This window comes from Phascolarctos cinereus, unplaced genomic scaffold (assembly GCF_003287225.1).
Source record: "Phascolarctos cinereus isolate Bilbo 61053 unplaced genomic scaffold, phaCin_HiC Scaffold_7;HRSCAF=346, whole genome shotgun sequence".
NCBI lineage: Eukaryota > Metazoa > Chordata > Mammalia > Diprotodontia > Phascolarctidae > Phascolarctos > Phascolarctos cinereus.
In genome coordinates, this window is record NW_027556180.1 from 61,985,714 (window position 1) to 62,057,802 (window position 72,089).

General features: G+C 38.0%; 1 protein-coding gene across 2 annotated transcripts; it reads left to right on the forward strand.

The window, feature by feature from the left end:
• Positions 1–2,494: 2,494 nt before the first annotated feature.
• Positions 2,495–50,406, forward strand: SCG2 (secretogranin II). Of its 2 annotated transcripts, none has more exons than XM_021002896.2 (2): positions 2,495–2,595; positions 48,109–50,406. In XM_021002896.2, the coding sequence occupies exon 2, from the start codon at positions 48,123–48,125 to the stop codon at positions 49,995–49,997; it is 1,875 nt and encodes a 624-aa protein (XP_020858555.1). In that variant the 5' UTR covers positions 2,495–2,595; positions 48,109–48,122; the 3' UTR covers positions 49,998–50,406. The 2 variants fall into 2 exon arrangements, with proteins under 2 accessions (XP_020858555.1, XP_020858554.1); XM_021002895.2 differs by lacking the exon at positions 2,495–2,595 and adding an exon at positions 44,492–44,661.
• Positions 50,407–72,089: the final 21,683 nt, after the last annotated feature.

Below are 72,089 nucleotides of genomic sequence, written 5' to 3' on the forward strand. Positions count from 1 at the left end.
GGTAAATCACTTAATCCCTCAGAGCATGTGGCAATTTACTGAGACTATAAGTTGACCAAAGTGGATTTCTAGAGGGGGTTTTCTCACCATGAGTTCCTATATCAGTGAAATAAAAGGGCTAGATGCACCTCCTGTACCCCATTCCCCCCAAAAGCATTTTCTCTCTTTAGAGATGATAAACTCCTTCAGGGCAGGTATGACATTTTCATAGGATCAGAGACGATAGCATAGGTTATCTTAAAATTTTCTTTGAATCTTAGTGCCTGAACATAGTAGGGTATCAGTGAATAGTGAGCTGAGTTTACTAATACTAAAGAAGTGAAGTACTATGTTTCTTTTGAGGGGACACATTCAAGGACTACAAAACAAAAATTTTGTCAAGGTCATCATGAATAGAGAGAAAAGTAATAAACATTAAAAAAAGGACAGAGAAGATATAAGAAATTAATAAACCAGAAGCCACATTTTACCACCAGAGTTTAAGACAATGCCAGCACCTGGATTTTATGCTTGAAATTATTTTAAAATACTCTTTCCAGCTTTTGGCTTCTTCCGGTTTGAACATGGCTATTTAGAGATGCAATTATAAAGAGAACTAAAACATATTAATTCCCAGAAGAGGTGCCATTTATCATTCCATGTTTGGACCAATAACTAGAAGAGAATGAGCTAGCGTTACAGGTTCCAGGGAAAGGGACATTCCAGGCATTCAAGGAGTAGTTCCAGGGACAGTCTTCATATAGACTGAGCAGTGTCAAAAGATTTAAGACTGTGTCTTAGATAAATTCAAATTTTATTTAGTTTTTAGAACAGTGTTCTGCACACAGTAGGGACTTAATAAAATGCTTATAATGTATTAACCAAAAAGGATCTATATACACCAAAATATTTATAGCAGCATTTTTTTTTTGTGGCAACAAAGAACTGGAAAAGAAGTAAATGCCTATCAATTGGGGAATGACTAAACAAATTGTGTAAGTTAGAGGTGTTCTGGAACCAGCTCATGCAGAGAGAGTGGATTATTATATTTTTAGCATGAGCATTTACACCTTGGAAATCAGCAAACACTACAACTCAGGGCTTGATTTATTGTTTTGTTATTGTCTTGACTTAAAAACATGAGAAAATTATAATAATGAAGATTAAACTGAAAAGTGTGCCAGGAATGCATTTTTGCTCCTAGAGAGCCAGCTAAATATTTGCCAGCACACTCCCTGCATGTAATGCATTATTTATTGTGCGACAACAAGCACGATGAATACAGAGAAACATGGAAAGACTTAGATGAACTGATGCAAAGTGAAGTAAGCACAGCCAGGAAAACTGCATCCAAGATGACTATAATAATGTAAATGGAAAGGACAATGAACCCCAGACAATCCAAAATGAATGCTGAAAATTCACAAAGAACAATCCTAAAGAAGATCTAAAAACATCATCCTGGGGGTACCAGGTGTGGAACATTACATATGTCAGATTTTTTCAATATTGGCCAGTTTTGCTCCCTTTCCCCCCTTCTCTTCTTTCTCTTCTTCCAATTTTCCCTTTTTATTCTTTGTTATGAGGGATGGGTCTCTGGGGAAAATCTGAGCAATGTAAAAATAAAATATATTGATAAAATCTATTAAAAAGCAAAAAAAGTTCATTGTAGTATAAAATAATTTGAGGCATATGGAAAGCAGTGCTTCATATCTATCCCTATTTATCTCCCAAGTATCTCTTCCAATAGTCTGGCCAAGAAGCTAGAATTTTCAATCTTGCTTCTTTGGGTAAACATTTGCTTGTTAAGAGGTCTTTGGTGTTTTGTCTGAGAAAGTCAATAGATTAAACAGTGGTATGAGGCACTAATTCTTTAGCTTGCAATAGTCCTCTGGATTAGGTGAATTAAAGGAAGAACTAAATATTAATGACAAAGAGGGGAAAAGTTAGGAGCTTGGGTTACTGAGCAGCATAGGATCCCTGAGGAGGAAGGAGGACAACGAAAGAAAAATAGAATTCTAAGGAGAGAGAGAGAAGACCAGGGGCCATACTTTATGACATAACCTAAGGTCAGCCTTCAGTGGGAATTTGCTACTACTTCATTAGGGTTCAAGGAGAGATTCATCTTGTCTTTACTTTTAAGGACTTGTTTTGGGCTGGGCTTGATTCAGGCCTGTCTGGTGTTTCAGATTTGTAATTGGAATGGAATGAGATACTAAAAATTAACAAAAGAAGGCTTTCTTAGCTATAACATGAAAAAGATATTCAGTAAGGATATGGCTATGATCCAGACAAGTTTTCCAGCCTGAGTGTTGGCAATGCCAGTGGGATAGAGAAGACTGAACTCTGAGAGTACCCTCTGCTTCCTCATGGGCTAGCTTTTGTACTTAGGCCCCCCAGGAAGCTATGCCAATAACCGCAAGCCTTAGTGACCTGAGCCAACCAAGTCTTCAGAACAACTTTGTTACCTTTTAAGGAAAAAACCTAACCTAGCTTACTTGGGAGACATTGCAATCATCACAACACTTTTCCTTCCTTTAGAAGCTATGGAGACCTGCGGAAGCTATGCTATTGATTAAGCCCATTGGCGGCTGGAGGTTCAGGCCTGAGGTGGGGGTAGGTGGAATCTTTATCTAAATTTCCCTAAGAACTCCCAGAATTATAGAGACTGGAGAAATCTATTAAGAAATCAGAGTCTGAAGAGAGTGTCCATACTCACTGGATGGATAGGCTGTGGAATTCTACTTTGATTGAATGAAGTTGGGTCATTTGGTATTAAGCCTCACTTTTTCATGTTTTTAATTTTTTCCTTTAAGAAAACAAACAAAAAAATCCCAAGAAGACAGCTCATTTTTTTTTTTTTTAGCAGAAAGTGTTTCTCTGACTAGAATTATTTCTCCCTTATTTTCATTAAGAAATGTTAAGGATTTGGGGTTGAGAGTGATGTAATGCTTCAGTGATTTCATAGTCTGCTAAGTGGTTAGAGAGATAAAGCTCCTTTAAAAAAAACAAGTGACAGGTCTGTTCTTCACTTCAGCCTCATCCTTGCTTGGTAGAAATATTCTTAAATTAGAAAGCTTGAAGATTTAGGTTATACTTTGAAAATGGGATGGAATCTTACAAAATGGGAGAAGTAACACCATTAACTCTTGATTTCTGCACTCCAGAAATCTGCTGCTGTAGGAAGCCAAAGGAAATCAATGACCACTGATAAGAGAAGAACACCAGGGACATTTATTAAGAGGACAGGCATGGGATCCCGAAGCCAAAACCAGCTTATCATGGAAGCTGCAATAGGGAGATAAGCCATTATAGATGCACAGAAAAGGATGTCTTATTTCTTAGGGTTCTTCTCAGTTCTTTGTTAGGTGCTTAGTTTTGTTCTTCACGTGCTTCCAAACATTGTTAGGTGAAGAAACATGATTTAGAATAATTTGTTAGAGCCATAAGGGACTTTAGAGACCTAAATCCTAACCTTTCATTTGACAGATGAAGAAACTGAGACCTAGAGATGTCAAGCGACTTACCTGAAGTCTCAGAGCAAAGTAATAACAATGCATAGTCTAGAACCCAGGTCTTCTGAGTTCTAGCCCAGTCTTCTTTCTTATTTCCTATACTTCATGTATAGTAAAACCCCAATTAGGTGGAACAAAACTGATCAAAACCTTTCATCAGATTTCCTCCCCAACTCCATTCTTCAACACTTGTGGGGCCAGTCCTAGGTTCTGTATACATTCAATTGCGTCTCTTACACCTGAATTTCCTACATATAAAATTAAAACATGGAAATAGAGGTTCAGCATGAAGACCTTAAAGTTATCAGATCCTGAATTATTAAAGGACAATGCAAGGATACTATACTTATTAAATCAGGAAAGTAAGCACTTTCATCTTAGACATTTTGAAGAGGTGCATTTTGGTTAACTGTAAGATAACCAGAAATACTATTAGCCAGAATACTTCATTTTTTGAGTATTCCAATTAAGGAAGGTTTTGTTTTATGTAGCTGAAATGATTTAAGTGTCAAAATCAGTTATTTGGATCTACTGAAACCTATCTATACTATTCTGTGAATAGCTAGACCGAGGATGCATTGACCCCACTCTTCACAGACAATCTCCATGAGCCTTGAAAAATTTTAACAAGTGAGAGCTAATTGAGGAACTGGGCTTGTTTTGGAATGGAGAAGACTGAGGGGAGGATAGGATTTTTTTTTTTAACTTATGCTTGTGATTTCATCAATTGAGGAAATTCCCAGTGAGGAAGTTGTCTGGAACATTGAAATGTCAAATAACTTGGCCAGGTCCTTTCTGACTTCTCTAACCCTCTATACCATCAGCCCTTTACCCAATGTACTATGTTGCCTTTGTGGTTGGCATTACTTGATTTCCCTTCCTTAAAATAGGCAGTTTTGCCTCTTATTTGCTCATGCTAGTTGTCACAACTTCTGGAGCCTCAGTTTCTGCAACTATAAAATGGAGACAATGATGATGATTATGATAACAATAATAATAATAACAACTAGCATTTACATGGTGTTTTGGTTTAAAATATATCTACAAATATTAACTCACTTGTGAGAATAGAATTGGCAAGACTTGGCACTTGATTCTAGAGCTACTTATATCACAAACTTACTTTATGAAGAAGCATGTATTTATTTATCAACAACTGGTTTACAATTGGGAGCAATTGTTGGATATGATGATATTGATGATGATGATTATTTTTTGGTTAGACCTGTGATTTCATCAGAGCAGGGGGCCTTCAAGTAAGGAAATTCCCTCCACCAATGTAGAGTAACTACTGAGATGTACCATAGGGTATTAGAGAGTTGCCTGGGGTACTGAGAGTTTAAGTGACTTGTGTAGGTCACAATCAGAGGCAGGACTTGAACCCAGGTCCTCCTGACTCTGAGGCCAACCTTCTATCCACTATGTCACTCTTCTCATAATGGATATGATTGCTCACTTTTTTTTTTTTTGGTAAATGATTCTCATTTGTAACTGTCTACCATGACTTCCCCTTACTCATATCTACATATTTATATGTGCACAGTATCTTGTCCAGAAGGTTTTGGCATTAATGGAATGCCTTGACGTTGGAAGATTTGCCTCTATGTCATATAGCAGAATAATTTTCTTGTACTGTTCTGCTATAGTGTCCAAGTCTTTATGGAAGGAAATGTAATATTAATACTTCCCTTTTTACAGTCTCTTGACCCCTTGTTCTATGATCCTGTTAAATGCAAGGTCAGGGTGAAGCAGATGGGCCTGGGGATCATTTTGTTTCAGAGTATGGGATTTTTCTATGTATAAAACAACAAAATTCTACCCACAAAAAGGATATACTCCATTAATGTTTTAAAGAAATTGTAAGTCTATGGCATTCTTACAATCAAATTTTCATTTTAACATGTATTGATTGTCTATTGTGTGCAAGGCCTCATGTTAGTTATGTACAGACATATATATGTAGATACTATATCTACATACATATGCATTAGCCAATAGCAATGGCTAGATGCTACCTTTTGAAACAAAATTTTAGCTTTTATGTTTATTTTGAAGGGAATTTTCTTGACAAGCTTAAAAAAAGACCCTGTGAGATGGTAGAAGACTAGCTTTAAAATTAGAGAATTTAGTTTGAGTCCTTATTTTTTATTTATTTATTTATCAATCTCTGTGACTTTGGTCAAGTGACTTAACTGTTCTGGGCCTTAGCTTTCTCAACTGCAGATGGAAGGGATTGAGCTCAGATGACCTTCGGCTTACAATCTGTAACTTTAAACAAAGACTTTAGTATCTAAGATGCTGAGGGACAGTTTTCACTCTCTCCTTTTCTTATGTGTACCAGTATTTGGGAAGGAATTTTTCAGTTTGTCATTTTTTAATTATCAAAAACAAAGCAAAAAGTCAAGTTTGCTGTTCAATTTAAAAATGTTTTTGCATCCCTCCCTCCCCACAGGAATCCATAGGACTATTAAAAAAATAATACTTTACACACTGTGCATCTCGGGTGCTAGAAGTTAACTTTGGAGTTTAACTAATTTAAAAGTTTAACTAATTGTGTTTCTTATGTATTTAGGATTTGGGTCTTGAGCAAAATTAAAATTTTTTTTTTCATCAGAGCCTTGGTTTTGTAATAACACTTTTACTCTCTCATCTTTGAATTTCCTAATTTTACCAATCATTTACCAATCATCCTACTTTGGTGTCTCTTGGAGTCCTAGTGGTGACTCCAGACTATATTCAAAGTTCTGTTGATGCCATTCAAACTCTAGCAGGTTCTACTAAATTTGAAAAGCTTTGAGCTTGAGACCAATAATGGACTGTTGTCCAAGGGCCATCTGAGCTAAGTGTGGGCAAGTTCATCACCAAAAGTTGGAGGGACATCAAGGGAAGATTTTTTATTTTAGTCAGAGCTATTCATGACACAATCAATCAAAGAGGAAAAGGTCTCCATCTGAATGAATGGAGGGAGCAAATTAATTAATTACATTAATGAAATTGTAGATATTTGGAGGTATCAAAATATCCATAACAAATGTTGGCCAAAAAAATAACTCAGGACTACTTGTATGTGTGTGTGGCATGTGCACACACACACCCCCACCCACGATTTCCAAGACAGGCTAGCCTAAGTTTGTATAAGTATGTGAAGTGGATGAATTAAGCAATTGAGTCTAGCCCAAGTTTTCTTAATCTGGGTTTTGTGAGCTTAAAAAAAACATATTTGGATAGTTGCATTTCAACATAATTGGTTTCCTTTGTAATCCTGTGTATTTAATTTTATTCAAGACATTCTTTTTAGAAGATGTCTATGGGTTCCATTAGACTGCCAAAGGGGTCTTATGAATAATAATCATTAAAAATAGCATTTATATGGCACTTTAAGGTTTGTAAAGCACTTTATAAATACTATCTCTTTTGATCCTTACAGCAACTTTGCAAAGTAGGTGCAATTATTAATAATATTAGTAATAATAATATTAATAATTTCTGCTCTAGACTGATAAGAAACCAGATTTTTGGTAACGTGGCTTAAGCCAATTGCTGATGGTTCTCTATTCAGAACCAACTGGTTGAGGTAGTGAGATGGGCCGATTTGTTATGTACATTTGTCTAATGTTTCACCTTTTTTTTCACAAAATCTTTGGACCACTCTATAGAATACCATTCTTTTTACCAAGAGTTGAGAAACACTGGTTTGGTAAAAAGAGCCTGATCTGTCACTAAGTTGCAGCATGTTAATTTCTCCAGGAATCATTTAACTCATCTATAAAAATAAGTGAGTTGAGCTAGTGACCAGATGACCTTTAAGAACTTTTCTAACTCTAAAATTTTATGATTCCTTCAATAGTGAACTGATTGACCAGTTAACAAACCCTTGTTTGTTATGAATTGATTGATTCAGTTTCCTCCTTGTCCATGTAAATTTAGACTTAGCTCCTGTCTGGAAATCTCTGTGAAAAGAAAGTACTTTGCTGAAGAGGCATGTTGGTAGGAGTTAGATCACTAATGATCTTGCTGGCTATTTCTATCATTTCACTTACGTCAGAGCTGAGGCAATATTCTCTTGATACTAGACCTTTGAAAATATGAAATACCATAAACAGAATATGTCGTTGCCATGTAAAGCTGAGTGTAAAAGCTGACCTTTAATGTCTAAGTAAGAATGATGCCTACCTGTTCATATAATGGGTCTTTTTTTTTTTTCAAACAGATCATAATGAAAACAGCAGAACTGGTAACACTGTAGACCTTGAGAGTGATGTATGCTCTTTCATCTGTCTGATGAGACAGTCTAAATTCAGTTCTTTGGAGAAAATTGTTTAATTTGTATTTAGCTACTTACTTTCCTGATAACTATTGACTGTTATGTGTCTGGTGGGGTGTCCTTGACAAATACAGTTCACATTCTGCAGTGATGAGAAAAATAACTTATGCCTGGTATTTTTCTAAGTATATGTATATATTCATATATGTATATGTTTACTTTTGATAGAAACCCTAAATTTGTATGAAACTGACTTTAATATTTCAAATAGATGTGATTTTATCTGGGTAATATTCCTTATACTGACTGTCATCTTTCTGCAACTTAGTAGACCATTTTTGAGAGTTGCTATGCCTGAAAAATGCATTACCCTTTGGTCAATTTGGTGGTAATATCCTCTGAATTTTGGAATACTGGTTCTCAGACAACAGATAAAAACAAACTTAAGGGGTAGGGCATGCTAGCTATCTTCAAGTGTTTCTTTCTTTTTTAAATTTTATTTTTAATTCATGGAACAAAATAAGCATTCCTATAACACAGTACAATGAATAAAAATGCATATGAAACTGAAAATATCATGTACACATATACAACAAAGTTATCATGTAAATTTCTTTCTTTTTCCTTTTTCTCTCCCTCCTCCTCTGATGGCTACCATTAGACACAAATAAGTATATATTGACATACATATATATGTAAAATTATTCTATACATACTTCTATTTATCAGTTTTTTCTCTGGATGCAGATGGCATCTTTCTTTACATGTTTCTTATTTTTAATTTGTATGTTTATAATAGTAAAAAAGACAGTCCCTAAAAATCATTCTTTTTTTTTTTTTAAAGGCAATTGGGGTTAAGTGACTTGCCCAGGGTCACACAGCTAGTAAGTGTCGAGTGTTTGGTCTGAGTCCGGATTTGAACTCAGGTCTTCCTGACTTCAGGGCCAGTGCTCTATCCACTGTGCCACCTAGCTGTCCCTAAAAATCATTCTTAAAACAACATTGCTGTTACTGTATACAATGTTTTCTTGGTTCTGGTCACTTCTCTCTTCATCTTTTTGTGTGAGTCTTTTCATGCTTTTCTAAGATCATTGAGCTCATCATTTCTTATAGCACAGTAGTATTTCATCACAACCATACACCACCACTTGTCCAGCCATTCCCCAATTGATGGGCATCTCTGCAATGTCCAGTTCTTTGCCACCACAAAGCATTTCATCAAGTGTCTTGACAGCTCCTCTGTGGAAGACAGATTTGACTTGCTCCCTTTGGTCCCAGAAGGGAGAACTAGGAGCGTTGGGTAGAAATTTCAGAGAAGTCTATTTCTCTCCCTATAGATTTCCCTCTATATCAAACAGGGAAGACTTCCTAAAATCAGAATTGTCCAATAGGGAAATAGGCTACCTTAGAAGGAAGTTGTTTCATGAGTTCACATGCTTGTACCCTTGGGACTGGCCTTTAAAAGCAAACACAAAAGGAGAGGCATAAAAACAATTGGAGATGATGGAGAGACAGACAGACACACAGACAGACAGAGATAGAGACATAGAGACAGACACATGGGGAGAGAGAGGGAAAGAGAGAAACAGAGAGACAGACAGAGAAAGAGAGAGAGAGACAAAGAGAGACAGAGAGAGACAGAGACAGAGACATAGAGAATGAGAGAAGAGGGGAGAGGGAAGAAGGAAGAGAGATGGAGTACAGTGACTTGGACTCAGTTCCCTGGAGGGAGACTCATACATACACATAGCTCCTCTAGAAAGCAATTGACCCTAGAGATGGCAGACATTGAATAGGGAAGAATTTCTGGACCAAAACTGACAATTTGAGCCAATAGCTGCACAGCAGTAGTGATGGAGTGACAGAGTAGTTCCTGGACCAATTCCTGGAACAAGGGGGACCTGAGGATCTGCAAGGAGCAGAGACAATTTGTAAAGGAACAAATCTGGATCTTAATTTTCTGTTTTTCCCATTACTTGTTGCTCTGCAGGGTACAAATTCTGTGCTCATAGTTCTCATTTCTCTTTTAAACCACTGAGGAATTGCGGTTTAAAAGTTTTATGTTTCCTTGTTCTCAAAATCTACAAGGTCTTCTCTCTCATCAAATGTTACATCATTTCTCTTTGTTTTGCAGTATTTTTTCCATAGATGCCAGAACTCATTTAATAGATCAGGAGCCCATATTTCTTTTTGCTGTTAACATTTCCCTGTTGATGTATCCGTTTATATTTACATTCTTTGAGTTTTCTTCTTCTTGAGATCTTTGGTAATTTCAGTCTCTCCCTTTTTCCCCCTTTATTTTCCCCTGTTGTTCACTTTCTGACTCACTGACTCCCTCCCCTCAGATAGCTGTTTCTTTGGGAACTGAATCTCAAAGCATCTTAGCTTTCTCCCACATTCATTAATTCAGAGTACACCAGCCTACGTCTTTTCCCCAAGTGACTTTTGAGTGGACAGAAGTGGCCAACTGGATTCTCCTCAGGCTTAGTGTTGTACCACAAAACCCCTGCACCTCAGACACACACTTTATAACCTGTTGGGCTCCCTCTGCTCCTCAGTTCAGAGAGATGCCTCACTGGCATTATTAAGTCAGTTTTTATTTGGATCTCTGAGGCTCTGGGAAGGGGTAAGAGTGAGATATGGTCTTGAGCTCTGCTTGAAGCTTAGGCATGTTTCTTGCTCCTCTCTCTCTGTTTCTGTCTCTCCTGCAAAGGCTTTTTGCAGCACAGAACGCTGCCCATTGTGGCTGACTGTGTTTCCCAGAGAGCTTCTATAGTCTATAATGCTGCAAAGGATTGCTGGCTATCTGTCCTGGGTAGCAGACTTCCATAGCCTGGAACTAGGATCTCCACAGCACTGCTTTTGGACTCCAAGTGTGCCAAATCATGGAGACAGATGAAGTTTCTTTATCTTTATTGTAACTTCTGTTTTGGAGAAATTTAAGACTATAAGCAGATCAGAGAAAATGTCCAGTACTTCTTCTTGCTTTTTACATGACCTGGATGTCCCTGGACCTTGACTTTCAAAACTACTGAGAGATATTTGGAAAGATATTTGGCCTCATATACGTTGCCTGGGAGACATTTTTCTTTTGGCTAGACAATGTGGTTAAGTGACTTGCCCAGGGTCACACAGCTAGTAAATGTCAAGTGTCTGAGGTCAGATTTGAACTCAGGTCCTCCTGACTCCAGGGCTGGTACTCTACCCACGGTGCCACTTAGTGCCCTGAAGACATCGTTCTAATAAGCACCATCTCCCAGAACCATCCTCCAGGTAGTCTACTGTGATGGGACCCACCTAAGGGGATAGCATTCTGGGCTAGTGGTCTGTCTTCCTCCCCTGGACAACTCATAGTGAAAGGCTTGCTTTTTTACATCATTGTTCTGTCTCTTGCTGATTCTCTGCTCTAGTTCCTATTTGGTTTAGAAATTGCTTATTCTAGGCTATCCTCTGGTATTCTAGCAATTCCCTCATCAGTCTAGCCCTGCCACTTCAGCGCAACTGAAGTTCCTGTAGGTTCCTGCTTGGGCCAGCAGGAGTAGAACACTTCCCTGCTCCATCAATACCTAGCTGTTTATGACACAGTTACAGGGCTCATGTTAATACCAGTACTGCCTCTAGAGAACAGTCTAAGTCTCTGTGTAAGCCCCTCCTCTCCATCCTTGTGTCTCTCCATCTTAAAGACCAAAGCTAGGCCCAAGAGTATAGCTCTAGTGTATGAACTGGATATGAACCAATCATTGATCTTCTTATGAATGTGGGATCAATGGGGCAACAAGTGCTTAGGATAAACCAAAGAATTCATATCTTGTCATGGGGACATCTTCAATATGAGGACAAATAGCCAAGTCAAACGCAACAGCTGGAACCCAGGAAGTACCTGGGAATGTCATGCATGGTGGTTGAGTTCCTAAGCTAGCCCTCCTCCAAAGTCTATTTTATCTATTGCAATCATGTAGAGGTAACCTAGTTTGTGACATCAATATATTTTAGTAGACATACATAGAATTTCAACCTACGAACAGAATGCTGCAGTTGAAATGGACAGAGTATGCCATTTCACCTAATTTCTTTCACTGGACACATCTTGAACTGACCTTTTAAAAGCTATGGGGACATAACGGTCACTGACTTAGGAAACAAACCATGGAACCATTATTTTTTTTCTCCTAATCAATAAATGGTGAATAAATCATAGATTATGAAGAAAGCACAAGGCACCATTTTCTAATTAAAAGGATCTCTATTTAGAACGTAAAATGAATAAAATAATTTTATACATCCTATTCTCAAGCAATGGGGGTAATTAGTCATTATGCACGGTTAACAATGCAAATAGTTCCCAAGTTACAAACTGGTTGAATTCCAACAGTTCATTTTTTAAGTCACTTGTTAAAATTGGGAATGCATTTTCCCATGGAAACAATGTTATATATGGTGCTTGGGTTCCCAGTACTGCCAGCAGGAGTCTATTTAATCCATAATTTAACCCATAACTAATGGAAGTATACTAATCATAGATCCTAACCAACAATTCCATTCCATTACAATACAATCCAGATTCAATAAACATTTGAAACACTATATGTTGGGCACTGTGTTGGATGAGGGTATAAAGACAAAAAATAAAAACAGTTCTTGCTGGCAAGAAGCTTATATTTTACTGACAGGATATAACATGTACATGAGTAAGTAATGCAAAGTAATAGCAAGACAGAGAATACACTAATAATTGGAGGTATTATGAAAGGTCTCCTGGAAGAGGTGTCACCTCAACTGAATTTTGATGTGTTCTAGGGACTCTACAAGGTGGAAACGAAGAGAGTACAATTCAGACAAGTGGGCAAAAGTACAGGTGGGAGAAGAAATCATGTGTATATGAAAGTGCTGGCAGGTCACGTGAGCTAGAATGAAGAGTACTTGAAGGAAAGTTATATTTGGAATGACGGGAAAATTAGGTGGTGGCACAATGAATAGAGCTTTGGGCTTGAAATCAGGAAGACTCGTCTTCATGAGTCCAAATCTGGCCTCGGACACTTACTAGCTGTGTAAACCTGATAAGTCACATAACCCTGTTTGCCTTAATTCTTCAATTGTAAAATGGGCTGGAGAAGGAAATGGTAAATCACTCTAGTACCCTTGCCAAGAAAACCCCAAATGGGGTCATGTACAGTCGGACACGACTGAGCTCAACAATAAAAACACTGTGGAAAGCTTTAAATGTTAGATTGAGAATTTTGTGTTTTGTCTTAAAGGCAATATGGAACCACTGAAGATTTTTGAATGGGGGTAACATGTAACAAACCTAAACCATGAATCAGCATGGTACAAGGGGAATAGTCTTGGATTTAGAGTCAAAGGATGTGGGTTCAAATTCTAGTTCTGCTACTTATTAGCTTTGTGACCTTGGACAAGTCCCTTAACCTTTCTGGGTCACAAATTTTCTTCATTTATAAGTTAAGGAGTTTAGGTTAGATGACCTCAAGACCTTAGATGACTGCATCCTTCCAGCTCTAAATCTGCAATCTATTTGAGAAACATTTCTGTAGGAAAATGCTTTCTGAATTTCAACTTAGTATATGAGGAACATAAAGTCCTTCCTGCTGTCTCTCTTCTTTCTCAACTCACCGTGATAATTTATAGACAACCCCTGGGGGCTATTACTAAGCTTCCCAGATTATTGAAACAGACTTCCTGTCTGTCATCATTTTATTTCTTCCATTGATTTTAAAAGACTTTTCACACTTAGTCCAAGGTTTTTTGATTGATCAAGACGTGTTTTTACATAGTTGAAGTATCAGGCCCAGAATGGAGTGAGGATGCAACTCTTTCCCCACTCTTATAAAAGTAATAGGGAAACATTTTTTCATACTTTTTATTTTTTATTGAGGCAATTGGGGTTAAGTGACTTGCCCAGAGTCACACAGCTAGGAAGTATGAGGTGTCTGAGGCCAGATTTGAACTCAGATCTTCCTGACTCCAGGGCTGGTGCTCTATCTACTGTGCCACCTAGCTGCCCTTTTTTTCATATTCTTGAGCAAGAACAATACCATCTCTCTCAGAGTAGGTTAGGAAACAACCTCCTCTAGAACACATGGGTTTGGAATGGGGAGGTCCGGAGTCTTTGGCCCAGAGTGTTGCTGTCACTAGCTGGTATCTGATGTAACCTTTCTCTCATTCTCTATCTCCATGGAGTCCCCAAACTTGTGTGATCTCTGACAATACTTGGCGCTCTGGTTGCAGTTACATACCTGCTGTAATAGCACCTATCTCAGGGTCCTCCTGATGACAGACCCCAGCATTCTTTTTATTTCCAGTCAGAAATTTCATCCTTTAATGCTCTGCACTGTGGCCACATAGCTTCATGGGTAACAGACTGCTGTGAACTTCTGCAATGGGTGATAGTACTCCGCGTTTTTCTCTTTGCATCAAGAACTGACCTCTAAAACACATCTGACTTTGGCCTCATTTAGCATGTAGCACACAGTAGGTGGTTTATCAAATTGACAGTCATGAATGCCTTACGACATTTTGCTCATGGGCTATGTGAACGTGCTTTTAAAGACATTACTGATGTCTTTAAAACTTTGGTACCCCTAAACTCCTTGGGGCACAGGGACTGGAGGAACACCAGTGAACCTTCATTTTTATGAAAGGGTGAAAGGCAAGTCATCTAATTTTCATGGAAGGGAAAGTTAGGAAGGGAACTAAGCCGCAGAATTAAGCCTGGTCTTACCACCTTTAGTAGAATAGAGGATACCACCACTAGTCAATTATGGTTGACAGAAGCTTTATGACTTTATCAGTCCATGGTCCACTTTGTAGCCAGATAAGACCCTCAGCTAAGCAGCAAGCAACCAGCTGATTGTCCTGGCTCAACAGATCTTCCTGCCATTCTTGAGCCTCCGATTTCCTTTCCTGCTCTATATCTATGATCCTATGATTATCCTATGCCATCCTGATCCTCTACAATCTATCTCCTCAGAGCTGCCAAAGTGATATTCGTAAAGTACAGGTTTGACCAGGTCATGCCCCTGCTCAAATAACTCCCATGATTCCCTATTGTCTCTAGGATAAATATAAGCCTTTAAAAATTGGAGTCTAACTTACCTTTTCAGGCCTATTACATATTATTTCCCTTCATGCTCTTGATACTACTACCAAACTTGCCTACTGGCTGTTCTTTTTATCCCACATCCATCTCCCAGTTCTGATCCTTTGCCTAAGCTGCCTCTTCCTCCCCCTACTCCAACTTGGAAGGCAGTTTCACCTCCATCTCTTAGATTCCAAGTTCCCTTGCAATGGTCAGCTTCAATTCCACCTCCTACATAAAGCCTTTTCTGATTCCCCTAACTACTAATTCCTCCTGGAATTACTTTATCTGGGTCATCTTTCATTTTCAAACAGAACCAATGACATCATGATAATGAGGTCAGGGTACAGTGTGTTCAGCTGTGGCTTATCAGTCCAATATGAGTTCAGAAGGCTCTACCACAGGTCAGGTACAAGTAGGCCATTAGAACATTTGGAATGGAAGTGTCTCTGGATTTACACGTTTTCGTTGTGCTACTGTGATTCTGCTTCACTCATGGAGTATAGAGCACCTTCTTTAATGTGGGCATGCCATGGTAGGCAGTCCTGTATTAGCATCTCCCATCACAATTGATACTAAAGTTCTTCAGAGAGACCCCGAGAGTTCCTTTATACTGCTTCTTCCGACCACCATGTGAGTGCTTGCTTACTACATGCGGGCACACACACACGCACACACACACACACACACACACACACACACACACACACACACATGAGATACATATATGTACGTATATTTTACATTTATATATGTGTGTATGTGTGTATATATATGTGTGTATATGTGTGTGTGTCTATATATATATATATATATATATAGACACACACACACAATTTACTTGTATATGTGTGCATGTGCTCATTCCCATGATAGACTGTAAGTTCTTTGAGGGTAGGAGCTATTTTCATTTTGATCTTTAAATCCCCTAGTGTGTAGCAAAGTGCCTGGCACATAATACCCACTTCATAAAAGTACTTGATGATTGGAAAATTTCATATAATAATTTTATGGGTGGCTTTGTAGTATAAATGACTAGAGTGCTGTCCTTGGAGTTCAGAAGATGTGGCTTAGCATTGTGCCTCTGATACTGCTAGCAATGTGACCAGGGGCTTGTTACTTCATTTCTCTGTAACTCAGTTTCTTCATTTGTAAAGGGAGGGGAAGGAGGGATAATAATACCTATAACGTCTACTTCTCAGGGGGTATTGCAAGGCTCAAATAAGATAATATATGGAAAGCTCTTGGTGAACCTCAAAACATCATATAAATGCCAGCCACTTTTACCACATCTGAAAAAAATAAAAAGAGGAATTTGAGAGTAGCAATGACCATTGGGCAGTGAACACAAAGGACAGCTCCAAGCTCTGACAACAGTCACAGTTATAAAGAAGCAGCTGCACACAGTGTCCTGGCAGGGAAGGAACTGAGAGCCCTGGGATGACAGCGTTGAATCTGCCCTGGGTCACAGCAATAATTTATCCCAGCTGAGTTCTTCTGAGCCCATCTCTATAAAACCTGTATAAAGAGGAGGAATGTATCCCAAAACATGGGATGAATGGGATGCTGTCTCTTGATATCAGCACCTCTCTATGAAGGTTTAGTTATCCTTTTTGGCACTGGGTGAAGCAAAGCTTAGGGGCTAGGAGGCAGGCAGAGAACTGCCTGGTGCTCATGAAGATATGTTTTAAAATATTCCTTTTGACAAATATGCCTATTTTTCCATGCCTGATAATTTCTCTTTAATAGGTATTTATTTTGTGATCTGTCAAGTCAGATGTTTAGCAATAAACCTTCTGCAACAAAGCCTTCTGCACACCATAAAGGTTATGATTTCAAACCTTGCTTAAGCTTGTCCTGCCTGGCTCTTCCCAGGGTTGCCAATTGCCAGCCTAAGATATAGTGAGAAGCAGAAAAAAGAGAGGAGAAAAAGAGGAAATTTAAGAAGTGAGAAAGATGAGGGATAAAGAGGCAACAAGAAAGATGTCTAAGAATTTTTATTTCATCTTTGTTTAACTCCCTGTTGAATTTCCCTTAGTGGCCATCCTACACATTTTTCTGTCTTCCTAACTGTTGCCCACCCCATCTCCACCCTATTTCTACCTCATCATCCTTAGCAGATCATTTGCCTTCTCCTTCTTCTTGAATATCTAGGTTTCTATTGGCTGCCAAGTTGAATCAGGCTCTTTACCTGATTTTCAAAGCTGACAGTGTTTTGGTTCTAACTTACCTTTCCAAAGTCATCTCTCACTTTTCTCCTATACATACTCAACTGTCCAAACATTTGGACTATGTCTCCTTTACTCATGCTGTTCTTGTCTCTCAAAATGCTCCCCCACCATGCTCAAAATGCATCTCATCTTCTTTTCTTTTTCTTTTTTTTTTCGGTTAAGCAATGGGGTTAAGTAACTTGCCCAGGGTCACACAGCTAGTGAGTGTTATGTTTCTGAGGCCAGATTTGAACTCAGGTCCTCCTGACTCCAGGGCCCATGCTCTATCCACTGTGCCACCTAGCTTCCCCCTCATCTCACTTTCTTCAAGAATCTTTGCAGATCCTTTCTCTATCCATAGCCAGATGTGATCCTTCTATCCTCTGAACTTGAATATTTTTTCCCCCATAGCCATCTTAAAGATCTCAGCCCAATATACATTATATTCTGGTTATTTGGATGCACGACTTAGCCTTGCTAAGCTAAAAATTCTGAATTTTATGAGGGCCTTGCCCATCTTTTTTTTTTCATTTTAAGCTTCATATTAAACCTCAATGCAACAAGCACAATTTTCTTTGTAAATACACATTAAAAAACACATTTCAGTGTACAAATATCACAATAACTTCTTAGGCATTTCTTCTATATTTCCATTTTATCTCCTTCCACTTACAGAATTTGTGCACAGGAATGACTCATTCAGCATCTTTGAATTTTAGTTAAGAGATCCAATGTAATAAACTTTATAAGCCTTATGGACATGTTGCTTAGAAACTCTTACTTTATTGGCCAGATCTGTTAGTCACCATTTTGTATTAGCCTTTACTTGAGCTTCTAGTCTCTTCCTATTACATTTCACATATTTTCTAGGTGCTACCTAAAGGTTAAAACAGCAACAGGAGGTTTTGAGTTGAGTTTGGAGTCTATTCTTGGCTGTACCCCAGAAGAATCCTTTATTTGTTGCTTCCTAAGCTGTTCAAATAGTTTAGGAACCCATGGAATAGAAAGGTCATGAAGGTTTTCAATCCCATTCCACTTAAATCAGGGCATTGATTCTCTCTGACTCTGAACCTTATTTTGTCATCATCCCTCCACAGTCCTGGGCCCAAGGAGTCTATCCTCCAGGCGCATCATTCGGAATACTTCTCAGTGTTATAGTTGTCCCATCTTTGAAGTGGGGCTGACAATAATATTTGCTACTCAGCAGCCTGGAATGTTTGGTGCATTTGGTGTTTGGAGAGCACTTAAAAGCCTTGGATGTAATGTAGTGCATCACTGCTAAGCATTATGATGAATAGCACTTTGAACATTCAAAATCACTTATAAACATTCTATCTTCCACTGTATCTAGTCTAGTGCTTTTTATGAGCCTCTATGTGCCCTCTAAAAATCCTCTTTTGAGTAATATAGAGTACAAGTCTAGCCAATGAAGAAGTATTTTCTAGTAGGCAATGATATGGATTAGGTGCATTTTGACTTTTGAAAAACAATCTCATTCAGAGTGGTATTTCTTAAGTGGTAAAGGAACTGTATTCAATTGCTCCCTCACAAATGGGATAATTTAGGTACTGTTAATCTGCAGAACTTTTAGAATTGATAAAGTGCCACATGGGTGACTTGTGGTTGTTAACTTTTTTATTTTCCCAGTTGCAAAATGAACAGAAATAAATCTAGCATCACTCAATCTCTAGGTATGTTAATTCAGCTCCAACCCAACCAAGGAGTGCCTGTCAGGACCAATTGCAGAGACAAATTTTCTTTGACTGAATGGTAAATGATGATTATCTTTGTTTGCATTCTTAGCTTAATACTGGATTGGCTTTAAAGAAATTTATGATAGGAACTTAACAAACCCAGTATGGTCTGAATTAAGGAGGAACAGTTTGTTTTTTCTGATGACATGATGAAGACTTTTTCATTGAAAGTTTTAAGAGCTGACTAATTCAAAGGATAATTAATTAATCTTGGGGTTTTTTGGCAATTGGGGTTAAGTGACTTGCCCAGAGTCACACACCTACTAAGTGTCAAGTATTTGGCCTGGGACTGGATTTGAACTCAGATACTCCTGACTTCAGGGCTGGTGCTCTAACCACTGCGCAACCTAGCTGCCCCTTGTGTTTTCTTTGAATGTCATTGCAGTGATCATTGGTGAGTAAAAGCAAGTAGGAAAGAACACAGAATTTGTCTGAGACCATTTTCCTGAGAATCTTGGTTCTAATATTTACCACCTGTATGACTCTAGGCAAGCCATTTCACTTTGGGAGGCTGAGTTCCTGAGTTGTAAAATGAGGCAGTTGGACAAAATAAATGATCTCTAAAATATCTTTTATCACTACTGATCTATAATCTTATGTTCCTGCAAAAAGCCATAAGTCAGTTCATGAATTTAATAATCATCAGTAAAGAGATGATACCAGTATCATGATCATCAACTATGAATGGAAACCTGGATAAATATGACTAGTTCTGACCCACGGCAAGTCACTTAATCCTCTGGAGCTCAGTTTCCCTATCTGTACAATGAGAATGATAATGACATTGCTTTACCTCAAGTGGTTGTAGAAGGAAAGCAATCTATAAACCTTAAAATACTCTAGATTTAGAGAAGGAAGGGACTTTAGAAGCCAGCTATCTCAATGCCTTCATTTTACAGATGAAGAAACTGAATTCTAGGGAAGTTAAGTGATTTGCCCTGGGTCATACTTAATAAGCACCAGAAGTGGAATCTGAACCAAAACCTGATACCAGAGCCAGTGCTTATTATTACCAAGGAGGGGAGTGATACTCATTGAAGAAATGAAAGAAGAAATAATTAAAATGGTGTTTTAGGAAGATTAATGTGGCAGTGGTATGCAGGATGATTGGAGTGGTGAAGAAATTGTAGATAGGAAAGTAGCTTATAAGAGTATCAGCTAATTGAAGAAGATAAGATATTTGAAATATTTTAGACTTGAGATGATGAAGGCCTGGTCTATTCTATGGTGGTGGTGGTGTGGAGTATGAATGGAAAGGAAGGTATGAATCCATGAGATATTTCTAAATAATAATAAATTGGACTTGGTGATTGATTGGATTAGAGGGAGGGATGGGCAAGGCAAAAGTAGGAATCTAAATACCTTAAAGATATCAAGACTGGGAGAATGGGAGAATGATCTTGGGAGTGTTTTCAAAAATGGAGACAGAAAAGTTGGAAAGGAAAGTTTGTCTCAAGAAGAAGGTGCTTAATTTAATTTTAGATAGCTTAAACTTGATGTGATCATGGGACATTCTGGTGGTAACGTCTTATAGCAAGTTGCAGATATTAAACTGGAACTTGTATGAGATTTTTGAGGCTAATGATGAAGACTTAGGAGTCCTCGAAGTAAGAAGATGAGGTCTGGAGCATTGCTACAGAATAGACAACATCTTAAGGAAGAAGCAGATGAGACCTTAGACCTCTAAATTACCTAATTTAGTTCAACTACCTTATTCTTAAAAAAATAATTAATTTTTAGTTTTCAACATTCACTTACATAAGATTTTGAGTTCTAAATTTTCTCCCCCTCCCTATCTTTCCCCCTTCCCAAGATGGCATGCAATCTGATATAGGCTGTATTTATACATTCACATTAAACATATTTTCACATTACTCATGATATAAAGACGGATTTGAACTATTGGAAGGAACCACGAGAAAGAAGAAGCAAAACAAAACAACAAAAGAAAAGGAGAGCAAATGGTATGCTTCCATCTGCATCCAGACTCCTAAGTTCTTTCTCTGAATGTGGTTAACATTTTCCATTTTGAGTCTTTTGGAGTTGTCTTAGATCCTTGCATTGCTGAGAAGAGCTAAGTCTATTAAAGTTGGTCATCACACAATGTGTTATTATGTACAATGTTCTCCTGGTTCTGCTCATTTCACTCAGCATCATTTCACATAAGTCCTTCCAGGTTTTTCTGAAGTCTGTTTGCTCATAATTTCTTATAGCACAATAGTATTCCATTACAATCACGTACCACAACTTGTTCAGCTATTCCCCAATTGATGAGCAACCCCTCAATTTCCAATTCTTTGCCACCACAAAAAGAGCTGCTATAAATATTTTTGTACATGTGGGTCTTTCCCCATGTTTATTATCTCTTTGGGATACAGACCTAGAAGTGGTATTGCTGGGTCAAAGGGTATGCACAGTTTTATAGCCCTTTGGGCACAGTTCCAAATTGCTCTCTGGAATGGTTGTGGATCAGTTCACAACTCCACCAACACTATTTTCCAGTTTTCTTTCTTTCTTTCTTTCTTTCTTTCTTTCTTTCTTTCTTTCTTTCTTTCTTTCTTTTTTCTTTCTTTCTTTCTTCCTTCCTTCCTTCCTTCCTTCCTTCCTTCGGCTAGGCAATGGATTAAGTGACTTGCCCAGGGTCACACAGCTAGTAAGTGTTATGGATCTGAGGCTGGATTTGAACTCAGGTCCTCCTGAATCCAGGGCCAGTGCTGTATGCACTGCAACACCTAGCTGCCCCCCAAACTTTTCTATTTAATGTAATCAAATTCATGCATATTGCATTTCATAATGTTCTTTATCTCTTGTTTGGTCATAAATTCTTCCCTTCTCCATAGATCTGACAGGTAATCAACTACCTCATTTTACAGATAAGGAAACTAAGTCAGATGAATTGATCAAAGTCCCATAGGTATCAAATGGCAGAGGTGGAATTATTACTCTGTTCTGTTAAGTCAAAGTCTAGCACTCTTCCCATTTCACCATGTTGTCTCTATTGGTACGTTTTCTAAATTCCTCCTCATTGCCTTCTCTTCTCCAAAAAGCAATGTAGTATTAATCTTTTACTTTTACAAATCCTGACAGAGAAGGCCACTATGATGCATCATGAGCTGGGGGATTGCAAATCAAGGCTCGAGGGAGTGTTAAGCAATTCCTCCCTCTAAGACTGACCTGAAGAGTGACAGATACAGTCCCTTTTTCATCACTGAAAGTCCTAAACCTCCTCCTCAGATGGAAGAAACAGATCACGACTGGAAAAGATATATTCAGAGACATGTATTTGCATCCCTGGCAACTGACTGGAAATCCCAATTTTGTTTTGAGAGCAGGAATGGAGAGAAAGAGTCTCAGAGACTTTTGGAAGTACCCATTGCAATCTAATTGTCAAAGAGTTGTGAACTGCTGTTAGCATCATTCCAATTAACAATTCAAAACCTGATTTTGCATTATTCATGGTGTTTAAATAACTTATCAATGGGAACAACAGTGATGTGAAATGGCTGCAATTAGAAAAGCTTACTTAAAGCTTGTAGACAAATATCCTTAATTAAGTAATATTGCCTGATTGGTGGTGGTGGTCAGATTAGCTTTGGTTGGCAAATGGGTGGTTGGAAAAAGGCAGAATCTAGGCAAAAAAAGTTGAAGGGTAGTGCTTCAGAATACCAAAACTTGTATTAAGCAGAGGATTGGGAGTTCTGCCTGGGTACCATCACTGGCTTTTGTGTAATCAGGCTAATTATAAAAATAATGAAAATTTATGAGAATATGATATAGTCACTTTTTCATTATATGCACTAAGGCAGTGGTATTGTGAGTTCAGATTATAGCAAATGGCCGTTTGTTTAATCAAAGCTTAACCAACTAAATCTTCATCTTGGAGCTGGAAGGCTTGGGCAGATATAAGGTAGCATTTGAACATGTTGGAAATTTTTGTTAAAAAATCACCCTGCTGTTACAGTCAGGTTTCAAAGGTTATAATAATAATAATAATAACATGCTGATTGAGTGTGAATTAATTTAGGCATTAATATAGTGAGGTCCTGGTTTTCCAAGGAGGAGGGAAGTGACCCAAGCTAGAAATGGAGCAAGTCAGAGTTTCTAAGTCCATCAGTAATGGGATCAGGGCACCATGCAATGGGAGTAGCCCTTGCACTTTCAGTCTGAGTGAGAGAGGGAGTCTTAGTCACTAAAAATATTTGAATTATATGCTTTGTTTTGGTCTTTTACTTATTTTTCAACAATCCTGTTGCTAGTTTCTCTCTCTCTTCTACCTGCCTTAAAAGAAAAAACCCTCGGAACAAATGTGTACAGGCAAGCAAAACAAGTTGTCTCCCTTTTCCCTACTACCTTTCCCTCTCTACCTCCCAAACCATAAAAGAAAAATAAAACTCTCACTATGAATATGCACACTCAAACAAAACAAATTGTATCACTGGCTGTGTCAAAACATTTGTCCCATTCTGCATCTTTAGTCCATTTCTTTCGTATCATTAGGTGGCCTACCACATAAATCTAAACTTCTGTGCCTGACTTTCAAGGTTCTCTACATCCCAGCACCCTTTTTCTAAACTTGTTTCCCAATACTCCCAAAGTTGTATCTTGTTCACAACACTTTTGCCTTGTAAACACCCCACTGAAGAGATTCCCCTGCAGTTTTCCACATGTACTGTGCTACTAATTGCTTCAGTCTCTGCTCATGTTACCACCAGGCTTCACCTGGTATGGCTTCTCCTCTGTCTTTTTCCTCCCCAAATCCTACTCTGCCTTCCATACTGTCTTCCTGCTGTTCATTCTGGCTCATTCTCTGAACTCCAATAATCAAAGGATCACAGGACTTAAAGCTGGAAAGGGGCCTTAGTGGTCATAGAGAATATATATCCCTCATTTTACCTATAAAGAAACTGACATCCAGGGAGAGGAAGTGACCCATTTAAGATGACACAGCCAGGAAGGATAAGAACTGGGACTTGAACTCAGGTCACCTAAATTTTTTCATCAGGGTTTGTTCCACCTCACCATGTGCCCTCCTCCACTGAGAGATGGATGTCTCTAATGGTTCTGAAAGATTTCCAAGGAAGCAGACTCCATAGCATCCCTAAGCATCACCACCAAATCTTTTACCTAGCCTTTAGGTCAAAGAGTATGTAGAAAGCATCTTATCTTTTCTGACCTACCTTAGGAAAATATTTCCTTAGCTCTGCCAATTACCTTCTTCCTTTCATTTTCTCTATGATATCCTTACCTTCTCCATCTTTCTTGCTCACAAATTTCAACTTGGAAGGGAGCCTTGAGTTCATCAAGGCTAATCCCTTCCTTTTACAGATGAGGAAACTGAGAGGGCAAAAAGGTAGGATTCAAACAGAAAGTTTCCTGATTCAACATCCAGCTCTTTACCCACTGTGCCATGTGAATTCTCTAGAGGGAAACCCATTGAGTTCAACTATTTTGTCCAGGTATTGTCAACATCTTCACTCCTCAACTCTTATTCCATGAAGAAAATGCTTTCAACCAAGGATAAGACTATGGAAGTTCAGGGCAAATTCAAGATGGAGTAAATGGTTCAGTTCGAAGCAGCCTCTAGGTGAGGAGACTGATGGGATGAAGGCTAGTGTTCCTTTTACCATCCATAGGAGAAGAGCCCTGTCTCCCCACTCTTAGGATTATCAGATTTGAGTTGGAGAAGGACCCTCAAGATCATTTAGCCAACTTCTTCATTTTAAAGATGATATTCCAACAAAAAAGTGACTTACAGGTCTCAGTAGTACTTAGAGACCAATACACATAGTTCAGCACTTCTGTCTTGTATTTGCTGCTATTGTATCCTGTATGTTATCAGAGGAAGGGAACCTTAGAGGTCAAAGACTTCCAATCCTGATTCACTCCTTCCTCCATTTTACATAGGAAGAAATGGAACCTCAGAGAAATTACATGGCTTGTCCAAGGTCACAGAAGTGTCAGAGGCAGCATTTGGATTTGTCTCCCTGACTCTAGGTCCAGAACCCTATCCATTATGCTAAACTACTTCTCAGTTTTGTGACTTGCTTGCAGGAACTGTGCCATATACTTGTGTATAGCCTGTGGTTCCTACTACAGTACTGAACACATAGTAGGGAATCAATAAGTACTTCCTGGTTGATGGAAAAGAATTGTTCTTTCCAGGTAATTGGGCTTTTGGCCAGCTATCTAGCAGGGGAGGGCAAGTGTGGAGTAGTCTTCAGGGAGAGGTAAGCTACTTAATTGGATTTAGAGATAGCTGACAGGCCAGCATTCAAGGCAATGCTTCCTGGCTGCCAATTAGGAAATACCAGGTGACGTGTTTGGATGCATCACCCCCTGGGCTCATCTTGGAGTCTGGAAATAGAATCTAGAGTGTCAGGTGCCCAGCCTTCCACTAACAGAGGCCAGAGGTACCTGATGCTGTGATCCTAATTGGGCTTCCTTGTGTCAGAGGCCAGTGAAGGAGCCTCTAACATGATGCAGAAGGAGGTATATTTAGCCTTCATGACGCATTTCAAGGAGAAATATGCTAGAAACAGTGACGCTGAAACATCCTGTGATTAAGACATAAGGTTTGGGTGTTGATGCTCTTGCTTACAGCTAAAATAATCATCACTGAATTTTACTTTCTAAAATACCACTAGTCATAAAAGACAATGGTCATAAAATCAGGGACAACTTCCTGGCTAAGTTGGTCCCAAGCTAAGAAGGTACTGTGGGTAGCTGAAAAAGCTAAGGAAACTCCATTTTGTCTGTAGTTCCTCTATCTTGCCCCTGACTCTGCTTAAATTACAATCCCTACTCTGTCTGCAACCTTCCTTACTGCTGAAACCACAAGGAGGGGTCTATCTATTAAGGCAGGGTAATAAGTTAGTTGTCCTTCATTCTCAAAGAGGAACGTGACCTCAGGGAGGTGATGTCATGACTTACAAGTGAATTGGATTTAAGTGAGGCAGGGCTGTGTAAAGTCATCAGCCTTACTCTTCTCCAGAGCCATCTGGATTCAGAGGCAAGATATAGTTCAGGAGGACTGGTGATGGCCCCAGAGGCAGTGGGAAACCTTGACCTTTTCAAGCCAAGGTCTTTTCCAGGCATGTTTGTCTGAGGGTGGGATGGGGTGGATGTTATGAGAGATAGCTAACCAAAGAAGAGCCTTTTCTGTTACTAGCCTCAGCAATAGGTCCTGTCCAGTCAAGGGATATTATATTCCCTATTCCTACCCTGTAAGCCTCCAGAAACAAGCCCTGTCCAGTCCTGAGATACCTTCACTTCACCTCCTGGCTAAATTGAAACCTATATAAGCTTTGGTCTTCTGTTCCTTCAGGGAGTCTCTACCTGTGTGGGTGGGACTCCCTTGTTGGCAAACTCAATAAATCCTCATTAGTTCCTAAATTTTGGGTTTGGGTTTGGGTAGTGGTTCTAGTTTCCTTTGGCAATGACAATTTTACCCACAGTAAATGGTAGCAGTGGTGGGATTTCCAGACTGAAAACATAAAATTCCAGAGGTCTGGGAAAGCTGTGGGCTTCTCCACTTGAGATAGCCCTTATGGGTTGGTTCTGGGAACCTGTTGAGTATTTGTACTCTGTCAGGTGAGGATTGACCATGCCTTTATCCACAAACAGCAACCCTCCTCCTTCCCCCATCTGATCAGCCAGATGGTCTGGTCGGGTCTGATTTAATTTGGTTCTGGGTTAGAAACTGGTTCCTTTGGATTAGTTGGAAAGATATTGCCAGCAAGTGCTTCTATGTATTTATCTTGTAGCATTGTCTTTGTTATGTCTTGGTAAATCCAAGCTGCCCTTTTCCTGTGTGCTCTGATTAGCTAAAGGAAGAGGGGTGTAAAGAGTGAAATCTTTTCTGCAAAACTTTTGAAGCCATCAAAAATAAAGTCTCTCTCTCTCTCTCTCTCTCTCTCTCTCTCTCTCTCTCTCTCTCTCTCTCTCTCTCTCTCTCTCTCTCTCTCTCTCTCTCTCCATTTCTAACTCTGGCTAAGATTGGGAGGCAGACAAGAGAAACACAAATATGAAGGAAGGTCAAAAGCAGGGTGGAGGTTACAATACAACAGGATCAGGGACAAGGTAGAGGAACTACAGACAAAATGCAGTCACTTTATCTTTCTTGGCTACCCACAGCATGAAATGCCTTCTTTCAGAAATGAGCAAAATGCCTTCTTTCAGATGAATTCCAAAAGCAAGGTCTTAACCACTCACATTGCCATCTCCCTAGCAGGATACAGTACCCCACTTCCTCTCGCATCTATATCAGCTATACTGCTAGCTAGCCCCTGAACTTGACATTGAATCTCTCACATCCACAATATACATTCTATAATATAATTGTATAATAATAATAAAATATAATCTCCCCTTGGACCCTGAGAATCTTGGCCTTCCTTTTGGATATAGCTCAGCTGCCACCCGCTCTGTGAAGGTGATTCCCTCAGTTCCTGGTGCTTCGGCCTTCCCTCTCCTCATTTTTCCTTGCATTTATTTGTCAGGGTGAATGTTCTATTTCCTCAGAATAAGATAAGCTCCCTTTAAGGCAGGGATTGCTTAGTTCCTGTCTATGGACCTAGTGACTAGCACTATACCTTGTACCTTTCAAAGGGGAAAGGCAAGTCATGGAGCAGACCTGTGATTTTAGGTCAAAAATTTAGAGCTGGAAGAGACCTTAAAGATCAAGTCACTTTGCAGATGAGGGAACTGAGGCACAGAGAGGTTAAGAGACCTACCTGAAGCCACCAAAGGACTAAGTGATAGAGACAATATTTGAGTCTGGGTCCTCTGCCCCCAAATTTAGTGCTCTTTTCACTGTATACATTGATTTTATTGTTTTAAGGAACTTCCTGGCATGGAGAGTTTCCACCCATTTAACAACTAATCTATACCTTACAATCTCAGGAAGCTGAAAACAGGTGACTAGACTAGCAGCCAATGAACAACATCTATCAGAGGAAGGACTTGAACCCAGGTCTTCTGAATGCTAAGTTCAGCCCTCAGTCCACTGCACTGCACCATACTGCTTTCTATTCCCTGCCCCTCTCTCCTTGATTGTACCTGGGAATTCATTGACATAGGAACTGTCCCCCACTCCTCACCAATGCAGACTAATAATGATCCTACAACTTAGTCTTAGAGAGTTTCCTTGTAACTGCTAGGTGCTTAACATGGATCTGTTGACTCTAATTGAACTTCTAGTTCTTATAGTGATATGTGAACTATAGGTGCTATTTCCCTAGAAGTTTCTTCCTTCTGGAAAGGCCCATGGCCTGCACCCCTACTGAAGTAGGAGCCTGGGCAGAGCCTGGAGGGGAAGGTAAACCTGGTCACTTCCAATTCATTTCCCTTCATCACCAGCTAGTTTTCAGCTGCCAGGCAGAGGGGAACTGCAGCTGTTATAGAATGTGCTAATGAATCCCCCCTCCTCCACTCACATTTATAGAAAGTTGAATGACCCCATGCAAAGCGACTTCTGCCAAAAGGAAGATATCACATCTCTGGAGACTGAGGAGTTAATGAATGGAGGGAGCTGAGTCTGCCAGAGGCAGGCAGAGCAAAAACTGCTGCTGGTTTTTCAGTTAAGAAAAAAAAGGCACAAACAACCAATTAGCAAAGCCTTAATGCAATTAGAGCTGCTGGAGGTGCTCAGTGTGTCCAATTCTGAAGTTTCTGCAGGACAAATCCCTTAGCTGATCTGCATGGCATCCCTCATTTTCCCACTGCTTTGTTTAAAATGCAGCAAGAGCATGATGGAAGGCACAGGTGAGAAAGCTGACTCCAGTAACCTTCCTGGACTGGTTTTAATCCAGCTTTTCCCATGCACTTCTAGACCTCCAATACATGACCATTTCTTCTGTCTTAAGCTTAAGAAGCAACAAGACCTAGGAAAGTGGTAGTGGAGAGACTCAGGCTTGCCAGCTGCCAGCCCTTGGGCCTACATAGGTCAGGCACTGGGGAGAAGCTGTGGAAGGAGACTATTAGGGTCCTGTGACCACTTTATGGGGAAAGGAAAATGAAGAGAAAAGACATAAGGAAAAACATTTTTTTTCCCTCTGGTGCATGAGCAGGGTCAAGTGCATTGAACCCTCTGTATCTACTGACTAGTCCCTGGAGGTGTAGATTGGTAAAACAAATTATGCTATAGCAATGTAAAAGAATGCTATTGTGCCATAAGAAATGGTGATTTCAGAAAAACCTGAGAACACTTGTATGAACTGGAGCAGGATGGAGCGAATAGAACCAAGAGAGCAATTTATACAATAATAACAAGATTATAAAGACAACTTTGAAAGACTTAAGAGCTCTGCTCAACAGAATTTAAAGAGCCTGATTCCAGAGGACCAAAGAGGAAACAAATTAAGAGGTGATGGACTTAAGAGGCAGAATGAGACATATTTTTGGTTATAGCCAACAGGGAAATTCTTTTGCTTAACTCTGTATATTTGTCACAAGGATTTTTGTTTTTCTCTCCCTCTGTCAGATGCTTGGTAATTAAAAAATAGAAAAATTACATTAAAAAGGGAAGAGGGTAAGAGGCCCAGTTGAAAGCCTGGGGCGAACAATGCGCTATGAGTTGGAAGACGTAGGTTCAAGTCCTAATTTCCCCATTGATTATCCATGTGACTTTGGCCAATTCAGTTAACATCTTTAAGTTCCAATTTCCTCATCTGTAAAATGGGGGTATTACCTGCTGCTCTGCTTCTCAGTGGGAAAGTTCTTTTGCTGGTCTAAGCACTGTCCAATGGTTTCCTGAATTTTTAGATAACGCCTCCTTTAGGAAAGGCAGAATATTTGCATGAGATAAATGAGGGATTGACAAACCTTCCTACACTATTACCCTCCCAATCTAAACATTTATACTAACCTGCTACTTTGTGATTGAAATTCTCAGCATTAGCCAAGTAAGGTTCACAATGCCATAGTGATGATACTAATGCCTTATTTGGAGGGTGGATTATCAGGTATTAATACCTTAACACAGATCAGATGTTGAGTTCTAGCAGAGAACAGGAAGCTAGGGAAGTGGGGCATAGGACTAATACATTTTGATAAATTGGTGAAGTAAGAGCGACATCTCTGAAGCACGAGAGAGGGCGGGTTTGTAGGGTGGGGTGCCTGAAAGAGGGTGAGAGGTATATGGAAACATTTTTTTTTCCAGCTTAAGGAACTAGAGAGTTTTCTTCCAGGGATTCATCAAAGGATGAATCAGGAGATGAAGCCAGAAAGAGAATTGAATCCAGTAGTCCATTAAAAAAATCATGTTAAATCCCCTTGCTTCACCAGCCTTTGAATGGGAATAGCAGTAGCCTGGCCTCATATTCTATTTGAGAAATATGAAAAATATAGATCATAGCTTCTGACACATGAAAGAAAGCAAATGCTCTACAAACAAAAAAATTATTTTAGATTCTGTATCTTCATGGGCACCCGAGTCTTCCACTGGTCTTGGTTTGCAGCCAGAGGCTACCATTAATCACAGGGGCAATGACCTAAGCATGGGAGCAGAAAATGGCTGTGAATCTGAGCATTCATATCCCTGCATTCATTCTACCGCTTTTCATCTTGCCGATGGCAGACAGCCCTGACTGCAAGCATGTCCTTGCATGCTAGAAGGGGGATTCGCCATATGATATTTTCCATCACACAACCTGGTTTAGCCACACCCCACACTGTCTCCATTGATCACAAGGGATGTTGACAAATGTTGAGGGAAAAACTAATTTCAATTAATTTGAAAATTAAAAAAAACACCATGGCATATTGCACTTGTTGGGGGGAGGGGAGATGTGGAAGAACCAGGAAAAGAATTTGTCATACCAATCAGGGACAGAATAGGGGGCTGCAATTTACACAGTATTGGAAATTGTTATCATAAATTGAACAATAGAATTCCGTGCTGCTCTGTCTTTCCAATAGCCCCGGTAGGGTAGAGGGGAAGGTAGTAGCACTCTGGGAGTATGACATGTAATACAACCCTTTGCATTTAAAGCCCTCCACATTCGGTCTCCCATCTAACTTTCTGGACATATATTGTAGTATTCTCCATCAAGACCTCCATGTTTGTTTACTTATTTTGTCAGAATCTAGAACAGTGCCTCGCACATGGCAAGTTCTTAATAAATGTTTGTTGAAATGAACTGGGTGCTGCCCCATCCCCTTCTATGTAGCATGCTACATGGAAAGAACACTGGATGGGGAATCAGAACTGACTGTGATCCTGGCTCCACCACCGCTTGGTGTGATCTTGAATAAGTTAGTAAAACTTCTCTAAACCTCATATACAAAACAGGGATAATATCTGCCCTTCTTCCTTCAGGATTAGTTAGAGAATGCAGGCAAAAATATCATATAGGCTGTAAAGTCTTATGCAAAATATTAAAATTATGTACAGATCAATGGGTAAGAGTGAATGCCTCATTTCTTCTACATTTTTTTTTTGTTTTTTCATTTTCATTTTTCATTTTTTTCCTTCCCCATTTTTCTGTTCATTCATTCCATCCATAAGCCATGTTCCATGGTCATTTCTTACTCCATCTTCTCTTATTTTGGGCAGTTACAAGTTGCTATACTCATTCCACACTGTTCAGACTTTCTTCCACTACATCTCATTCAATCAGCCAATAAATATGAAGCACTTACTATGTGTCAGCCTCTGTGCTAAGCACTGGGGATGCAAAGAAAGGCAACAGAAAATCCTGCCCTCAAGGAGCTCACACTCTAATGGAGAAGACAACAAGCAAACAACTATTTACCAACAAGCTATATGCAGAATAAATTGGAGATACTCAACAATGAGACATTGCTAGCATTAAGAGGGATCAGTAAAGGCTTCTTGTAGCTGAAACTTGAAAGAAGCCAGGAGGCAGAAATGAGGAGGAAGAGCATTTCAGCAATGGGGGATGATAGCCAGGGAAAATGTCTGGAGTTAGGAGATAGAGCATCTTTTGTGAGGAAAAGCAAGGGAGCCAGTGTTAATAGATTGCAGAGTATGTGTGCTGAGAAGACCAGAAAGTTGGTAGTGGGGAGCCGGGTTATGAAGGGCTTTCAAAGCCAGAGAATTGATCCTGGAGGTGAGAGGGAGTCAATGGAATCAAAGCGACATGGTTAGAGCTGGGCTTTAGAAAAATCCCTTTGACAGTTGAATGGAGGATGGATTGGAGTGAGGAGAGACTGGTGTTGGAGAGACCAACCAGCAGGCTATTGCAATAGCCCAGGAGTAGGGTGATGAGGGCCTGCACCAGTGTGGTAGCAGTGTCAGAGAAGAAAAGGGATCATATTCTAGAGATGTTAACAGAGGCAAAATTCACAGGCTTGGCAGCAGATTGGATGTGGATGTGTATCTGTGTGAGAGAGATAATGAAGAGGCATGGATGGAACATATGTTGTGGGTCTTAGGGACTAAAAGATTGCTCTTATTTAATGATTGTAAATTCTTTGACTAGTTAACACTTTTTATTGCTTGTACAAGGATAATAATCTAGTCCCCATAATTTTTAGCTAATGCCACCTCCCCTTACTTTTGCCCTCTAATTATGAGAAATTTAATGCACAGAAAGGCATTTTTAATTATGGTAGCATAACTACCCAATGACATCAAGAAAGAAAAGAAGACACCAGAAAAGAACCAAAAAATGTAAGAAATAATATTATTATAGAATGGTTGATTATGTGATCATAAAGCTTTAGAACTGGAAAAGATCTTAGAGGTTATCTAGTCCTTCTATCCCATCATTTTTCAGATGAAGAAACTGAGGCCCAGAGAGTTTAAGTGATTTACCAAAGGTCACAAAGGTAGTAAGTATCAGAGGCAAAATCTTTGTGTTTTAAAATATATATATATATTTTTTGAATTATTTATAAAAACTAATTTTTCACATTTATTTAAAAATTTTTGAGTTCCAAATTCTCTCCCTTCCTTCATAAGCCTCCACCCTCACTGAGAAGGCAAACAATTTTATATACATTATATATGTGCAGTCATGCAAAACATTTCTTTTTATTCATGTTGTGAAAGAAAACACAGACAAAAAAAACTCAAGAAAAATAAAGTAAAAATAAAGTATTCTTTGATCTGTATCCAGATTCCATCAGTCCTTTCTCTGCAGATGGATAGCATTTTCCATCATGAGTCTTTTGGAATTGTCTTGGATCATTGTATTGCTGAGAAGAACTAAATGTATCACAGCTAATCATTGTACAATGTTGCTGTTACTGTGTGCAATGTTTTCCTGGTCTTCTCATTTCACTTTGCATCAGTTTATGTGAAACTTTCCAGGTTTTTCTGAAAGCATCCTGCTCATTATATCTTCTAGCACAATAATATTCCAGCACAATCATATACTACAACTTGTTCAGCCATTCCCCAGTTGATGGGCATCCCTTCAATTTCCAAGTCTTTGTCACCATAAAAAAAAGAGCTGCTATAATATTTCTGTACATATAGGTCCTTTTCCTTTTTAAAAAATCTCTTTTGGATACAGACATAGTAGTGGTATTGCTACATCAGAGGGTATGCACAGTTTTATAGCCTTTTGGGTATAATTATAAATTGCTCTCTAGAATGGTTGGATCAGTTCATTACTTCATCAACATTGTATCAGTGTCCCAATTTTCCAACATCCCTCCCAACACTTGTCATTTTCCTTTTCTGTCATATTAACCAATCTCTGAGAGTTGTTTTAATTTGTATTTCTCTAATGAATAGTGATTTAGAGTATTTTTCAAAAACATGACTATATATAGCTCTGATTTCTTCATTTGAAAACTGAGAGGCAGAATGTGTTAATTTTTTTTCTGAGTTTTTACAAAAAATTTTCTCTTTTAATTTTTGGTGCAAGGTCAGGTCTGCTGGGGAAGGGGGGAGGAAGGAATTCATTCAGGAAGGAATATGATATAAGAATAAAAGGTATCAATTACATATAAATAAGTAAAATAAAAATAGTTTAACAAAAAACAATACCATAGAAATCTTTTAACACTGATGTTGAGAGAACTGAGCAACACATAATGGTCTGACTGGGTTATAGGTGATTTCTGCTGGAGAAAACCCATTATGTTTCACTGCCATGACTGGCCCAGTAGTATCCCTGATGATAACCAGTAACTATGCTTGATTTTCCTGTATTTTAGTTTAGTATTCCTTAAACTACAGAGAAACTTCTTCTTACTCTCTCTTAGTTTTCCTTCCTGTTCCACTGTTTATACTGGCTACCAGTGTTAGATGGTGCATGTATAATAATCAGGACTCTGTCTTGTATCACTGAAATTTAGAAATATTCTTGGCCCAGTGCCATGTCATGGATGCCTGCAAAAAGCTGTTTATTTTTCAATGCAAGATAGCAGCTCTTATTCGGTGGTTGTAAATTCTTTGACCAGTTAGCATTTATTGCTACCTGTATAAGGATAATAATCTAGTACCCATAACTGTCAGCTAATGCATCCTCTCCCTACTAATGCTCTCTAATTATGAGGAATTTAATACTTAGAAAGACATGTTTAGTTATAGCAGCATTCTCAGCCCCTTGAAATGCAGCTTCTTTCTCCACCCCTTCATTGAAGCTCCTCTTTCAAAGGTCCCCATTGACCTTCTAATCATGAAATCTAATGACATTTTCTAAGTCCCCACTTTCTCAGGCTTCTCTGCAGATTTTAATGTTATTGAACACCATCCCTGATGGTGTAGTTTCTTCTGCCTTGCCTTCAGAGACAGTATGCTATCTCAGTTCTCCTCTGACCTCTCTAGCGAATCCTTTCTCCTTTTCTGGTTTCTCATTCATTCAAACTCCTTAAGATGAGTGTTCATCAAAGTTCTATCTTTGACTAACTTTCGTTTTCTCTTTACATTCCCTTCCTTGGCAGTTACTAGATGACTCTCAAATCTATATCTTAAGATCCATATCTGCTCCTTTTTTCCTGATCTCTAGCTCCACATATACAATACAATGAAATGTAATACAATACCCATTTATTAAACACCTACTATATACCACATATTGTGCAAAGCAGTGGGGGTACAAATGAGAAAAGAAAAAATAATCTCTGTTCTCAAGGAACTTACACTTTAAAGGGGAGGGGGAGACAATATACACAGGGAAATTAAAAAACTGGGGAGCAAAAGGTACAGCAAAATGGTGATGATGGAGTGGAATCCAAAGAATGCAGCTGATGGGAAATCAAGAATTGGTTGGGCTTCTGAGCCTTCTTTATAAAAAGGGTCTGGGAAGAGGTTTTTTTCCTTCATCCTCAAGTTCTCCAATCAAAGAGTTTAGAGGCTACTGAGGGTTCTGATGAGATGTGGTAGCAAAAGTGATGAATCATCCTGATGATGAGTTTCCTGGTGGTGATATTATCCCGGTGTGTGTGTGTGTGTGTGTGTGTGTGTGTGTGTGTGTGTGTGTGTGTAGGGGGATAACAGAATAAATATGAAATGAAGAGATGGCTGGAATTCTGAGACCTCTTTATAAGGAGGCTTTGGGAAGATTGACTATTTTCTTTGTTTCAAGGGAAAGTTCATGTAGAAAGGTAAATGACCACAATGAAAAATAAAATGCACCATGAATCCAGCTTATTAAAAACCAGAAACAAATGTAATGAACAGATAGGTTTCCTTTACACAGATTGAACTAAACTATGTAAAGGCTCAAGCCTTCAGTTCAGTAAGGGACCCTTTGCTGCCAGGGCACAAAGCAAGCATCTTGACTCTTTGCCCTCCACTTCTTATAATGAGAAGACTCATGCTGTAAACAGCATTCCAAGTATGATTCCAAGTACGAAGCTGACAGGTGATTTTAGGCTCTGTTCCAGGAAAGAGAGGCCCCTGAATCATTCCCCTTTTCCTCAGCAATCTCCTAATTGGCCCCGGGACCCAAACTGCCAGGATCTTTGGGAATTGTCAGGATTTTCAGGCCTGTGAGTGAGGTTGGGTTCCTGATCCCTTAGCAATGAACTCACCTGCCTGTCTTCATTGCTGTAAATATGCTGCTTTCTCATATCAGAGAGCCTTATAAGAGAGGCTCTAGGGATTCATGAGGACTTTGCTGAGGAAAAGATATAACTGATGGTGATGCCTCTTTGGATGAATAATCTCAGATTGCTGCTATTCTCCCTCTCCCGTACCTCTCCCTTACCAAAGTGTACAGAAACTCAAATGATTAAAAGATGAATCTGGCTTTGAGCTTGGGAAGGAAGCAGCCCGACTGTAACGAGGTGCTCACTTTCATTCATGTCGGCTGTCTATTCATCTGCTCCTTTCTGACTTGGTAGAGGATGACTCATTGTCTTATTCCCCCAACTATGTGTGTTTTGACTTTAAATTCGGCTGTCTGACGCCAAGCAGTGCTGAAGTCATGGCAGTTTGAGCCAGCAGCCTCCCTGAAGAAACCTGAATATGTCTGGATTGGAGAATCTGAGCACTTATGCAGAGCTGCTATAGATTTGCCTTCTTTCTAATTGAAGGTAGGTCAGTAATAGCAGGGCTCATGAAGGCATTCAGCCCAGAATAGAGAAAATCAATTCTTATCACATCAGCATAAATGGCATTTTTTTTATGTTGGCTACAATTTTTGAACAGAGATATGGTAGCCTGTCTTTGAATGAATCTCCAGGGAAAAGGAATTAAATGACAGTAATAAAGATGCTATACATTCATTGAGTACTTTATACTTTTCAAAGACTTTACCACCGACTCTTTTGTGAGATTCTCCTAAGAATATGTGATGGTTATCAGGAAAAACAGAGTTGTAACTAGGTATGGGGTCATCAGAGCATTGCCCCAGTGTGACAGTTTTTTTTAGAAAGTTAGTATTTTATTTTTTCCCCAGTTACATGTAAAAAACAAATTTTAACATTTGTTTTTAAAACTTTGAGTTTCAAATTCTCTCCCTTCCTCCCTCCCCCTTCTCCCCCTCATTGAGAAGGCAAGCAATTCAATATAGGTTATACATGTCAGGGTGACAGATTTAAAGGATGCTAGACTTAGAGGGTGTTGATAGCACTTGTACTTTAGTAGGGTAGAAACAACAAAGCTTCTAGTTAACACCTAATTAGCAAGACATATGAGTTTAAAAAGTCAGTCAGTTAGTCAGACACCTATCACCTACTAAGCATATTAGGTTCCAGGCACTATGTTAAGTTCTGGGGATACAAAGAAAGACAAAAACAGTTGCTACCCTCAAGGAGCTCACAAAGGAGTGACAACATGCATACAACTATGTACCGATAACATATATACAAGTTAGATGAATGATAATCTCAGAGGGAAATCAGTAGCATTAAAGGACACCAGAAGAGGCATCCTATAGAAAGTGAGTTTTGAGCTGAGACTTGAAGGAATTCAGGGAAACCAGGAGGTGGAAGTGAAGAGAGAAAGCATAGAGGCAGCCAGTGAGAATGGACACTGAGGAAATGGAGTGTCTGGTGTGAGGAACAGCCAGGAAGCCTGTGTCACTGGATTGTAGAAGGGGGGAAGGGAAAGGAACAAGCACTCATTAAGCATTTAATATGTTCCAGGGACTATTTTAAGTGTTTTTACAAATATCTCATTTAATCCTACTAGAATATGCGGAAGGGAAGAAAGTGCAAGAAGATCAAAAGGTAGGAAGTGGATAGGTTAAGAAGAGCTTTAAAACCTGTACAGAGGAGTCTATCTTTGATCCTGCAGGTATTAGTTTGTTGTAGTTTATTGGATATGGGAGCGACAGGGTCAGATTTGAACTTCAGGAAGATTGCTTTGGTATCTGAGTGGAGGATAGACTGGAGTAAAGCTACTTGAGGTAGGCAGACAAACAAAAAGACTATTAAAGTAGCTAGTTATGAGATAAAGGCCTATATTTCCCGCTTCTCCCCCCTCCCCCGGGGTAGTGTAGCAGTGTCTGAGGAAAAGGTTGGGGGGCATACATGAGAGCTGTTGCAAGGTAGAATCGGTCATACTGGGTAATAGATAAGACACGGGAGGGGGTGAGGGAGTGAGCAAAATATTAGAGGCGAAGAACTCCTTCCTTTTCTTCCCCACTCCCAACTTAGGTCATGTTCACGCACACACATTTCTACTTATAATGCTGAGGGCAAACAACGGTTCCTCACTTTATAGACAAGGGGAGTGGAGATCAATCAAGCCATAATCATATGGCTAGTAAGAGGTGAAACAGAACCCAGGTTCAATACCCTGTCTCGTTATACCACCTTCTGAATTATGAGAAAATTTGGAGTGAAGGGACCTATGTTTGAATCCTAGCTCTCCTACTTATCACCAGTGTATCCTTGGGCAATTCATTTAACTATAATGACCTCATTGTGCTCAGATAAGGCGCCATTGATGGCCTGTATGAAATTAGGGAGGTGGACTAGATGGTATCTAAGGTCCCACCTAATTTCAACTCTTATGATACTAGAATTCTAAGATGATAAATTTAGGATTTTTTTTTTTGCTTTTTTTTTTTAAAAGCAATGCTTTAAGTATTATTGAACTATCCAAGTGGAATGTCCTGTAGATAGCAAGGGAGTCTAAAGAGTTAAGTGAGGGCTTAAGTCTGGAGTTGCAGATTTCAATTATGATCACACAAGTTTGAACTATGTGATCTATAAATTCCCCGAGGGAGTGGGTATTTCCCAGGCCCAGTTAATCCACAGCCAAACTTAAAAAAAAATCCTTATTTATCAGTACTCCAAATGGATTTGGCATTACCGGTCATTTACATCTCATCCTATGCAATTCTTGTCCACGTACAAGACGTAAGTGTACTGGCAATCATTGCTTTTCTGGCCATGCTGCTATCCTCACAGCGCCTGGGCTGGCTTCCAATTACTTTAGTGTTACACATGCTAGCACTACAATTACTTCCTAATGCCCTGAGCTCTCACCCTCCAGTTACAGTTATTCTGTTTTGCAATCAACTCTACAATGGTGGGAGTTGAGAAGGAAATATTCACATAGAACTGGTTATACTTAAGTCTTTATTTCCCCCCCTCAGCTTTGGAGCATCTCAAAGTATACCTCAGCACGTTATACTTATGGTGGTGAACCTCCTTTAACTTAGCTGGACTCCTTGGAAAGTTTCATACAGTTCATTACTGGCACCCAAACTTGTAGGCTTTCTAGACTAGGAGGAATCAAGATAATTTAGTTTCCATTGGCATAACCTTCAAGAAACTGAGGTCACCTCTATGCTGTGGCAAAGGTGTCAGAGTAGGGCTTTAATCGAAAAAAGGTTATTATAGAAATATCATCTCTAATTATTATTTCTATACCATGAGCAAATACTGTGTAAATAAGGACCTACCAATAGATCTCATAAAACAAAGTAAAAAAAAATATTTTAACCTAATATTCTTTGAGATTAAGTGGACAATTCCTATAGGGACACTTGAAGATAGGAGAAAAGGAAAAGCCTGATAATTTGTAATTAACTATGGCATGAGCAGCTAGGTGGCATAGTAAATGGGAAACTGGGCCTGGAGTCAGGAAGACTCATCTTCCTGAGCTCAAATCTGGCCTCAGGCACTAATTAGCTGTGTGACCCTGGGCAAGTCACTTAACTCTGCTTCCATTTCCTCATCTGTAAAATGGAAAGGAAATGGTAAACCAGTCCAGTACCTTTGCCAAGAAAACCCCAAATGGGGTCATGAAGAGTTGGACATGACTGAAATGACTGAACAACAAAAAGAAACCATGGCATCTAGAAAATGAACTTTTAAATAATGGGGACAATTTATGATATATAAAACAGCCAACTCCTGCAACCATTTGTTCTGTTTAGTTGCTCCTAGAGGGATGGAGGCAAAAAACCAATTTACTGAAGTACTGAGATAAAGTCCAGTTTTGTTTGTAAGCAGTCCTAACCTTTAGTAACCTCAATTATTCAAGGTGTGAAAAAAGAAAGAATTAGCCTTTCACTGACTCTAGGATTAAAAAGAAAAAGTGACTATTCAGATTAAAACCCTCCATGGGTAGCAAACTTCTTATTCATTTCAACTTCCTACCCATATATACATATATATACATTATATAATATTTATATTATATACATTATATATATACACACACATACATGCACATATATACATACACACACATATATGTATATACATATGAATATATATACATACACACATATATGTATATACATATGAATATATATATATACATACACACATATATGTATATACATATGAATATATATATATATATATATATATATATATATATATATATATATATATATATATATATATATATATATATATATATATATATATATATACCTAGTTCCTTTGGATTCTTCAAGAGCTACCTGGTACTGATGGGATGGGGGGAGGGAAGGGTCCCTCATCCTTTTGATCTAATGGCCCCACATTTGGACATCTTCTGCATGAAGAATTTTTGAGAAGAAAGCTTGACTACTTTCTTGGAGTAAATTGTGCTTTGCTTTAACTGATAAACCAAACTTCTCAATCCATTTTCACATCACCCTAACATAATGTTTCTATGAATTGAATTTTCAGTATAACTAGTAATTTTTTGTAGAATGATAGAATTTTGTAGCTTGAGAAGGATCATAGAAATAGTGAGCCCAACACCCCAACAAAGGAGAAAACTGGAGTCTGTCAGTTGCAGAGCTTGTACTGATCTGCATTGATAGAAAGAATTTTCTCACTGGCAATTCCCTGCCAATAAGATCGCAAATATGGTTAAAAAATCATGGTTCTCACTTTAGGACCTCTGTAGAAAGTCATATAACTCTTTCCTTCCCTCCCCATAATGTGGTCATCAGACACCCCAAATGTAAAGACAATACTGTTTCTATTTCAAAGTTCAAAGTGAAAGCAAACAGAAAACATGAATAGTATAAATAAGAAAGGTTACTATTAAAATTTACATAAATATGAATGGCAAATCCCATTCTAGGAAATGTGTTATGAAATTTAAAAAATGGGACTCAATGATATATGGAGCCATATTTACACACGTGAATGCATATACATGTGGTTATACATGAAAATGTATACATATGCATATTTGCATGTTAATATGCATATATGATCATTTGATTTAACATAAATATAAACAAGAAAGTCAATGAAGTAGAGTCTGTATTTGTATATAAAATAATACATACATAAAATATATGCATATGTTCAATGTGTATATTTTATGCATATACACATACATGCATGCACACACATGTGTGTATATAATTTAATCTGAAATTTTCTGAAAGCAAGGTATGCCCTGTGCAGTTTACATTTGGATATACATAACACATGTGTGCCTCCTCAACACCATTTATGCAGTGTCAGATTTATAGATGCTGGCAAATTGATAAGGCAGGTGGTCTCTTATGTTCTCTGATTTGAGTGGAACTTATAAAAGATTTTCCTTCCCTTAATAACTCTTTCAAAAGCAATACCTTTTTTTATGCCATTGTAGAGGTAAAGGAGTGATGGTGGTGGTGGCAGGGGTTGTGGGGAAGAAAATAGAGAAAAGGGACAGAGGAGAGAGGAGAGAAAGGAGAACAGGCAGAGAAGAATGAGAAAAGATATCAGACAAAGGAGTAAAGAAAGACGTTATTTATCTATTCATCCAGTTATTACTCCTGGGTTGAAGGAAGGGTTTTTTTCTGGCTTCAAAAACAAAAGCAATTTGCTATGACTTCAGTTTCTGTGAATAACAGTTCAGAATGATTAATAAGAAAGTAAAGGGAAAAAATCCATTATGGAATTTGTAAGCTTTTTATGACAGTGAAAATTGGAAGGAAAAGGTTTAATTTGGAAACTTGGCAGTAGCATTTTCTTTCACTATATATAGAATGCATACTATTCCTCATTTTCATACTTTTTCAATGCAACTTAAGGCAGATCTTACCTCCCTCTTCAAGAGTAGTATTAGAGAACAGCTTTACTGACAATGAAAAGAAAAGGAGATAACTTACAAGAGAAGAGTTTGGAAAGCAATGAACATTTTTTCCAAATCTGTTCACTGTAACAATTTAAGAATATTCAGGAAGGAAGGATCTAGGGAGAGAGTGAGGAAAGAAGAGATGGTAGAAATGGCATGTGAAGAAGGGAATATGAAAGGTAGGAGGAAGGAGTGTGACAGTAGAGAAGAGGATGAGAAAGGGAGAAAAAGAAACTATACCATCTAGTTACCCCCTGGAAATATTCAAGCAGTGACTGGATTGCTATTTGTCAGGGGTATTGTAGAGAGGATTCTGGCATATGGTAGGAGGTGAATTCTAATGTGTCCTTCTATTCCATGGGAGAGATTGCAAAAGAGGTAGGAAAGGGAGAGGTTATGGAGGACAGGAACGAAGGAGAGAGTTGAATTTTGTTGGGTTTTCTGGTCTTGATTGCTTTCATGTAAATTCTAATGAGAAAGGTAATGAAATGGAAGAAAGAAGATTTGAGAGGAAAGAACATGATTAAAGGCAAAGTGACTATACAAATGACAGCAAAATTAAAACACAACAGAGTTACATGAAGTGGAAAAATACAGAGAAAAGTGGTCAGAGCAACAATAGGAAGAAGGAAAAAAACCCAGTTTCTAACAGAAGAATAAGTTGTCTTAATTAATTTGGATTTAAGTTGCAAACTGTCTTGAGTTTAACAATGTCAGAGCAGGGTATGTGAGTGAAAATCATTACTCAGACATAGAACATAATTATTTTGAAAATGCTCAAGATACAAGCTTTGCTCTCTGAGTGACTATAATGGCTAGCAATTTAAAGATTTCAGATAAGGATCTGAAATGTTAAGAAATGCTTTTAAATGATCCTTTTCATCTCATGTTCTTTGATGAAATGAAGTAGGATTATCCTTGGCTTGTGATACTCCCTCTACAATGTATTTTTGGTCAACATAAAAGGTGATTTCCAGGTATATCATGTTTGAATTTTTACTCCAAATAGATTTCATTGAAGGTAAATAGTTATAAAACTGTAGAATATTGCTATTAACACAAAGCTATTAGTAGAGGTCAGTCATTTAATCACAAAGTTAGCAAGTATTTTCAAAGTGCTTACAATGGACAAGACACTATGCGACACATTGTGTTGTAGCATAGGTATACAGAAACAAGACCTGACCATTTATATTTGAATATATGGAATATAATTTGTACCAAGAGATGAATGAGAGATTATAATATGTGAAAATCACGATAATTGATCTAAAAGAGATCAGAAGATGATGAGTTCTCAGGTGGCAAAGCTGTCTTTGGTTGCCATTCTGAGAAATCATGGTGAGAAAAGGCTGAATGCTTTCCCAAGGTTACTGTAGTGAGATTGACAAACTAGGTATCATTAAATTTTTAAAGAGACTACGCAAAATTCCTTGAAAAAGGGCCAGACCCCACTGCAGATCAACTAATTTCTAGGAAACACTGTTCCCCTATATGTCCTGAATATACTTTCTCAGGACATCTGGGAATTATATAGCTCCTGTTATAGCTCATTACCTCATGTTCATTCTCAAGTTGATTTATATGCCCAGGGTCCTTGTTGAAAGGCCCAGTTATATGAAAGGTGACAGTTATATGGATAGAGGTTGTAGGAGAGTGATTTGGTTGCCCTTGCATTCTTTACTTTAGAAAAAGATTCATTGAAGAGATTATTTATGTAGTGATTTCCTCTCCTATATTTAAAATGGATTCAATTTTCATAAAACATATAAGTACTATGTCTATGGAACAAAGCTAGGTAAACTGGTAGTTTTTAAATGATTCATTTAAGTGCATAACACTTTTTATGTACCAGTAAGGAATCAAGATCATAAGTAGCAAATTTAGATACTCTTGCTTGGTCATATTCATTAATGTGGAGGTAGAGGGAGTCATTTCGTAGCCCACCCTTGCTTCACTATTATTAGTGCATACTAGATTTGAAAGGGATAAGGAACAGTGTGTATATTCCCTCTTTCCCTTAATGTCAGAATAATCCCTAAGGCAGATTTCTTGTTCACTTATTCCTGAAGTGGAGGGACTACCCCCTCCCCCCGGAAAAATCAAAGTCACTTCAGTTGTTCCCATTTCCAGTTTCTTTCTGGAAATTAGACAACACAAAATACAAATGCAGGTCCATGTAAATCCAGGATTTGCTTTCAACACAAATTATATGAACACGAATGTGGAGGATTTAAATACAAACAAATACCAAGACAAGATTCAAAATCAGAAAAGACAAGGAAACTTCAAGTTTATTTGGTAAGAAAAGTGATTTTTTCCCCTTGAATTATGTTCAGTTCAAGACATGAAGGAGTATATGTATAACCCTTTTGCTTTCATTTTGCAGTGAAATATGAGGATGCTAAAACATTTTCTTTGTGTTCAATGAATGAATCCTTGTCTTCAAAACTTTCTCATTAGGACAGAAATCAATCCATAATAAGTTACTGCAAAAGTGATGAGACTGTCATGCAATTAACTGTGGCTGTCTGACAGATTTCTTTCTTTATTTTTGCCAAGGGATGCTTCACATAACATTGACTTTAAAGGGTTAGTGGAGCTTTCTCTGCTTTAGAGTATGTTGGATAGTAGAAAACTGCAATTTTCACCCCAAAAAGACAGGTGGCGTAAGCATGCAACAGAATAAGACTGTTGTTTAAACACACACACACACACACACACACACACACACACTCACTCATAAAATGATTATTTTCTCTAGTGGTCTCTGAAAAGCTCACTTATGCTTTGGTTGTGTGACTGAGTACAGTGACGTCAGTGTGGCAGTGCAGAGTCAGGTGGTGTTCAGTATAAGCAGAGGGAGCTGTCCGGGTGCTGAAAACAGTCTGTAAACTCCCAGCTGACGGACTGGGAAGACCATGCTGTGGATGCACTCGGCTATCTAAATAACAGGTAAGACTGCGTTTCCATTTTATGTAATGAAAAGTTCTATGTTTTCCTCTGTATTCCTAGGTTAATACAAAAAGCTTGATCTGGCATAGGTATTTCAAGTAGTAATAACTGAATTGCAACCTGCTGCACATTTGACCATTGTAAGGATTACTATTATTCTGATGACTGAACCTCTCATTTGTGTCATATATGATTAGGGTATTCAGTGGTTAAGAGTCAAGTATTCCTCCCTATACACCAGGGAGGAATAAGAAGGAATATAGAAAAAGTTAAAGCTCTTGATGCCAATGCACATATTTCTGTTAAGCTTTCAAACCTTAACATTCTATAATCTTTGTTTTAACAGAACCAAGTAAAATCCTAGAAATGTTATTTATGTATTGAATGTGTTAGGTGGCAGGTTTCACAGGTTACAAATACATTTTATCAGCTTTATCAGAATAGTTTGCTTTTTTGCATTTACCTTACAAGACCTCATAATAAAACAACTATGTAGAATCCACATTGGGATGACATACCCTGAAAATAAACTCTCTTATTGCTTTCTAATTTTGATCCAGGGAGGGTAAGATGAAAGTGACAATGTATACCTAGGTTATCTTTAGCTTCTTAATGGACTATTCCCTTGAGATACAGTTCACAATATAGAAATTCTATGGAAATATTTTTTAAACTGGGTAAAAATACTATATCAAACTGTTGTGGCTTTTGTTATGTTTAATGGATGATTTAAGGATCATTCCATTTGTTGCTCAAGATCTTGGCCAAGACAGGATTTCTTTCCCGCAGATTCAAGCTGATCAGATTGTTCAATTCAGATGAATGGAAATACTAGGGAGCAGAAATCTAGTCACCAGGCTAACATCTGTAGAAAGAACACTTTAATTCAAATGCGCTGTAGTGTAAAGAAACAAAGGAAGCAGTATCTTTTGATCAGCTGGGTTTGAGATGACTCAATTTGAAAACAGACATATTTCTTTTAAACTACCACAATGAACTTCTTGGTGCAGTTTTCATTATTTAAGAGGGGTACTGAGTGGGAAGGTAGTGTTGTGATTCTTGTCCTGAAAAAGCTACTATTTGACCAAATGGAACCTGCAAAAAATGACTAATGGTTAAGTTGTTAAGCTGTGATGTTAAACATACTGCAGTACTTACCCGGGGGAAAACATAAAAACCAATCAACCAAAACACAGTACTCTGAAATGAGCATTTTAAAGACACACACAACTCTAATTTTAAGTATGCTATAGAAATATAATTTTGAAGGATATGGAACTGAATCAGTTTTCCATAATGTTGTTTGAATGCAAAAAGTTGAAACTGTTATCTGAAGTGAAATTAAGCTTAAAATAACCTGAAAAAGAGCTTATAATCTAATTTAGTTTAAGCCTATGGTTTTTTGGCTAGGTTAATGTACTCAAAAATAAAAAAAAAGACAGTAAATATTTCTACTTAGAAATACTTTGTTATCATTTTACTTTTTACTTTAATGAAATAAATAACCTAGACAATGAAATTAATCAGTAAAGATATAATTTAGACTATTACAATCAAATAAGGTCATATATTTAGCCTAACAACAAACTGAACAATCTAGGGTTGTCAGGGTGAAAGTCATCCAGGAAATGATGCCATATTTCACAGTGTTAGGCACTGGTCAGCAGAACATTATACACATTGATCTTGTTTGAATGGTTCACCTGTTGCTAAATTAAAAAAAAAGTCCTTTTTCCTATGAAAAGAATGTCAGATTTTGACAGGATGCTAGAAAAAAACAAGGCAATCATTTTTTAAAAATTTATTTCATATACAACTAAAACTCAGTATTGCCAAGTATTAGAAGGAAAGTCTTTAGTGGCAGCTGTGATCAAAGCTAACTTCCTAATTTTCATATGAGGTTATAAGGCCATTAAATCGAGAACTGAATAGAAATATTAAGGATGATAAATTCAATACATCCTCTTTGTTCTACCTAAATTAGGAGAGAAATAGTGGTTATTTTAAGAATTTTTAGCAACATGAGTCATTCAAAAGGATGTTTTTCACAGGTCTACACCAAAATAGATAGAGACTTTGGATGAGCTGGTTCTGCATGCTTACAGGGACAGAAATAGGCTAGTTAAGAAAACTCATGCTTCAGCATGAGCACCTGTGATTATTTACTATGTCTCATTAAAGACTGATGAAATAATATTAAATAAAATGAAGAAATGATGGTTATGGTTAAAGATACAATAAAAGCAACAGTGACCTTATTTGAATCAGTATGAAGTATAGATATTGAAATATATATATATATTTTCATATTTTTTATCTTTTTAAAAACAGAATTTTAAAAAAATTTAAACTTGCTTGGTTGTGATCTGAAAGGGTACATATTTTGAAGGTTAACAAAGCTTTAGTTTTCCAAAAATCATGTGTAAGACTTGATACTGGTGTAAGAAGTTATTGTTGTGATGAAAAATGTTTGCAGAAGGGTCTTATTCATAACTGAATTCAGTGTGGATTTGTGTTACTATTCTCTAATAGCCTATCACATTCAGGAATATCACTGTAGCACTGTCTATATTATGCCAGCAAAACTGGTTTTAAAAGTCAAAAATCTGTTAAACTAACCCTCTGTTTGGTCAGCACAACCTTCAACAGCTGATAAAAAATGATTATTTTCAATGTATTGAGTGATTGTTTTGCATAGTTTAGACACATCATGGTGAAATTACCCATAAATTCTGCTTCATGGTTATCATTATCATTCTCAGTGACCTCTGTAATTGTTGCAGCACTAGGAAAATGTTCATTTCTTTGGAACAATGTTATCTTTCTTTTTTAAAAAAGACCCTTAAGCCAGAACACCCACAAAGATTGAGGCTGCTCATTGCCAAAATAAAAGGTACACAGTTGTATCCACATTGAAAATGCTTATTACAGTAAATTTATTTGTTTATTTACTTGTTTATTTGTTTACATGGTCTGAACCTTTTTATTTTGTTTATTATTATTTTATTGTATTGATTTTATTCTTGCAGGGAATGCTTCATTAGAGATTCCCTCTACCTATGCAGATCATCAGCTTATTTATAACTTAAATTCTTAGAGAGTTACCTGAAACATTGAAAATTTAGTTAACTTGCCCTTGGACAGATCAAATGGATGTGTCAAAAACAGGATTTGAACAAAGGTCTTTCTGAATCCAAGGCCAGCCCTTAATCCACTAAACTATGCCGGGTTTCCAGTGGTCTTTCTTTATGGTGGTTATTACTAAGGAAATATCCCTAAAGCTTGATGAATTTATCTTGAAATTCTATTAAGACCCTATTGATTAACTTGTAGGACTCACTTTGAAATACTCTTGTTTTTTGCTGTCGAAATTTAATGAAAAATGTAATCCTTCAATTCCCCTACTTTGATTTATTTTTTGTTAACTGTTCTTTTCTTTCCTTTAAGGAAATCTTTCAAACATGGCAGATCCTAAGACCTGCTGGCTTGGAGCAGTCTTGTCTCTCACCTGCTTAATTTTCCTAATCCGCTGTGTTGATGCAGCTTCATTTCAACATTACCAACTGCTTCAGAAAGACCCAGACTACAGATTAAAAAACTTTCAAAGATTTCCCAGTCCTGATATGATTAAGGCTTTGGAGTACATAGAAAACCTTAGACAACAAGCTAACAAGGGAGAAGTCAACCCACAGTATAATTCTTACCAGGGAGTTCCAGTTTCTCTCCAGCAGAAAGAAAGTATTGATCAAAGCCACTTGCCAGAAAATTTAAGGGATTCACTGAATGAAGATGAGTCACATTTGATGCAAATAATACTGGAAGCCTTGAGACAAGCTGAAAAAGAGCCTCAGTCTGCTCCCAAAGAAAACCAACCCTATGCCTTGAATCCTGAAAAGAACGTTCCTATTGATTTGAGTGAAGATTATGAGGCTCAACAGTGGCCTGAAAGAAGACACAAGCATGCCAAGTTGCTGCACACATATGAAGAGAGCTCCCGAGACAACCCTTTTAAACGTACTAATGAGATTGTGGAAGAGCAATACACTCCTCAAAGCCTTGCTACTTTGGAGTCTGTTTTCCAAGAACTGGGGAAGCTGACTGGGCCAAACAACCATAAGCATGAGAGGGTTGATGAGGAGCAAAAACTATATGCAGATGATGAAGATGACATCTACAAAGTTAACAACATTGCCTATGAAGATGTTGTTGGTGGAGAAGACTGGAACCCAATAGAAGAAAAAATAGAGAGCCAAACCCAGGAAGAGATAAGAGACAGCAAAGAGGAAATTGACAAAAATGAAGAAGAAATTGAAGATGAGATGAAGCGTTCAGGGCAACTTGACATCCCAGACGAAGATCTTAGGAAAGAAAATAAGGATCAACTCTCAGATGAAGTATCTAAACTAATGAACTATTATTTGAAAAAGTTAGTGAATGGTGGGGGAAATGGGAAGTTTAGGGGTAGAAAAAATGAAGAAAAGAGAGCAGCTAAGTTTTTGGAGAAACAATTTGATCCCCAGTCAATTTATCAGCTAATTGAAATATCAAGGAATTTGCAAATCCCACCTGAGGATTTAATTGACATGCTCAAAACTGGGGATAAGCCAAATGAAAGAGTGGAGCCTGAGCAAGAACCTGAACTGCCAGATGACCTAGAGGAAATCTCGGAGACTGATGTAGAACATCCTGATTTGTTCCAAAATAAGATGGGCTCTAAGAGTAGCTATGGAAAGCAATCTGGACAGGCTGTGACAGATTCCCTACCTGAAGGTCTTAATATTGAGGACATTTTAAGCCTCTTAGGGCCTGAGAATGCAGCAAATCAGAAAGCCCCATATTTTGCTAACCAGTTTAATCGAGAGAATATTCTCCCAAGGCTCTCCTATTCTCCTGGAAGAATTAGAGGGCAACAAATTCCCAAAGCTGCGTGGATTCCAGATCTGGAAAGGAGACAAGTGACATATGAAAACATGAAAGAGAAGGATGAAGAGTTAGGAGATTATTTAGCTAAAGTATTAGCTAAATACCCTGAGATTATGAATTCAAACCAGATGAAACGGGTTTCTATTCCAGGCTCCTCAGAAGATGACCAACAAGAAGAGGAACAGATCGAACAGGCCATCAAAGAGCATTTAAGCCAGGTGGGATCTCAAGAGTCTGATAAGTTGGGCTCTGTCACCAAAAGGCTTCCTCTGGTTACCCATGAAAATGATGAAACCCAGAACAGAAAGTACCTAGATGAAGATCTGTTGCTGAAGGTGCTGGAATACCTCAGTCAGGCAAAAACAGAAAAGGGAAGAGAGCATATTACTAAAAGAGCAATGGAAAATATGTAGGCTGCTTCTGACAATTTCCCTGCCTCCCCCAATTGCCCCAAGGTTATTTCTCTTCTGTGTGTTGCTCTTTTCTCCTCTTCATTTGTATTTTCTCTAAATGATGTATGGGTAAATGGCTCCAGGCCACTGGAAGATTTGCCTAATGCATCCTAAGCTGTTCTCTTGTTTATGGATATGTGTACATGTTATGACTTATGGATAGAAATAAATCATGTCAATTGTTTCAAGAAAGAAATGTATGATATTAATTAATATTGCATCTCAGAAACCAATGACCGAGGTATTGTTGATGGCTGCAGAAGGTGAAGGGTGTCTGATATCTTGAAAATTTTAAAAATTAATTGAATTATTTTGTTACTGTCTGTAGTGTTTTGTGGAGTACTGAAGAAAAAATAAAGCATTAAATATATATATATATTATATATAGTTTTATTTACAAGGCTTTTTCTATTGTGTGTTTTACCGTTGATCAATAAATATTATTTCTGGACAATGTCGTTCTTTTCATTATAGTTAATTAAAGGCTTATGGCTCTGGGGTGCATTATCTAGCCCCTCTAAGGAACTGTAAAACCCACAATTAAAAAATTATGGAAATAATACACTTTGCAGCAATCTGGGAAGGATAATGTGAACTTACATAAGCATGCTGTCTGCTCTTAGGACAGCATCCCCCAGATTTCATGCTCTTTAATTCCTATCTACTCAGCAATCAGAAATGATCCCAGACCTTGATAAACTTTAAATCTCAAGGCTCTCTCTATGCTTAAGGCATGCATTTTACTTCCTATTGGGTATCATGAGCCCCCTTATTTACTTATTTGCCAAAGTCTCTTTTGGTGGTCTCCCACAGAGCCAGAAATCCTTATTATTAGAGTTATTCCTTTGAGTTAAGGTATTGTGTCCATAAGGACCCTGTTAAAATGAACATCATCTAGGAAGGTCAAAACATAAGTACCCAGGAACACAATAGTATGGATTTTCTGTCATTCCCTATGACACAGGACAGAATATTTTAAAGGGAGAAGGGAGGCTAGTGGTGCTAACCAAAGAGGTCAGACCTGGGTGAGGCCCTAGAGTAGGAGGTCCTTGGAAGATGGTGCTAGCAATGGAAGTCCTTTGGGATTTGGGGGGGGTGACCTTTGGGCAGTGGAGGGAAGGGTGGGTTTGGGTGGGGATAGGGCAAGGACAGAGCCAAAAGGGAATATTAAAAAAAGTAAGGACTTTAAAAAAAACTTTTATAATTTTTGTCTAGGCTCAGGGCTGTTTGAGTATCATACAATTTTATGGAACTATAGAATTTTGGAGTTAAAAGGGATTTCATTTAAAACAATATCTTATCCCATTCATGAACCTCTTCCACAATATGCCTTATGAATGGTTATCTGGCTTCTGCTTGACCATTTCCTAGGACGGAGAACTTACTACTTGATGAGGCAGATTGTTTTACTGGGCAGCAGCTCTATTTCTTAGAAATGTTTCCTTAAGACTGAGCCGATCTACTCCCAAGGAACTCTCCCCGACTCCCTTAATTAAGAGCTATCTGAAGAATAGTTCTCAAGTTAAGGGTTCTATGCCAAAGTGACAAACACCACTTGGAAGTAGCAAGTTGGCTAGCCCTATTGAGACTGCTCTTTCCTGAGGGGCTGGATTAAGGGGGTGACATCCTTGTTTCAATGCCTCTAAGAAAATAATGTATGGAAATCTGGAGAGGGGAGAAGAAAGGTGATTTCAGAGAACAAACCATACTGTATCTTTCCTCCACCCCATCCCACTTCCACTTTCTTGTCAGTTTTTTTTTAAATAACAAATTTCAAATAAGATGTTTTACATTGGATTCTCAGAACAGATGTGGAGATTTAAATAAAGCCACTGGGCTTTATTTTTTTCCTAGCACCAAAGTCCCTTCCTGTGTGGTCCCATAAAAGAAGCCCATAGACTCTTTCAGGACACAGCAGTTAATGAATTCTGGGAGGCAGAAAGAAATCTGGGCCAATTTGTTTAGTCTCTCCATTGCAAATTAAAGCAAAAGAAAATATTTGATTTTAAATTTATTTAACTGGGATATTTTGCCTATTAGCCTCATTGAGAAGTGAACCAGATATGTTCAAGAAGCATTTGGTAAACTTGCAATATGCAAGGCACTATCCTAGGCTCTGAAGATCAAGTGTGTGTGAGTGCGTGCATGCACACACACACACACATACACACACACACACACACACTCACACACACAAGCACAGAGAAAAATAGTTCCTACCTTCAAGGAGCATACATTCTACTAAATATGGAATGAGTAGTTTATTATTATGCAGAAAACAATGCTAACTTAGAAGAATAATGGCTCCCATGAACAGAACAATATAAACAGGATTCAGCAACTTGTAGCTAGAGATACAGTTGTCTGCAAGGCTGATAGATTACATTAGGTCATAAAGGAATTTTTGCAAAACTGCTAATGAAGCATTCCAAATGTCACTCCATGCACTGAGCATCGTCCGAAAAAATAGCCAGGCTTCATCTTTGTCCCACTCTCCTCGCTATCTAATGCAAACACTTTCTTCAGTACCAACCTATTCTTGCTGCTGCTGTAACCACAGGCTCTCTAGTAGATCATTCTGTTACTGTGCTTAGATCTTTTGGCCTTTCAATATCACAAAGCATCCCACTAAAGGAAGGGAAACCCAAAAGAGGTGGGGAAGCCAGGAGTTCCTAGTACAGGCTGGCCCAGGTAAGGCCTCTGACACTAACTCTCACATAGGAAAGATTTCCATGATAGCAGGATGGATAAAATATCCCCACCTTATAATAGAGTCACATCTTGTAGCTTGCAGAACCACAGCTAAGAAGTTCAGCTGGAAAGTTTCTCTCCTTTTAAAAGGTTTAAGAGCTTTGATGCTTCTCAAATAGGTGCCTCTCTGCAGAAGAGTCATGCATGGCTAGAACTGGGGCCTTCAAATTTCCATGGACAGCCAACAGCAAGAATACCTGCATGTGCTCTAATGCATATCCATGGAGAATGCTGGCTGATAGGGAAAAGGCCCTCTTACAAAGTTATTATTGATTTAGCATCACCATAATTATCTTTTTCTTCAGAAATACAATCAGGGCTTCAGAGAACACACTAGTAGAATTTCTTGCTTCTCCCCATTACTGCTCCCTCCTCCCAATTACTTTGTGTTTATTTTGCATATATTTTGGGTTTATTTATCTGTGTATACGTTGTTTCCTTCCAGCAGAATGGAAGACCTTAAAGGTAGGGACCTTCATTTTTGTCTTTCTGTCCCCTGCTTCTTGCTATCACAATATTTAGCCCTTGGTAAATGCTTTTTGAATTGTACTGAATTGAAATCTACCATTGTTTCTCAAAGAGAAAATTAAGATGGAGTTGTTATAGCTCTAGTACTCACAACCTTGGTTCCATATCTACAACTTACTGATAGCTGATACCCATTCAAGACTTGGAAAATATTTTTCTCAATACTTTGAATTCCATGATGTTCAAAATCAGCCAGGGATCCTATTGCCAGGACAGCATCTTCAGAGGGAAAAATAGAAAAATAAAAAAAATCCTGGAAAAGTAATATTTTTCTCCTCCAAAGAAGAAAATGGGTAATGATGTTTGGCAAATGGAAAAGTGATGCTTGAATTTGATCCAGGAGTCTGAATTTTGGATTTTGACTATGAATCACAGTCATAGATATAGTCTTTGCCAGGATAAAGTTGGTCATAAAGTATTGTACTGCTAAATCCAAGGAAGGGAATGTGCAGAGTGCTCACATGTGTGTATATATAAATATCTATCTGTATCCAGAGAAATAACTGTTTGACATATGTACAGAATAATTTTACATATGTATTCATACATATATACACACATGCATGCATACATAGGTATATAGATAATATGTGTGTGTGTGTGTATATGTATATATACCTACTTGTGCCTAATGGTAGCCATCTCTAGGCCGGCAGTGGGAGTAAAAGAGAAAAAAAAAGGAAAAATTTACTTGATGATTTTGTTGTATATTTGGAAGGAGTAGCAAGTTGTGCATACTAGATTTACAGTTTCATGTGCACTCATCTTTTTTATTATATTGCTATGGAAATGCTTGTTTTATTCCATAAACTAAAAAATATATTTTATGTGTATATACATATATATGTAAGTGTATATACTATATATATATATATATATACACAAATGTATATATGTATGTGTGTGCGCATGTGTATTTGAAGTCAGAAAGACATGGATTTAAATCTCACCTTATATGGTTACTAGAGGTATGACTCTGGGCAAGTCATTTAGCCTACTTTCAGTATCCTCATATTTGTAAAATTGGGATGTGTGTGTGTGTGTGTGTGTGTGTGTGTGTGTGTTAGACAGTGGCCTCTAAGGTGCCCTCCAGTTCTAAATCTATGATCCTATGATCCCCTTATTAACCAAGTGACCATGTTACAAGTTCTCTAAGTCTTGCTTTCCAACTGGCATGGTTGGGTGACTCTCTCTAGCAGCATGTGAGTGGGGATGGAGAATTTAGATGATACAGCTAACCCAGGCATGGCATTCTGAAAGGCATAGCATTGAGGACAAGGGGCAAGAGATTCCATAGCTGAAGACACTGTGTAGTTTAACTGGTTAAGTGTTGGGTTAAGTTTGGGGAGGGAAGGAAGTGAGTTCAGAATAGGAAGGGAGGAAACAAGAATTTATTAAGTGCCTATGAGCACTTAACAAGTAGTGCACTGCAGGTACCATTAAATAGCTTTACAAACATTACCTCATCTGATCCTCACAACAACCCTGGGAGGTAGGCGAAAGTGAGGCAGGGGTTAAGTGATTTGGCCAGGGTCATACAACTAGTAAGTGTGTGAGGCTGGATTTGAACTTGGGCGTTCCTGACTCCAGGCCCAGTGCCCTATCCACTTCATTTCCTAGCTGTCTCTTCATAGTTTAGGAGGAGTGAGACACAGAGAGATATTCAATTCTTTTTTGTCTCTCTTTCAGGATTATCATCCGCATACCACACCCTAAATGTAGATATACTCGAAGGTTATGAAGTAGACTCCTTTCTCTCTGTGCCTTTCCTCTCAATGATTTCATTCATTTTTCTTTGGTTCAACTATCATCTCTATGCAAATGACTCCCAGATCTAAATATGCAACCCCAGTCCCACATTAGCAAGTACCCACTGGATAGTTCCATTTGATTGTCACAGAGGAATCCCAGAAAGAACAGGGTCAAAACAGAACTCATTATCTTTTCCACACTCCCTGCCCCCATCACAACTTTCCTATTTCTATTAAAGCATCTTCACCCTTCCAGTCAACCATGCTCATAACCTTAGTCATTCTCACCTCTTTCACTCTTCATATCCAATCATTTGCTAAGCCTTGTTGACTTTAGCCCCAAAATATCTCTTACATTTTTCATTTTCTTCAGTCTCAAGCCTTCTTTATTTCTCGCTAGACTACTGTAACAGGCTTGCCTCAAGTCTCTTTCCATTCCATTCCATCACCCATGTAGCTGCTATCTTGGTGGTCCTAAAGAATAGGTCTGACAATATCACCTCTTTACCTCAAGGATAAAATACAAACATGCAGTTTGGCACCTAAGTTCTTATGCAGTCTGGTTCCAGACAACCATTCCCGAATTACTACACACTTTTCCTCCCCTCCTCACATATTTTATGCTCTAGCCACACTAGCCTACTCCTTGTTTCTCATAGTTAACATTATATCTCTCATCTACATGCATTTTCACAGATTGCCCTTATGCACTCCTCATGTCCACCTCCTAAAGTCTATATCTTCCATTGCAGCTCAACTCAAATGTAACTTCCTATGTACGACCTTTCTTTAATTTACTTTAGTTCAACCAGTCTGTCAACAAGCATGTAAGCACTAATGCATTGGCAGGCATTGTGCTAAACACTGGGGATACAAAGAAAGACAAAAACATTGTCCTTTTCAAGGAGTTCACATTTTATTGGGGGAAACAACATTCATACACATACTTGATTTTCATGGTATAATATTTAATAACCAGCTCTCCTGAGCTGTATGTGTGTGTGTATGTGTACACACACACACACACACACACACACACACACACACAGAGTTCTATCTCCAGATTCCATGTTTTTTCATTGGGTGCCCCTCAAGCATGGAATGCTCCCCTCCTTACTTCTGCCTCCTGGCCTTCTTCAAATCTCACCTTCTGTAAAGGACCTTTGCTGGTCTCCTTCTCTCAACTTCTTGTGCTTTCTTTCTGAGATTGCTTTCCATTTACACTACAAGGGGGTGCTGGCAAATGTTTAACAAGTGGCTTTCTGAGAACACAAGATATATTTTTAAATGTAATCTGAATTGTTGACATTTTCTCCATCACTTTATTAAATCCATACAACAAATAAAACAATAAATCAAGTCCTGGTTGGTAGCGTTTGTTGATTTAACAACCAGCTCTTTTAACTGTGTGTGTGTGTGTGTGTGTGTGTGTGTGTGTGCGCAAGCGCGCTCCTTTTCAGCTTATTTTCAGCATAATTTCCCTTCAGGTATCAGTTTCCACTTTTTGCATTCACAACATTAAGGAAAACTGCATAAAAATACCTAGGGACTGCATTTTGACTTAGAAAACTACATTATCTATATTCTATGGTGGTTTTATTTATTGTTGTCATTTTGTTTTGCTATATTTTCCAATTTCATTTTAATCTGGTTCAGCTGTGCTAGTGAGTATTTCCAGGACAGCATGGCCCATAAGTGGCATGTTTGACACTTCTGTTGTAGAGCTTCAGATGTCCTCTTGGAATATTGCTGCACTGTTCTCTGCTGATCTCTCCTGGGTCATATATCTCTGTTCTCTTTTGGGGATGGACCCCAAAGGGCTCTGTGCACCATGTTACTGCCAGAACATGGGCTTAAGCCCAGGTCGTTTGATTCTAAGACCAGTACTCTTTACCTTTCCTCATATGGTCTTTCCAAACTATTACATTAATGTCTCCTAGCCAACATTGCCCAAACTGCTATCTGAATAAAACTCAATCAATCAATCAAGCAATCAAGCAATAAACATTTGTTAAGCACCTACTGTGTGCCAAGCACCATGCTAACCACTGGGGATATGAAAAGAAGCAAAAGACAGTCCTTGCCCTCTGTACCAGTCCACATTACACTTGTAATACTCCAGATTCCCTCCACTGGAGTCAGTGGAGACATTCTTGCAGAAGTGTGGAAGTACTGAGGAAACTAGAGATTATTCCCACTTAGAGAAAATAAATCCACAGATGTAAGTGATGAGCTATTTATTAAAAAGTAGGAGACTGTGCTTTCTTACAGAGATAAAAAGAATTTGGAAGAATATTCTAAAGTACCACCAATAGACGCCAAGGATGTCAAAGCACACAGTATTTCTGTGGAAGGGAGAGGAGCTAGCTAATTGCTTTTCAGCCTCTAACATAGTTCTATGCATGTGGTAGGCACTCAATAAATTCTTGTCAAATGGATAAAACTACTTGAGTGAATATCAGAATTGTCTCCTTTACCATTTTTCCAAGTGAAATGTAAGAGAAAAGCAAATAGTGACTTAGATACTCTATTCTTGATGTGGGTGTAGAATCACCCAACTCCTACAGCAAACATCTCAGTTGCACCTGGTGCTGAGACAGCTCCACTGTTCGCTACTTACCAGTGGGACAAGGGACCAAGTGGAAGCTGTCAGCCAAAGATGATTGGGCACAATGAGGTTTTAAATTTAGTACAAGCATTGTCAGAAGTTCCAGTTCTCTGATTAAGCAATCCTCTTAGATTCTGTACTTTTTTAGCATTACAAAATTATAGTTATTTTCGTATTTTCATCAATATAGGGGAAAATTATAGTCATTTTCCCCAATAATAGGAAAAGATTACTATTATTATAGATGTTATGGAGATTGGTCACATGCTGACATGAGTTGTGTTCGCCTAGAAATACAGTTACTATGGTAACACTGTTTATGCTGGGGCTATTATTTGTGACAGTTGGAAGGCCAGCAAGCCCTATGGGCTTTGATCAGGGAGATTCTGAATGGTGAAAAGACCTAGGGACAGAAAATACATTGGAGTTTTCCTAGGAAGTTTTCAACCTTTCGATATGAAACAAAGATGACAATTTGTTTGCCAGTGTTCAGACATGATCGACCTTCTGGAGGGTTTAGATAACAGATTTCCACAAGGATGTTTTTGGTGGGCCAAAGACACTATTGTATTTGTGTGTCACTTGTATATAATTTGCACACATGGGCTTTGCCTAGGTTTTCTATTTTCAGGCATTTTTTTTTTCTGAGTAAAAAATATATTGTTCCTACTCTAGGATTTGCTATTTCCTGGCATTCTCCTTTATGCCTCATCACCCTTTCATTATTCCTAAACCAGTTTCTCTGGGTCATAAATGTACATTAAAGTATTCATAAAGGCACATGAGGGTACATTAATATATATAAGGGTTCTGTGATGAAGGTGTGAAAGAAAAATGCAAAACCAAAACAAACCCAAGGGAAATCAGATCTTGGCCAGACCATAATAAAGTATAGGTCATGTTGACTTGACATAATAAAATATACTTGCCACTTTCATTTTTCATGTTTTGAAATCTTCCTCTGTTTATTATTTTGGAGTAATCCCATCAATGGCAGATTTCTCTGAAATCAGTTCAGTTCAACAAATATAGATTCATAGTAACAGCTCATACATTTCTGTGTTTTCAGAAGGATATCTTAAAGTTTCAAATTAACGTCACACTTTCAAGCTTCAAAATCATGTTCAGTGTCAGAAAATGGCTTGTTTTGAGAGTGGGAGGCCAGGCCTACCCTCCTCACCATATCTTTATTTTGGGATTAGCACCATGTTAAATAGCATTATTTAGAGACATTCGTGTTTTTTATTATTGGAATCATTCCACACTTGGAGCTGACTTCCCCAACGAGTCTGAGTTGATAGCTACTTTGCTTCTTACATTTTGGTTGTTGTACTAATGCTTACAGCAGTAACAATAATAATAGGAATAAGTTATATTTATACAGTGCTTTATGGTTTGCAAAGAGTTTGACATACATTATCAAATTTCAGGAAATATGCTGATCTAAAAACACTTTGCAAGCCTTGGAGTGCTATATAAATCTAATTTACTGTTATTATTCCTTCACTGATGTCTTACTCTGATGCCTTTTCAGGGGGTGGAGGCAACCCTGAGTTCATGAATCAGATAGTGTGATCCTAGCAAATTGGAAAGGCTTTAAGTATGGTCTAAGTCACTGACTGCCTGTGTCTGAGGCCCAAACTAATTACCTTCAGAGAAGCTCTTTACTAAGTTGGCTCAGGGGAATGATTTTTTTTTGGCCACTTAAGCTAAGGTTTAGGAGGGTTATGATTTACATTGGGGGAAGAAGCACCCGCAGCAATGGATTCTTGATATATTAGTATTTTAAGTATTGAAGCATGTTATATGGGAAGCAGCATGGTGTGGGAGAAAGAACACTGAACTTAGCTCAGATACCAGCTCTTCCACTTCCTACCTGTGTGATCTGCAGAAAAATCACTTAACCTATCTGGGCCCCATTTTATGTACTCATCTGCAAAACAAGGAGTTGGATTACATAGCGTCTGAGGTGCTATCTAGCTCTAAATAAGTTATCCTTTGGTGTTATATGAATCTGTAACAAGGGTGGGGAAGCCGTGGCCTTGAGGCCACGTGTGGCCCTCTATGTCCTCAAGTGTGGCCCTTTGACTGAATCCAAACTTCACAGAACAAATCCTGGGGCCATAACAATATAAATAAGCACCATTGCTTTATGGACATGTGTATAGAATATGCAAATAACATGTTGCCGAGCTGCCCAAACAGCCAGTTAAAAATGTTAGAGTGTCTACAATGTACAAAGCTCTATCATATGTATTCTAGGGGCTGTAAATACGACTAAATGACCCCATGTTCCTATAGAAGCAAGTTGATAGACTGGCTTCCTTATAAGTGCTTTCTTCTTCCTTGACTCTCTCACCCCACCCTGTCTTTCCTCTCTTAGGAACTTCATCACATTCTATCTTAGGTTGTATTTATATAGTACATGTCTTCTACTGGCCTGCAAGCTCATTGAGGATGGGGAACCTTTCATCTTTGCATCTCTAAAGTCTAGCATAGTATGACATAAGGCAGTTTATGCAAGGCTTTTCACATTTCACTGTGCACAGGGCTTCTTCTCATCAAACAGCTAATCTTGGCCTTTGTCCCAGTGTCCTCCCTGTTTGATGCAGACACTTCCCTCCATCTGCTCTTAATGTAACTTCTCTGGTAGATGATACTGCTGCTTCTCATAGATGTCCAAGTCTTTCCAGCTTAAAGGACCACATACTAAAGGAAAGGAAACACAAAACAGGCAGGTCAGTCAGGGAAAGGCCCTAGTGACTAGCTAACTTGACTAAATCACCTGGCACTAGCCACCACCCACATGGTTGGATTGCCATGACACCAGGTAATAGGGACTGAATAGATTGTTCATTTAATTGAATGCCTCACATTGGAGAGATGTGGGATTGCTGTTCTGTACTGGGGGAATAGTTTGTAATGTCATCTGTTCTGTCTTGTCTGACCCAGGCCATTTCCCAGGAGATCTGAAATTTCAGAGCCTCACAGATCAATAACTCAGGCTTATTTTAATCTAAATGTCCCAAACCATGTGGAATTACCCCACAAAGAAAGGAAAAGCTGATGCCATGAAATTGAAGTTGGCTCAGAATCTGCTCATCATTTGTAGACACAGCCAAACCATGCTAGCCTTTCCTGTGAACCTAAGATGCTCGAATATTTGCCACAAAAAGCATAATGAGATAATGACAATTCTCATTTGATTTGGCTCTTTGCCCTCCTCCTCCCTAAGGATTACACACACAAATCAATCGCCAGCTCCTTTAAAATGAATATGGAATTCTCGTGGCACGCTTATTCAAAAATCACTATGTGTAATTCTAGAAATTGGGAGATAGCCACTACAAAATAAAGAAACCCCCCCCCCTTTTTGTGTTCCTAATAGTGTATCATAGTGGATTCATATTATGGGGAAAGAAAAGCATTTTTCCTTAGCTAGGATTCCACAATTCAATTATGCACCAACAGGTTGCTATGGCAGCCAGAGAGTCAGGGTTATGATAGTGAACCTTTCTGCAATGTAGTACTAGAGCAATGCAATTGCTACTTCAGAATTCATGAAGCTGGGAGAACATCTGCGTATGCATGTGTGTGTGTGTGTGTGTGTGTGTGTGTGTGTGTGTGTGTGTGTATCTTTGCCTTAACCTGTGGTTTTTTTTGTGCATAATAAGAAGGTGAAAATATTTAAGACAGTGCCAATCTGAGTATTTTTGGCAGCCTTTCTGCAATGTTGGTATACTGACATCATAATCTATGTTCTTTTTTCTTCATTGTTTAAAATCATCATTGCAAGTAAGACTCCTGTTATTAAAGGAAACTTACCTACAGTAAAGAAAAGAAGAGGAATTAGAGGAAGTAAGAAGACAGAGGGGGAAAAGGAAAAGAAAAGCAGGTTTTTAGCTTTTTGGCATAAGTAGCTATGACAGAAGAGAAAGAGAACTTGATTTTGATTCCAAGGACCTGGATTTAAATTTAGACACTACTACTCTTTACTGCGTATGTAACAAAAGTCACCTTTCTGGGCTTTGGTTTCTTTGTATGAAACATGAGGAACATTGACTATGTAAACTTAAGTTCTTGAGCCTATAGTTACTACACCAATTTATATGTAGAATCACAGATAATCTATAGTTTTAATTGAAGTGTGAAAGAGTTGCAGTGGTGTCTCCTTACAATACTATTTCCTGTATTGTGGAATTTTGTATAATGTGCTGACCATGTTGGAAGCATGGTTGGCATATATGGCACATGCTATACTATGTACACATACATTATGTGGTGTAGTGATATTACTATATCATTTTATGGGGTTATATTATATAGATATACACATACATGTTATACTATATAGTGGTAGCCATACATGTTATTATATATGTATATGTATATGCATAGATACACATATACATATTATATGGCATAGTGGACAGGACTATCCTTGGAGCCAGTAAGATCTGGGTTCAAGTCCCTTTTCTTACCCTGGCTGTGTGACCTTGGCAAATTGCTTATCCCCTTAGTGCTCTTCTAGGCAACCAGCTAACATTAAAAGTTGCAGAGAATAAGATAACCTGCGTCAATTGAGGGAATTTCCTAGGCAGCAATCGGTGAAACCTATGTCAATGAAATTGGTCTAATCCCAAACCCTATCTACTTCAGGCTTAGCCAAGAGAGTTTATTATTACTTGAAGAACTTCATCATAATGAAGTTGCCTATAAAATTACTCACACAATTCTAGCCTATTTTCCACTCTTTCTCCTGGTAAGCCTTTCCATACCCTTTGCTTGTATAAATCCTACCCAACCATCAGAAGCGTGCTTTGTATTAGGACAACTAATACACTGGATGACAGTGTTGAGACTGAAAAAAGGTCTTGATGGGTTAAAACCTTGGGCTGAACCGTATCGATGAAATTCAATAAGAATAAATGTAAAGTCTTACATTTGGGTTCAAAATATCTTCATGAGTGTAAGATAAAGACACCATGACTACAAAGCAATTTTTGAAAAGATCCTGAGGTTTCACTGGAATGAAAATTCATTATGAGACAAAAGCACACTATCAAAGAAAGCAAATTTATATGATTTAGTGCTGCAGTAAAAGAGGGATAGCATCTGTTATAAAGAGGGAAAAGAGAGATAGCATCTATTAATAAAGATACTAGAAGCTTGTATCTTTCCCTGCTCAGACCATATCTGGAATATTGTCTTCAATTTTTATTTTAGGAAGGACATTGAGAGGGAGTGTGGTATAGTGGATAGAGAGTCAGCCTCCAAGTCATGAAGACTTACGTCAAACTAATTGTGTCTCTGACACATCCTGACTGTGTGATCCTGGGCAAGTCGCTTAACCTCTTGGTGCTTATAATTTGTAGAGAAGGTGTTGACCTTAAATGATAGTTTTCTCACCCAGGGGATTCTCTGTAGCAAGGAAATTATGATCCTAATCCTTAGTTTTATTGATAAGCTTGAGAGGGTTTGGAGGAAATCAGTCTGGATGGTGAAGGATCTCATGTTCAAGCCATGTGATTACTGGTTGAAGAAAGTAGAGATGTATAACCTGGAGAAGAGAAGGCTCAGAGAGCAACATGAGAGCTGCCTTCAAGTATTTGAAGGCCAGATGAGGAGAAGAGGATTAGAATTTTAGAAGAATGTTTAGCTGTTTCAAAGTAGAAAATAGACTTGATACAAGGAAACCTTTCTAATAATTAGAACTTTTCCAGGTAGAATGGGCTCCCTGAGAGGACAGTGGGTTCCTTCTTGTTGGAAGTCTTCAAAGATTGGATGAACATTTGTCAAATATGCTGTAAACAGAATAATTTTTCAGGGATAGTTTGGAGTTGGATGGCATCTGAGGACTTTGCCAAATCTGAAATTCTGTGAAGTCCACATAAAATCTCACTTCCTCCATTAAACTTTTCATGGCCATAGAATGAGAGACCTTAGAGGTAGAATAACCCTCAACAGATCATTTCTCCCAGATGGAGAAAAATCCTGCTCTTCCACAAAACTTCCCTTGGTGTCACATGGCATATGTGGTGCAATATGATTTCTTAAATTTGTATTGTGGTGAGGCTCAAATGAGTTCAAATTCGAAAATACACATAAAGCACTTTGTAAACTTGAAAGGTTGCAGTTGTTCTTCTTTTGTTGTTAACTACTTGCTCCCACAATGTCTCTTGTTCCTTCTGAGAATTCAGAACAGGTTGAAGTCTCATTAAATAAGGGAAGAGGAGGCCATTTTTATCTTCTTTCTGTTTCTGGATGAATAGAGACGAAATATCCCAAGAGAGTGAGCAGTATCAACAAATATCCAGGAAGCGGCTCATCCCCATTTTCCAGGACAAGAAATAGTATATCCTGTCATTCTGAGCAGATTTGCTGCATGCAATTCCTCCCAACTCTAAACTCAAAAACTCAAATAGATTTGTGTTCCCATCCACTTGGAAGTTCCTTCTAATAACACAATCACAACCTAGCCATTCTTATGCAATTTTTATCCTTGTCCTCCTTTAAGTTCACTTCGGGGAGTCCACCCAATGTGCTGGAGATAGTTTTTACTTTCTTGACAGCTGGAAGGAACCAGGAAAGAATTCTGGCTGTCCACCTGTCATCCCTTTCCCTTGATATCTGACCAGACCATCTTCTGTTCCTATCATACAACTGTCTGATGACAGCTTTGCCAATTAGGAATTTTTATAACTCCTTGTCTACCATAGGTACCCTACCAACTTCACTTTTATAGATTCAGCTGAAGTTACCATTTCACTTTGCCCAGCCTGAAGCATCTCTCTCTCCTCTGAAACCTCATAGCATTTCTTAGCTGCCCTAGACCTGTTAAAGATCTTATCTTGAAAAGGCCCAGGTCCCCACTGCCTCCTAGGCTTTATCTAGTTGTCTTGATCTGTATCTGGCCACTGGATCTAGATGGCTCTGGAGGAGAAAGTGAGGCTGGTGACTTTGTACAGCCTTCCCTCACTTAAATCCAATTTACTTGCATGTCATGGCATCACCTCCTTGATGTCATGGTTCTCTTCAAGAATGAAGGACGAAGAGTAGCAATCTCTAGGTCAGGGATTCTTAACCTATTATCCATAAACCTGTTTTTTTAAATTGATAAATGAATTTCAATACAATTCATTCCCTTGGTAATCCTATGTACTTTATTTTATGAATTTGAAAAAGATTATTCTGAGAAGGGGTTTATAGAAGGTTTGAACCCTTGTTCTAGGTACTTATCACATTAAGTTCTGTAGAAATGCCTTTTCTCCCCAGCCAGGATTCAAGCCCCTTGAGTTTGGGACTTTATGTTTCTTTGTATTTCTGATCAGGCCTATCTAGTACAGGACCAGTGGAAATTAAACCCCTTTTTTTTGTTGACTGATTGATAATTCAGTCCTGAAGATAGCAATATAGTGAATATATGGTGTAGTTAAAACACCACGTGCATCAAAATGTTTGCCTTTTCACAGTGCCTTATGGTTTACAAATCACATATACTATCTCATTTGATCCTTAAAACAACTCCCTAATGTAGACAATGCAGTCACTATCCCCATTTTATGAACGAGAGATTTCAGAGAGGCAGTGATTTGCCCAAAGTCACATGTTTAGGAAGAACTAGTTATGGGATGTGAATCACAGATATATAGTCAATCCTCAACATTCACCTGTTTAGCTTTTCAAATTTCAAGCATCCTCATGATTTTATTAGTAACCTCATTTTCACTTTCTCATTGGCAACTTCGCATTTGGGATACCAAAAATGGCTGCAGCCTTATGGTTAAACATTAACTTGCCTCTGCTATGTTCCCATCCTCTGAGACCCTTTAGAATCTCAAATGTTGCATGAAGCAAATATTGCTGATGGATTTTTTCAAGCTGGTGCATCCTTCATGGTCTCCAACATCAGCACTAACTGTGAAGTCAGCGGGGATGTCAAGAATTTGCCATTCTCAGTGTCTTTTGTTTTGACAGCAGCTACTAAAGTCCCAGCAACCTACCCCTTGGTTTTCAGAGTGTGGCCAAGATAGAAAGGTTTATAATAGTAAAGTATATAGTACAACTCCCTCACACCACCATCTGACACAGTGGTAGGTAAGATTCAGGTTAAAAAAGTTTTAGTTTTAAGAATTTTATTTGCTACATAGTATTTATGGTACTATAGATTTTGTGTGTTATGAAAAGTAAATATTGTTGGAAATAAATTTTTTAAAAAATTGAGATGTTAGCATAAAAGATCACAGAATTCTAGAGAATTACTAGCAAGAAAAAATGTTTTGCATGTTACCAATTTTATTTTGTATACTCTATTTTTTGGGTTATTTCATGGTTAATATGCTAGGAAAAATACATATTTTTAAAATTAACATATAAAGAATTGAATGCAAAAAAGTATATTTTCAACAATCTCTAGTGAAAGATTATAGTTTTTGGTGGTGACAGGAACCTAACCTTATTTCCCATAGGTTCAATGTATTAACATTTGTGTTTTTGACTTTCACACCATTTTCTAGGAACATTACCCCCATACAAGCTGAGGATGGATTGTAAGTGGATTTAAAACTAAAAGGAACCATAGAGATTATCTAGTCCAGCTTCTTCCTTTTGCCAAATATGAAATTGAGGCTCAGAGAGGTTAAGGGTCACCCAGATAATTAGCAGCAGACTCAGAATTTGAATGCAGATCCTCTTCAAATCCATTTCTCTATCTACTGTAGCATATATTTCAATACATAAGTAGATTTGTGACCTCATCAACATGTTTATAGAGCTATGTTTTCAGTGATGTGCAGATTGAAACTCATCCATACTTTCTTATCCTGCGAGATCCTTGCCCATGCTCTTTTGTAGACCCTCCAGAGTAGATACTTTTAATTTTGTTTTTTTAAGATTTTATGGGTACCAGTGCAGCACTGTCTACCACTTGCTATCTTTCACTCTTGCCACATAACTAATTATATTCCTTTTCTGATCCCAGATTTCCCCAATAATGTTGTACACTCCTTTATGCATGTAGGATATCACTAGAAATGTGCAGTAGCATTTTTACAAGAGTAGGGTTTTTTTCAGGGAATCAGGTTGGGATTATTGAAAGTGCTACCCCACTTCCCTAATGCAATGCAGTGTTCTTTCCTCTCATTCCATTCTAGATCCAACTCATCATCTCTCTCCAGTGCCTATACCAGATATAGATAATGACAGAGTAACTCAATGGACCCATGAAACTACATCACATATTTATGACTTAGTAAAATTATTTTAAGGACTTTTAAAAAGGTTTGTTGGGGTAGTGTGGAGAAATATTTGTTTATTTTTAGTAACTAATGCATTTTCCTCTACATTGTGAACCAAATGAGATTTCAGTAGCTGTCATGTAAGAATAAAATAGAGTCATTGAAGTGGGAGTATTTTTATGGCAAAATTTTGTCTGAGGATTTCAGTGTAATCTATTGACTGCATGTTAGAGATTGTTGCTCATGAGAGGTAGCATGATGTATTAGGGAAGACTTTAGGCTTGGTTTTGAGTCCTGGCTTGAGTATTTAGTACCTGTACAGCCTCAAGCAAGCTGTTCAGATTCTCTGAACCTCATCTTCATACATATAATTGGGATAAGAAGACTTATGCTACTTATCTCGGGGTTATTGAGAAGAATGTACTCTATAGGTCATAAATGCTATGTGATGTTATTATTGTATATATTTAATTCTGACACTATTTATTAATCTCTCACTGTATATGTAACATACACTGGACACTGCCAGACACTGGAAATTCAAAGACCTAGTCTTTGGCCTGAGAAGCTCACAATTTCAAATTTTCAATCTATGTGTGTTTCTTAAGAGGCAACGTGGTATAATGAATAGAGAACTGATCTCGGACCAGGAAGACCTGGGTTCACTTCTTAATTCTGACACATACTAGATGCGTGACCCAGAACCTTTGTAATAAATGTCTCCAGAAATGCCAACCTCATTTACCATTGGTGGTCTTTGGTCCTGTGACAAGTCCTCTTTCCTCTATTTAGCCTCTCAGTTGCCATCCAGAAAAGCATGGGAATAGAGGTCTAGAATGGTGATATTCATTGTCTAGAAGGGGGGCTCTCAGGGAGAAAAAGGAGAATTCCTTTTCTGTACTCTGTGCTTATCCTCTTTCCTTCTTTCATCATGCCCCTTTGCTTAAAGAAGCTTTCTAAGTAAAGACTCTACTATCAGTCACTTATAACTTAGTATGAGTTTAACATGAATGTCTGGGAAATGAAAGATGGCCTAGGGACAATCATGGAAAATTATTATTTTATTATTATCAAGAAAAAATATTTAGAAATTATTAAGAAAAATTATTAAGAAAAATACGAATGCTGAAATATTGAGAAAAACAAAAAGAAGGCCTCCTGCATGTTATAGTGGGGATCCCTTTAAATTGTGGGTTAGACCAGATGGCTTGTGATGTCTTTTCTAACTCTCAGATTCTGTGATTCTATGATGTTGGGTGGATCCTCTAAAGAGAATTCATGGAAAGGCATGGGCAAGGATTGCAAAGGATGAGAAGTGACATGGCTTGGAAAGTGGGAATGTTCATATTTATGTAATCAGGGATCCTTCCAAGCTCAAAAAGTTTGCTTAAGGCAATGATTACTATGTCTAGGAGCATTTACATTTGAAACCTCAGGATATAATGAGAGGATCTGCATAGGGAAAAATAAATTCCTGCAAGAGTGACCAGCCAGATGGCAAAGGGTAAGAGTTGGGGTAAGGGCACTCTCTTGAGCCCCTGGGATGCTATCATGTTTGTAGCTTTTTTCCATAATCTCCATTAGTTTTGGTTTCTAAGGATATGAATCAAATGCATTTTTTTAAAAATCAGTTTGCAATTTCATCTATATAAGAACACTCCTCTCCCAACTCCAGTGAGGAAACTCCCCCTACTAATGGAGAACAGTTGCTGTTTTGTGCATTAGGATTTTAGGGAGTTGTCTGGGGCACTGAGAATTTAAATGACTATTATATAGGGTCTTGCAGCCAGTATTATCAGAAGCTGACCTTGCAGCTGGGCCTTCTTGATTCTTGTATCCAGCTTCCTAACCACTACACAAATCAGTGTATACTATATTCTCAACAAAGTCTTCTAATTTCAGCATTAAAACTGTCCCAAAAGGGAGTTAAAGGCATTGTTATTTCTTTCAGGGACTTCATTGGATAGTCCTTGAAATTTCCAGGTAGTGAAACCCTTTTTTTTTTTTTTTGAGTTAAGCAAGCATAGCCAAGGCTACTGTGGCAGGCCTTCTGTGGTTCATAACATGTTCCCCAGGAGATCTGAATCATTGAGAGGGAAGTGAGTACTAAGTCTGTCTTGTTTAGCTGTAGGGAAGTGTCAGCCAACAGAATGTACAGTAAAGCCTGTTTTTGAGGGAGCTCAGAGCTAGGGTACAAGCAGATGAAAGGATAATATTTTACTAAGTCACCAAAACAAATAAGATTTAACTGAGAGGCTACAGAAGCCCTATCTATAGAGACTTTTTTTGGCCTGAAAATTCCAAAGATGCCATTCATTTGGCTTTTAGTTCAGAAAGGCTGAATGCTGAATGTGTCTTGGCACTAGACAGAATCATCTTCCTTGGGCATAGGAAAAAGGCTGTGGGCTAGTCATGAGACCAAGCATGGTAAGTAGGATTAAACAAAACAAAACAAAACTTCAGTAGGTAGGAGCACTGTGAGACCTAGAAGAACTTCCTAGGAAGAGAAGGCTAAAAAATCCAGTGGTCAATGTCTGCCAGTTTAGGGTCAATCATTGACAAAATTGTGGAGAAGTTTGACTTCCATACTTCAACACATCTAAGCCCTCTGTGGCACTCTTTTCACCTTTCAGGGGACCTTTCCTACTTGGCACTCAGATACCTTTCTCTTCTGCCCATTTTCTCCTTAAGTCAGACATTACTTAAGGAAACAACAAACATTTACAACTTGCTATGAATTTAAGTTGTTATAGTCTGAACAGACTTATTTTTCTTGTGTCTTTAACAATATTCATAGTTTAAATCTTATTCATTACTGAATGTTAAAAATATTGTCAACTTATTAAGGATTTAGAAATGAGTATCTCTCCCTATCTCCTCATATTTTTGAGTGATCTTCATTCATTATTATTATTAAGAAATTGTTACTTTATTATTATTAAGAAAAATTATTTATGAATAATTGAGAAAAATTATTAAGAAAAATACTAATTACCTTCTTACCTCTTTGCTCTCCATTCTTTATCTAGCATATTTCATAGGAGTAAATATTAAGCCATAACTATTCTTTTTTTGATACCCCAAAAAACCCTAGATAAGGTGGGGTTTCTCACAGACAATTGTCTTGCCTCTTCCTAACAGCATACAAATTTTGAGTTATCATCTAGTCTTTGTATAATATATAGACTTGTTTACCTGCATTTAGTTTCTTTTGCTACAGCTGCATTTTTACCTTTTAACTCTAGTTTTCTATTAAGCAATGCTTGAAAGTCTACTACACCATTGAAAATCCATCTTTTTTAAGTTGGAAAAATGTACTCAACTTTGTAGGATATTATACTGAGGTTCAAGTCATTTCATTTATTTTTAATTATATCACCTTCTACCCTTTAAGTTCTTGTAATCAATGAATGACAGTGTGAAGTTTCACTTGGTATTCCTTGATTTGTAAACATCCTATACCAGACAGCTTGCAAAACTCTTTAACACCAAAGGTCTAAAAGTAAAGTGATTACACTTCTGGATGATTTAAACTTGCGGTTCTTCTTTGATAATATCCTATGGATTCTACCAATCTTATATTTGACCTCTTTTTTTTTATTATCTTACTGAGTGGCATTTTTCTTGATGATTTCCTGAAAGGTATTCAGGTTGATCTTTTCATTGTGTTTTTCTGGGAGACCAATGATTCTTAGATCATCTTGTCAAAATCTGTTTTTAGGGCATTTTAAATGGTTTTAGAAAACTCAAATATTTTTGCAATTCTGTTGTCTTTTTATTATGCTCTTATGTCTATTTTTCAACTATCTATTTCTGAGGTGTTTGTTTCTACTGTTTCCCTTTTCAAAGTTTCTAATGCTTTATTAAGGTTTCCTAATGTCTTTTCTAAACCATCACTTCTTTTTACCTTTTTCAGTTTTTCTTCATGAGTGCTAATTTCCCTCATTATGTCTTCTTTTCATTCTTCTGTTAGCTTATTACCCACTCCGGAGAATATTTCATTTTCCCCCTTCTTTACTTTGTTGTACTTAATTTACTTTATTTGGTCCTTTTGTTTCTGTGTTGAGGTGTTAAAGGCTTAGAAATAACTGGACAAACACCTTCCATTCCTATATATTTCTTGTTAAGCCGTAACTTAAAATTTCCACCTTCTAGGACACTGAAAGACCCAGGTTATATAGGTAAGAGCAAAAATGTCATGAGCATGTACAATAGTCAATATGAAGTTGTCTTTTGGTATCAGTGGAGTCTCATTTACTAAATATTTCCTCTGAATCCCCAGTATCTAGCACAATGACTTGAACACAGGTGCTTAATATACCTTTATTGAATAAACTGAACTGAATAGAAATGCATTGTTGACTTAAAAAAATTCAAAATTGGAAGGGACCTCAAAGGTCATCCAGTTTAATCTTCTCTTGAATTGGAATCTGACCTATAAAATCCTTGAGGAATTGCCATCCAATTTCTGCTTGAGGATTTCCACTAATAGAGAACTTGCTACTCTTCTAGACAGTCCACTTTTAGAAAGTTATAACTATTAGGACACATTCCCCATGTATTGAATGAAAAGAAGTTTTTCCTGTAACTTTTGTTTGCTGATCCTAGTTTTGCTTCTGGGTCCAAGCAAAGCAGGTGTATTGTCTCATTCATATGATAGTTCTTGAAATAAAGATTATTGATGTCCCCCATGTATGAACTAAGTCTCATCTTTCCCAGTTCCTTTGACCGATCTTCATGACATAGTTTTCAATTTCTTCACTGTCCTGTCACTCATTTTTGTATGTTCTATGTTTATCAGTGTTCTTCCTAAAACTTGGTGCCAAGATTTGAACTCAGTATTTAAAATATGATATAATTAAACAAAGTATTTGTCTAAATACAACAAGCTTTGAAACAAGGAGATAGTCGATGAAATGTCATCATGCCACCAGGCTTAGTAAAGAGCTGTAGTATATTCTGTTGAAGGTAAGGAATTGATTGATTTGATTACATCTGCTGCAAGTTAAACCTCTCCATTGTTTTCAATATTCCCACCATTCACTCTGCTGACCAAATACCAAATATAACCACTGGGGATGTATTCTCCCACTGAAGTAGGCATTAGAAGGAATGGAGTGCAGGAAGAATAGCGCATAAACTTTCTGTAATTGATTTCATACACATCTAAAAGGGTAAT

What these genes read in the sequence shown, in the direction of transcription:
- SCG2 (XM_021002896.2), top strand. Translation starts at nt 48,123, where the DNA reads ATGGCAGATCCTAAGACCTGCTGGCTTGGAGCAGTCTTGTCTCTCACC.